The following is a 72,089-nucleotide window of genomic DNA, read 5'->3' as shown; positions in this document are numbered from 1 at the left end:
CTGAGAGGCAAACAGCATGAACTGAAGTTAAGACAAGGAAGGAAACCACTTTAGAAACAGTTAGTGGCCTTATGGCTAAATTGTGGGATGCAGGGGGAATCTTGAGAATGAGATTACTTATTCCTAATAGAAAAGGCCTTGCTAACACTGAGCCAAGAAGGTATTTTGTTGGTTCTGTGAGGTCATCAGTTCTTTGGAACAGTGGGAAAAGTAACATACTTCAATTTCAGAAGGATGAACATGGTGATAGAGGCTAAAAGACAAATGGAGAAACAAATATGGGGGTAATGATCTTTATTCTACTACTCTAGTAGAGGGATGAAGAGACAAAACATGAAGAAAGAAGCAAAATGCAAAGTTTAACATGAAAGACCCAGATAAATCCAGATCCCTCTAGCAAGAAAAATACAGCCAAAAATCTAGCAGGAAAAGAAGAGCCAAAAATCTAGGTCAGTCGGTTCAGTGACCCTGCTTCAGGAACTAATTGAAGATAAAATTAGATTATAATCCTGAAAAACAGGGAGTTACCCCCTTGTGATTATCACTGGTATTTTCAGAATTTTTCAATGATCACTGGTATTTTCGGAATTTTCCAAGGACACCCTCCCTACCCCCTTTGGATTACTGGGTTATGGTTTCTTCTGTTAAATAAATACCCCTTCTCCCAGCTACTCAGGGTCAAACTTTCTACCCCTGCTGGGAAATAAGTTCCGGCCCCAGTGCACTGGTTCTTGTCCTGTCAATAAACCTCATGTGATTGCAGCAAGGACAGTCTCTCGTGAGTTCCTGGGGGTCATGCTATCCCCAAGACTTGAGTGAGAGTCTCCCTGATCCAGAGGTCTTTCAAAGACAAGAGTGAGTTAAAGGACTGTTTCAGAGAAAAAAGGAAATATACGTCTGCAGACAGAAGTTTCTGCCCTTCCCACCTGGTACCATAGCCATTCAGTCCCAAAGAAACACAGAGGCTTATATGAACTATAAACTTTTTGACCTGCTACCTCAGGTTTATTATTAACTAGCTATTACAACTTATATCAACCCATAATTCTGGTCTATGTTTAGCTACATGACTTGGTACCTTTCCTCAGTAAAGCATTCTCATCCTGTTTCCTCTGCTTCTGGATCATGAGACTGTACCTCTGCCTTTCCTTTTCTCAGAATTCTCCTATGTGGAGGCCAAAAGAGGTCAAAGTCAGAGAGTTTGAGACTTGTTTCTTGTTCATTCAAGGTTATTGTCCTAACTCAAAGGTCCCACCTAGTTGAAGGGGAGAGTTCTGCTCTCTCAAGGCTATTGTCAACAGGTGTGTCTAGTTGTCAGCCCTTGTGCTCCTGGAAGAGGGAAGTAGTTGGTTCCTACCTAAAACAAAAGTCTAAGAATCCAACTAAATTCCAGTTCTTTTTATGGAAATAACTTGGGATTCCACCCAGGGAGTAGTTTGCCTACAGAGTGTTTGGTCTAGGGTCTCAGCATGATGAATATAGCTTGTGACTTTCAGTTGGTATGTTAATGCAGTCTTTTGTCTTACTGTTACCTTTTGGGATCAGGGGTATATTAACCAGTTGGAAATTAAGCATGGGCAAATTTTTAGTATTCACTGAAAAATTCTCTTCCAATACTGTCCTATATGCTTCTGTGTTTTATTATTTTCATTCATGTCTTCGTATTCTTTACTATATTTCTAAATCCCATGCCTCCATTCTGGAGAAAGGTATTTTTATTGAGGCTGGCTCCCAACACTCTTATTCTGGTTGCGCACCTATACTTCCTGCCTAGCTACTGGGCAATCATCATTTTATTAAACTAATACAAGTGATAGTTCTTTACAGTATACAAGAGCATTATCCCACAGCAAACTTTATAATAAATTAAACATTGGAAATTATTTTTAAAAAATAAAGCTTGCTCAGAGGATTATCTCAGGGAACTGTTTGAATAGCAGCACCATTAAGACAGGCATATCCTCTCAAAAGAGGGGTGCAGTTTGAAAGTAAGTAGAAAGTGCATTCCGTTTGGGATAAGGTAACTGACAGACCAGCAGGATATCCAGATGGAAATGTCCAGAAGCTGAGGCCCAGCCCCAGATTGAGCAATTTACTTTACCTTTCTTCCACTACAGAATGATGGGATATTGCTTGGCACTTCCCTCCAAGGACTATAGAGAGGATTAATGAGGCAGTGTTCACATTTATTCCACGCCGAGGATCAATGAGAGCTTGGCAAAGAAATTAGGTTGAAGTCCCATTATGTGAAATTGAAAACAAAACAGCTTAGATATGAAAGGCATCGAGGGGGGAGGATGTAAACTTGCAAGGCCACACACTGCAGGACATAATTGTACTTAGACATTCACTCTGGGCACAGCCTTCACGTGGGTAGACACAAACCTGTTTTTTGGCGGAAAGCAATGGAAATAAAGCAGCCTTCCTACCATCTACCATTTTCCTTTGTGTGTCTTTCCAAAACCTCCAATATGAGCTTAGGAGTTAGCTAAATAGAGCCCCTGCAACACTTTCCATGGAAACACATTTCACAGTTTCTCATGCTGTCAATAGCATTGATTGCTGAGACAGGCTTCTGTTAGCTGCCTCTGTCCTAAGTGAGAAGAGCTTTCTGCTGGCTTGTGCACCAGTGATTCACAACAACACTGAGATGTAAGTGAATGTTTTGGTAAAGGGGTACCAGGAAATATGTTTGAGACCACCATCAGCCAGCAGCACATGTCTGAGACTCTCCTAAAATATGATTTGACTCAATAGAACTACTATGTCTGCCAAATAGGAATCTTCCAGAATCATTCAAACCCCTTTACTCACAAACCGTATTTTCTTTTCTTCTTCTTTATAAGGTAGAGAAACAATGCCAATTATAAAACAACATTTTTTTTGAGAAGTCAGATAGGCTTGGCTTCAAATTTGTCACTAAACAGATAAACTTTCTTGACCTTAGTGGCTTTATTTGTAAAGTGTTGTGACATGGCATTGAATCCTTGTCACTTGTGTTACGTAGTAAAGGTTATTAAGACTGTCTGCTTGTTTTTCCTAACCTATAAAACAAGGACAGCATTGCTCACCATAGGCTGTTTAATGGTTGGAAACGAAATGAGTTCATGTCCTCTGCTTTGAGTCTGATACATACCATCGAATGAATTGTAGTGCTGCTGTTGTAGCTGTTGCTGGTGATGGTAGTGAGATAGCCTGAATCAGATGTCTCATTGTAGATTTTCAATGATTGTAATTAAACACACTGTGGAGATGAGTATCACAATAAGCAGTAACTGTGTACTGCAGGTAACAATATAATAAGGGATTGTTTACAATTTATAGATTCAATGCAATCCCCATAAAGGTCCCATCAAAAAAGCTTCACAGATCTTGAGAGGACAATAATCAACTTTATATGGAAAAACAAAAAACCCAGGATAGCCAAAACAATCCTATACAATAAAGGATTGTCTGGAGGCATTACCATCCCTGACTTCAAACTCTATTACAGAGCTACAGTGATGAAAACAGTGTGGTACTGGCATAAAAACAGAGAAGTCGACCAATGGAATAGTATAGAAGACCCAGATTTTAACCCACAAACCTATGAACACCTCATTTTTGATAAAGGAGCTAAAAGTATACAATGGAAGAAAGAAAGCATCTTCAACAAATGGTGCTGGCACAACTGGATGTCAACCTGTAGAAGAATGAAAATAGACCCATATCTATCACCATGCACAAAACTCAAGTCCAAATGGATTAACGACCTCAGTATCAGTCCGAACACACTGAACCTGATAGAAGAGAAAGTGGGAAGTACCCTACAACAGATGGGCACAGGAGATCGCTTCCTATGTGTAACCCCAACAGCACAGACATTAAGGGCACCATTGAATAAATGGGACCTACTAAAACTGAGAAGCTTCTGTAAAGCAAAGGACACTGTCACTAAGACAAAAAGGCAACCTACTGACTGGGAGAAGATCTTCACCAACCCTGCAACAGACAAAGGTCTGATCTCCAAAATATATAGAGAACTCAAGAAACTAGACTTTAAAATGCTAATTAACCCAATTAAAAAATGGGGCACTGACCTGAACAGAGCATTCTCAACAGAAGAAGTTCAAATGGCCAAAAGACACTTAAGGTCGTGCTCAACCTCCTTAGCAATCAGGGAAATGCAAATCAAAACAACTTTGAGATATCATCTTACACCTGTCAGAATGGCTAAAATCAAAAAGCCTTTGCTGGAGAGGCTGTGGAGGAAGGGGTACCCTCATGCATTGCTGGTGGGAATGCAATCTTGTGCAACCACTTTGGAAATCAGTGTTTCGGTTTCTCAGGAAATTCGGGATCAACCTACCCCTGAATCCAGCAATACCACTCTTGGGAATATACCCAAGAGATGCCCTATCATATGACAAAAGCATTTGTTCAACTATGTTCATAGCAGTATTATTTGTAATAGCCAGAACCTGGAAACAACCTAGATGCCCTTCAATGGAAGAATGGATGAAGAAAGTGTGGAATATATACACATTAGAGTACTACGCTGCGGTAAAAAACAATGACTTCTCGAGTTTTGCATGCAAATGGATGGAAATAGAAAACACTATCCTGAGTGAGGTAACCCAGACCCAAAAAGATGAACATGGGGTGTACTCACTCATAATTGGTTTCTAGCCATAAATAAGGGTCACTGAGTCTACAATTGCTGAACCTAAAGAAGCTAAATAAGAAAGTAAACCCAAGGAAAAAACAGATAGTTATCCTCTTGGCTATGAACCTTCATCTGGTGATGGATGGAGATAGAGACAGAGACCCACACTGGAGCACTCGACTGAACTCCCAAGGTCCCAATGAGGAGCAGAAGGAGGGAGAAGGTGAGCAAGGAAGTCAAGACCACGAGGGGTGCACCCACCCACTGAGACAGTGGGGCTGATCTACTGGGAGCTCACCAAGGCCAGCACGACTGTGACTGAAAAAGCATGGGATAAAACTGGACTCTCTGAACATGGCGAACAATGAGGGCTGATGAGAAGCCAAGGACAATGGCACGGGGTTTTGACCCTACTTCATGTTCTGGCTTTGTGGGAACCTAGCCAGTTTGGATGTTGACCTTCCTAGACATGGACGGAGGGGGGAGGACCTTGGACTTTCCACAGGGCAGGGAACCCTGACTGCTCTTTGGACTGGAGAGGGAGGGGGAGAGGAGTATGGGGAGGGGGAGAAGGGTGGGAGGAGGGGGAGGGAAATGGGAGGCTGGGGGGATGTGGAAAATAAATAAATAAATAAAAATAAGGGATTGTTTACATAAGAAAATAAATCACCGGAAGAGAGAAATGGATCATCTTGGAGGGGTAAAACATCACCTGGCTTCCCTCAGTTTTAGATTAGGAAGACTAATATGTTGTATAGACACTTTTAAAAGCTGCAATAAAATAACAGCTTGGGGCATTTTTGAAACACCCACCTTATAGTAGAGCTAGTCTAGTCATTGAAATCTCTGTGGTAACTTCCCTGGTGCTCATGTGAGCTCTCTAAATCAAGCCAGGGACATTGGCCTCTTGTGTCCTTATCCTAAGAGGACCTCTGGATATGAGATATAGAGGGCTTGTACAATGTGTCCAAAACTAGAAAAATGGACAGAGAATGGAAAAATAACACACATGTCTCCAACCCCATGGTCCAGTGGCTTCAAAAATAGATGGAAGATCCACTGAATGTCAGCATGACCTTACTTTATATTAACTTTGTTCTCACCTTGAAAACTTGTTTCTCTTCCAGCATTTTATTTCTTCTCATACTGGCAAGTTACAGACTCCATCTTTGCATTCTTTAAAGCAATGTCATTTGAGACCAGAATTTGGAATTGGGCAAAAAATATGACCCTGGCTGCCTGAGATTTCAAGTTGTTCGAACTACAAAAGTCTTCAGTCACTACTAAATAAGCACAAGTCAGGGCTAGCACACGCTCTCAACATTGCTGTTTGTTTTCTTCTTATTCTCATGTCCCCCAAGCTAACCTTAAAGTCATTATATAGCTAATGACTACCTTGGACTCATGACTCTTCTGTCTCCATTTCCCCAGTGCTGAGAATACAGCTGTGCACTGCCACATCTGGCTCTTCCTGCTTCTTTGTCCTATTTTGTTGCTGTCCATGGCCTAAGACCAAACCATAGTGCCCTCACCATTAAGCACCCAGGTTACTCATCTTATGATTCAGAGAATATCTACTAAATCTATTCATCAATAAGGATTTATTAAGTTATCTCTCCCAAGAATATCTACTAAGCTCCCTGGATAAAAGGTAATTGGCCTTAATGATGTAGGTTTGGCCTCATCTCTTATTCTATTTAATTAGTATTTAGAAGAATAAGTCCAAATCGCCCTTCCATTACATTCCTCTCCACAGTGGCTCCAGGAATAGATTATCAAACACAATAGCATCTGGGGAAGGAGTATAAATTGAAAGGAGCCCTTCTCATCACCTCTCTAAACTATACCTTAGGGACTACTGCTTATCTTGACTCTTTAATAGGACTAGCACTGGTAATGTGAAAGAAAGGACGATTCAACATTACATCCAAAAGTATAATGCAAACTGAACTAATTAGCTCAAGCTCTCCAATGGGTGGTTTATAGATAGATAGGTAGATAGATAGATAGATAGATAGATAGATAGATAGATAGATAGATAGATAGAGTGAGATAGTGGAAAAAGTAACAGATTCAGAATTAGCCTCAAGTTTAGAATATGCTTTTCATCCTACATGTTGTAGAATTATTCTTCTGTGCAGAATGACAATAAAACTTGAGATAATTCGGTATTGTTTTGGATAGAGATAAAAAAAATCATTAGAAGCCTGCTCTGATTTCTTCTGCTAGTAGCAAACATGCTTCCTTTCATGGAGTACAGCATTATTATTAAAATTGTAACACCATCAAACATGACTGTATAGTTGGCCAATTAACTGCTGTGGGTAGCTTGACCTCCTACCAGTTATACTGATAATTAGTGTTATCACATATTGCGTTGCCCCAAAGAGAACAATGTTACAAATTATTTGTGAAAATATAACTGCAGCCTACCACTTTTATTAAAACATAACTGGCTGGCAAATTCTAGGGCTTGTATAAAAAATGAAAATATTTTATTTTGAAAGTTTAAAATGCCTAGAAAGATTAATAAGCATTCAGATACTGAGGTACTGTTATCAGCTGTGTCTTATAAAGAATGTATTATAAATTATTTTCATATCTAGCTCGCCAAATGGAATTTTACGGCAGATTAGGCAAAAGTTATATATAATGAAACCATAAAATATGGATTATGATAACAAATCCCTGGAAATTAAATGAAATTTATGTGTCATGGCAGCTAAATGCATATCTTAAAGTTAGAATCAATACTGAAACAATATAAGATACAGCACTGAGATTTATGACAGTAAAAGGGAAAAATCATATTCTCAGGAAGGACAATATTTCATAATACTGAATTCTAATAACAATTCATCCAAGTTTTATATATATAAAACGCATTTCACTAGCTATTGGACAATAAGTTAAGACAGAAACTACATTCATGTGGTTGGAGTCTATATGTATCAATAGCAACAGGAAATGCACAGAATAACAAAGTCATGCTTCTTACTTGTCTCTCCCTGGCTAACATATACAATGTACAGATGTTATCTCTGATGCTGATGAGAGGAATAAAAGTTCTCAGAGGAAGAGGCCACCACTTAGCGTTTGAAACAAAAGCCTAAATAGATTGAAAACAAGAGACATAAGCATTACTAGAGCAAATGATGCAATAAGACTATTGGTACCTGCACATATTGAGACATCTTCTGCCCATGATAGAGTATCTAGTAGGGTAACTTCGTGAGGAGACTGGATCATGAGTTGAAGCATCAGGAAGGGCATCGGTGCCCCTAGAAAGGAGTCCTAGGGGAATTTAAGTGTGCCTTCTTCCATTCTAGTACACAGACGAGCATACAATCAATAAACAGAACAGTGTCTACAAACTACGATAAATAAACAGCTTCCCAAAAACTGTCCAGTTCAGGACTGGAGAAACTGCTCAGAAGGTAAAGGAATTCTCCACTAGACCTCACCACCTGAATTTGATCCCTGAGATGCACAAGGTAGAACAAGAGAACTGGAAGCCAGACCCCACCTGGACTCTGGCAGTGGAATATCACTGATTGTTACAAATTGCTAACATCATACAGAGGTTTGGAAAACATGGAGGTCAGGGACTGGCAGTCTTTGAGAAGTCAAGGTGACCTAGAATTGGAAGTGTCTCTAAAAGTACAACTATCTTCTTATCTGTGTTTAAGTCACTTAAGTTATGCAGTCTTTCTGGCAGGGTGACCTTCAGAATTGTACTGTCACTAATTCAGTGGTTTTCATAGCATAATTAAATAACTGAATTGTCAAGAATTAATTGGAATATATTATAAGCAAAATCTAGTCAGCCTTATGTTCAGAGTTTATAATGAGATTTTATTATCAGGGCACAGAATAGAGGTATGAAAAGTTGGCCTGACTTATAGCTACCAAATGTAGAATTTTTTTAAGACACTCACAGTAGTCAATTTGGGTTTCAGTTACATTTTGGATCTTTGAATGATGGACATTCATGTTCTGGCTAGAAAAAAAAAACAACAATGCTTAGATGCCAAATTCATAGATAATATAGGTTGTATTTTTTACAGAGATTAATTTAGCAATTATTTTCCTATATGCCAGCAAGAAATAATTACAATTAACAACAAATCATATTGGCACCAATAAAGAGATAAGTGTAAATCTTTTTTAAAGATGTGAACAAGATCTATTTTAAAACTTTAAGGGCAGAAATAAAAGAAAATTAAGGTGTTCCATATTCATGGGCAAAATCCTTGGTATGTTAAGGATGTCAGATCTTACTGACTTGATCTGCAGGATCAAGACAATCTCAGTTAAAATTCCTGCAAACCATTTTGAGAATATCAACAAGCTGACTCTTTTTTATTAAAGGCAAAAGACCCAGTAAACCTGCCATGATATCAAATAGAAGAACAAAATTGAAGAATTAACACCGTTTAACTACAAGATTAATATAAAGTAATAGCGATAATGAGTTATAGCCAAATGATAGGTCAAGAAACAGAAAGCCCAGGAATAGTTACACCCAGATGCTATCAACTGACATTTAACAAAGAACAAATGCAATTCAATATAGATATGATAGTCTTGATCAAACAGTCCAAGAACAACTGGACAGAGATGAGAAAAAAAAACATTAATCTAGCCCCTCAGGGATACACATCTCTTAAATCTCAACATTTGGGCTGACCTTGGGACTACTGCACAGCCTATTTGAGAACATCTGGGCTGCGTAACAGTCTCAAGGTCAGCCTATGCTACAGGGTAATACTCTGACTCCAAAAACAGAAACCTAAGCACTGAGGAGCTGAGGATACGATTCAGTGGTAGAACACCTACTTAGCATCTTCAGTGGTTTGATCCAACAGAGAAGAGGTGTGGGAGAAGGGAAGAAGGAAAGAAAGAAGGGAGGGAGAGAGGGAAAGAGGAAAAAGTAAAGAAAACAAATCTAAAATTTAAAGCTTCTGCTGTAACAAAGACACTGATAAAAATAAACAGACAAGTCAGAATCTAAGATGAATTATTCAGAAAATACATACCTTATAACAAGACATACCCAAAATATTAAAAAGAACTAACTCTTTAGGCCAAAAAGAAAACAGCTAACTATACAAATGGACAGTATCTGAATCATCCAGGGATGTGACAAATGGCAGATAAGCAAAGGAAAAGGTTTTCAATACCGTGTGTCATCAAAGAAGTGTACATTAAAACCACAACAAGAAATTGCTACACACTAATAATACATATTTATATTAGTACATCCAAAACCTAGAATCTAGATTTTTAAAATGCCAATAAGAAGGTACAAGAGGGATTGACATTCAACACTGGAGGGAAAATGGAAGTATTCAACTGCTTTAGAAGGTAGTCTGGTGGTTTCTTACAAAGCTACATATTGTCTTCCCCTGAATATCTAACTTCTGGATATTTAATGGCATTTGATAAAAATATACCTCCTCACAAATATCATCTCATTCTAAAGACTGTAGACGTATATTTACCCTGCTAGATTTAGGTATTGACATGATTTTATTAAGTAGCTAAAGCACTTGTTGCTCTTTCAAAAGACCAGAGTTAAGTTTCCAACACCTATGTCAGTGGGTGCACAACTGCCTCTAATTTTGGCTCTTGGTGATGTGATGCCCTCTTTTGGCTTCCGTGGGCACCTCACTCACATGCCTATGCTGACATATTCTCTCTCTCTCTTTCTCTCTCTCTCTCTCTCTCTCTCTCTCTCTCTCTCTCTCTCTCTCTCTCTCTCTCCACACACACACACACACACAAGATAGATAGATAGATAGATAGATAGATAGATAGATAGATAGATAGATAGATAGATAGAGGCCCAGTGAATTTAGTTTATGTACTAATTTAAGTTCACCTTAATCCTAAAACATGGTAAAGTAATTCATACAAGCAAGCACTTCAGGTTACTTGAAGTAAACTGTAAAGAGAAAAAAAATCAAGAGCTGGCACTATAGTAAATTCTGGAAGACAGGACTCTACAATTGCAAAAGGAATGGTCTGAATGAAATTACATTTTTTCTACTTTTTGCCCTGAGAGCTGATTTAAGTCTAGGATTATTCCAGTTCAGATGCTCACACTGTATTACATTCCCAGCTAGTTAGCTTGATATAGCATGAAGCTTATATACTATGATTGCTTAAGAACATGATATAATAGATGAAATATGTAATTGACAACAAATATCTGCTTTTAGACAATATCTTAATTTAGTATTGAATCACCTATTAAAATTTAAAGCACTTGAATGGCTGACGTGCCACAAGTGTGTTGTGTTTGTACTGACAAGGTGTAGTGAGGAGCGGTGGATTGCATTCCCACCCAGCTCCCGCATGGCTAGCTTTATACCCAAATAACAACACACAAATTGTATTCTTTTAAACACTGCTTGGCCCATTAACTCTAGCCTCTTACTGGATACCTCTCACATCCTGAATAACCCATTTCTATTAATGAGTGTAGCACCATAAGGTGGTGGCTCACCGGGAAGGATCTTAACCTGCGTCCATCTTGGAGAGGAGAGCTATAGCATGTGCCTCACTGCCTTCTTTCTCTCAGCATTCTGTTCTGTCTACGCTGCCTATCTAAGCTTCTGTCCTATCAAAGGCCTAGGTAGTTTCTTTATTAACCAATGAAATTAACACATAGACAGAAGACCCACCTACATCAACAAGGATACAGCCCTTAATTTTTAAGAGTTTGACTAATCAGCCATTATTTAGGTAAGAAGTGACAAGCAGAGCAGAAAAGAGAGGAAACAGTTTTAATGTCTTCAATACCTAGGGAAAAATTAGCACCTATTATATGCTTTGCAATTTCATTTTTCTCCCTTAGTATAATGCTTATGAAACTCTTAATGTTTTGCACTGATAAATCAACCACAGAAACATGTTTTTGCAATGCTAGCCATAAAACCCAGGTCCCCACAGATACCAAGGGAAGAACTCTGCCATTGAGCTATTCCTCCAGCTAGTTACATAAGAATTTAACTGATGTAAGTCAAAATCACTTAGTGTGGTTTCCTCGTAATGTTATAGAAGCACTTAAAGAAAGAAAGAACATTCCAAAACATTATAGACTAATTCATCAACAGGTTATGTTAATGTTATGGCTTATAGCTATTCCAGTGAAATAATTTTTGGCAACTCAGAAAAGTTTTTTAAAAACTAAAATCTGATATGTACAAATCTATTAAAGTTTTAGGACTATTTTGGATAACATCTATAGTATATAAAATTTGTGATGCAAAAGGCACAAGGCACAAGCCCAGGGACCATCACGAAGATGCATTTCCATACTATGGTACGCAACTTAATCCATGACACAGGTAAGCAAAAACTAAACAAAACGGGTTTTCCAGAGTGTTCACCATTTCTTTGTTTCACCCCTCCACCATTAGCTTTCATGAATCCTCCAGCTCTGTACATTCCTGGTGTGCAATTGTGAACAGACATCTAGAAAACAGAACAAATATTGATGAAAATCACTGCACTACCTTAAAACTTGTCCCCTAAAAATACCACCCATGTTCATCAGATTTTTTTTTTTGGTACTGGTTGTTCCAAAGAGACATAACTTTACCATCCTTTTTGGAACCTCAACAGCTACTTATTAAATATGGCAAGGACTGTCAACCAGGACCCTGGATAACTACATGGAAGAGAGCCATGTTCCAACTTGTAGCCCACACTCAATACTCCTAGCAAAAGGTGACCTTTTTTGGTCTGAGTCGCTACACATGTTGGCGTTCTGTGGCTGGGAAGCAAGCCTGACCTAACTCATGCGCTATCCAATGTGCAGAGGATCTCAACTGAGTCATGATTCCTAGCATCTGGTATTCCCATAGCTTTCATCCTGAGAGGTCACAATCCAAGGACAAAAAGAACTCTAGCTACCTGAGATATCTTTACTCCTAATCAGTGCAAGTAGAGGGTGTCATGTTAGATTTAGCATGGGTTTCGCCATTGTCGAGAATAAATACTCATTCCCTGCAGACTCCCAACCCCAATCAGCATTCCTTATTTTCTGCAACAAAACATGTGATATACTCTATATTCTGCTGTGCTATGGGCATGCTCCCCATTATTACTACCAGTGCTTTCTGACAGATGGTTCCTTATTGGACCTCTTGACGTACATGTCATCTGCCTATGTACAACCTGAATAATTGTATATGGCCTGTACAATTTCTATAACAAATATACCCTGACTGTCCACTTTTGGTCAGACTTGAACCTATCAGAAGGAGAAGAAGGTATTGCTTCCTGATCCAGAGCTTATATCTGGGTTAGACAGCCTGTTAAGCGAAGAAAAAACAGAATGTATGTACCTATATAGAGAGATTAAGAGAAGAAATAGGGTGCCTGAAGAAGGAGAAGAAGGGGTGTGCAAAGTTACTGGCCAGCCTCAGCAGCATAGCAAAACCATGCCAATAATAATAATAATAACAACAACAATGTTTACTAGTAGTTGTGGTCAGTTTTTAGCTGCATCTCTCTAGTGAAACTTCATGGGGCTGCTGTTCTTACGCACTCTCACACCTTATAATCAACTCAATTCTACCTCACCAAGCTAAAATGTATGCAAAATCTATCATGTGCTGAAAACTCTATCAAGGGCCAGAGAGGGTACAGAGCAATAGAAAGCAGAGTCATTTTTCTCACAAAGCTTCTGGCGAACAAAGCCAGGAAACATGCATGTAAAATATTTGTGGATACTTCAGGACATGTTGTGATAGATGAAGTGTCAGGCACACTGGGAAGATGACCTGTGTGGGCCAAAAATCAAGGCAATCACGTGAAGAGTCTCTGTCAAGAGAAGGCACAGGAAACAGGGGACAGGATGAAATTATTTGTGTCTGACTGGTCTTTTCTTGCACACTAAGTGGTTTGTTCTTGCTGCATCACGTATAACAGCAGAATTGTATTAGGTGCCCAGAAATAGAAATCTTCTCTCTTCAGACAGACATAGTGAACATGAGAAATTGGAGGATGTGAGCTCTTCTAAACTTTTGTTCCTATAACGAGTTCTCTCTTGGGTGAAAAATAAAAAAGAGCACATCACATATGTATCTGAAATACAATAAAATGTCATGTTTCTTTAAAGATCAGGATGGAGAGTGCAGCTTAACTGTTGTCTTAAACATATATTGTGTGTGCCTGTGTTAAACATATATCTGTATATGTATGGAGAGAAAGAGAGAGATAATATGCCTAGTTTGCAAAATATTAGGTGTCAAATCTGAAAGTTGATCTCTTTGGTGGTTTATTTTTTAAAACTTAGTGATTAAAATAGTCAAAGATGATAAATTTTGAAAATTGAAGATTTAAGTCACTTTGCCATATTTTAATGATGGTGGTGGTGGTGGGAGCTGTCAATTACTTTTATACATTGAAAGTGATTTATTTATTTAAAATTAACTTAGATAAAACTATGCCATACCTTATTTATAAGCTACAATGTTTATGCCTTTTCCCTGTGTCACCAGCATGCACACGCTAGCATATTCCTGCCTGTAATTCAACCATAAGGTAAAGGACAAAAAGAGCCACTTGAAGAAACTTATGTTAGTCCCTCAAGCATATGAAACATTATAACCTTTGTGATCACCAACAGTCTGAATCTTTTTCCATTTTAACTATTAGTGCTTGCTGGGCAAGTAAGAAGACTTGAATTTGAATCTCTAACTCCCAAGTAAAAACTGATGTGACTGCCACATCTGTAGAGAGAGACAGATAAAGCCTGAGAGCTCACTGGCCAGCCAAATGAGCTGAAAGGGCAGGCGCCAGTTCAGTGAGAGACACTGTCTCAAAAATAAGCCATTGAGAAAGATATCCTAATGTCAACTTCTGGCCTACACCACACACACACACACACACACACACACACACACACACCACACCACATATACACAATATAAATGCAATTATTTTTTTTAAAAAATCACAGCATTCTCTGTGTCATCTTGGCCTCATAACACAGATGATTAAATCCTACTTCTCTGTCATAATAAAACTAAAGCATTTGTAACTATGGTCTGCTTGATAAAACACCATGACCAAAAACAACTTGGAAAGGAAAGGGTTTATTTCAGCCGGCAGTTTGTTGTTCATCATCCAGGGAAGTCAGGAAAAGAACACAAGGCAGGAAACTGGAGGCAGGATCTGACGCAGAAGCCATGAAGGAATGCTGCTCACTGGCTTACTTTCTATGACTTGCTTAGCCTGTTTTCTTATACAACTTAAGACAACGTGGCCAGCGGTGGCACTGTTCCCCATGGGCTGAGTTCACTAACATCAATCATTGATGAAGAAAATATTGCACATGCTTGTGTACAAACCAATCTTATAGAGAAATTGTCTTAATTGTGGTTCCCTCTTCTCAAAAAACCCTAACTTATGTCAAGCTGACAAAAAAGAAGCAAACCCCAAAATCATGTCATATGATGATAGATGTGAAAATATAGTAGTCAGACACTTAATTTTTTCTCATTGTTTTGAAAATAGAAACTTCTATAGGACCGAGTGAGATGTGAATCTTCTTCGGCAGGCTGGGGGTAAGAGAAATCCCAAGCAGGATGATTAAAGCTTCCCGATGAATAAGAAAACTGATTAATTGAAAAACTAAAGAGATGTGGCCAAATTAGTCTTTTGAGGTAGTAGAGCATTTCATGTCAATTACCTACTTTTTGTTCAATTACCTGTGGTTTGTTGGCTCATTGGCTAGATAGCCATGCTAAGAAAACTAAAGAGATTTGGTGCTACAGTTGGAGAGCTAGTTGGCAGTGATCACAGATTGCTCTAGATTCTCTCCAAACACTGGCCGGTAGTTTTACAAAAATGATAATAATAATAATAATATAGACTGGGAACTTGAAGATAGCATGGTTGATATGCAAAGTCACTATCATATCTGAAAGACATAGCCCAAAAAAAAATGTGTCTGATCCCAGTGAGGAGTTATACCAACTTGGAATTCCAGTCACAGCACTATTCTAAAAGAGCAAAACCCCAAATTTACTGAGAAACGACACTTTTCCTTTTGCAGAGAGACTTGAAATTCATTCATCAAATTGACTCCACATCTGACATTATACTATAGTAAGTACTTTATGATATCGTGCGTTTAAATCTTAAAAACAACCATATGTGACAAGCATTATCTCCCAATTACATGTGTGGGAGACATGGTTTGAAGAGACTTTGCAATCTAATTTGATTGCAATTTGAACAATTTTCTAAAAGAAGGTTCTGAGTCATTAGCATCATGCCATCAAAACAAGCTGTTTTATCTACTTAGTATGGATTCTACTCAGTCCAATCAGTACAAAAGCATAAATAACCAAGGTCGGAATTTTATAAAACCTGACTTTCATCGTGTAATTATAAATTAACATTTTGCCTAATGACTATCTCTGGGCTGTTGAGTCATTTCGTCTGAAAGTACTCAAACCTGTCTGTCTATGAAATTTTTTCAGAGAAGTTTACTAAGGTATAGATTCCTGGGTTCTGCCAAAGAATGCAAATCCATATTTTTTTTTAAATTCTCCAACATTCTTTGATGTGCACTTGTTTCTGCACAGCCTTTACTGTGAAAACATAGAACTGAGACATGAAGTGAGGCACAGCTTCAGGTGATACAGCGGAGGAGATGGTATGAAAAGCCCACCTGACTCACAGACTAATACAAAATGCTCTTGGGAAATGTCTACAGAGACTACTATAGTAAAGTGTGCATGTTATTAGCATGAGTTTATAATTTTTTTCAACAAACACATAGAGAGTAATGGGGTTGGAGAGAAGGCTCAGGGGTTAAGAGCACTTGCAGAGGACCGAAGTTCAGTTCTTAGCACACACATGGTAGTTCACAACCCTCTATAACTCCACTTCCAAGGGGCCCAACACCCTCTTCTGACATTTGTAGTGCGTATACATAGACTCAGACTCACGCAAATACACATTATATAAATAAATAATATTAAAATAAAGAATGACTTAATTCTGTGTTTGTAGTATTTTCGTTGCTACATGGAATTGCACAATATCCCTCCATGCCACAATTTTTATTCTGGGTTTGAAGAGCATTTTGTTACATCAAGTATAATCTCCTTTACTTGAGATATAATGGTTGTGGATGTTAAGAACATCAATAAAATATTACACAGTACCACCAAGATTGGTTTTAATTAAATGTCAAGAAAACTGGCATGGAAAACTACCATCACAATGAGAAACTGTCACAGTCCAGAAAGGCCTACACAGACATGCTGACTTGATGTAGTATTGTACCCTGGATGGTATCCTTGAAAAAAAAAGTATTAGGAAAACTGAAATAAATCTAAATTAAATGGGGTTTATTTACAAACAGTGATTTACTATTGGCTCATTACCCCTGCCTTATAAAACAATGAGAGGTAGCATGAATGGGGAAACAGGTACATGATGTACAAACATTTCTGTACTGCCTTAGAAGCTTTTTAATGAATCAAAACAATTCTAAAATTAAAAGTTTTTTGAATATAAAATAAGGTATGGACTTACACAAATGTGACTTGAAAAAAAATGAAGCAATCTCATCTCTTTAAAAAGAAAATATGTGTGAATATATCCCTTGTTCATCTTTTTGGGTCTGGGTTACCTCACTCAGGATACTATTTTCCATTTCCATCCATTTGCATGCAAAATTTGAGAAGTCACTGTTTTTTACCGCTGAGTAGTACTCTAATGTGTATATATTCCACACTTTCTTCATCCATTCTTCCATTGAAGGACATCTACCCATAAATAAAGGTCAGTAAGTCTATAATTTGTTATCCTAAAGAAGCTAGATAAGAAGGTGAACCCAAAGAAAAACATACAGCTATCCTCCTGGGTATGGGAAGTAGACAAGATTGCCAGGCAAAAAATTGGGATCTTAAGGGTGGGGTGGGAGGGGGGTAAGGGGAGATGGGGAGAGAAAAGTGAGAAGGGTAGGATGGGGAGGACTTGGGGCAACGAGATGATTGGGATAAAGGAAGGTTGGATAGGGGAGCAGGGAAGCACATATCTTAATTAAGGGAGCCATCTTAGGGTTAGCAAGAGACTTGGACCTAGAGGGACTTCCAGGTGCCCAAGCCGAGGTCCCCAGTTAGTTCCTGGGGCAGCTGAGGATAGGGAACCTGAAATGATCCTATCCTATAGCCATACTGATGAATATTTTGCATATCAGCATAGAACCTTCATCTGGCAATGGATGGAGATAGAGACAGAGACCCACACTGGAGCACTGGACTGAGCTCCCAAAGTCCCAATGAGGAACAGAAGGAGGGAGAACATGAGCAAAGAAGTCAGGACCAAAAGGGGTGCACCCACCCACTGAGACAGTGGGGCTGATCTATTGGGAGATCACCAAGGCCAGCTGGACTGTGACTGAAAAAGCATGGGATAAAACCGGACTCTCTGAATATGGCGGACAATGAGGACTGATGAGAAGCCAAGGACAATGGCACTGGGTTTTGATCCTACTTCCATGTCTGGCTTTGTGGGAGCGTAGCCAGTTTGGATGTTCACCTTCCTAGACCAGGATGGAGGGGGGAGGACTTTGGACTTTCCACAGGGCAGGGAACCCTGACTGCTCTTTGGACTGGAGAGGGCGGGGGAGAGGAGTGGGGGGAGGGGGAGAGGAATGGAGGGAGGGGGAGAGGAATGGGGGGAAGGGGGAGGAGTGGGAGGCTGGGAGGAGGCAGAATTTTTTTTCTCAATAAAAAAATAAATAAAAATATGTGTACTTAAAAAAAATTGCCTCAAATGACTTACGAGGTTGACCAGAACACTACAGGACTAGGAAACATGAATGAGAAATGGCAGAGCTTTTTAAATGGGAAACAAAATGAAACTAAACAAAGGAAAGAAAGAATCGTTGTGGACGTAAATACTGAATAAAAAGGAATCCACTGGGGAAAGCAGGCAGGCAGGAGAAACAGAATAAGAAAAATGAGCAAACAAAAAACAATAGACTTGTAAAAATTAAGTAAAGGTAGAAATGATAAGCCAATAGCTGGGGAGGCTCGAAAAGAATGAAAGTCAAAAGTTTTAAAGTGTGCTGCAAAAATATTAAAAACAAAATTAGTTAATGCTATTGCAATATAAAACAAAGATATAGCAGAGAAGACTTTGCAGGGTGAGTATTGGTATTCTAAAAAAACTAACAACAGGTTAAACTGGTGAGGCATATCAAGAAAAAGAGTAAAGCACACATTAATACAATGTATGCAAAAAATGGAGTAAAATTATAAAGTGAAATTCTTAAAGGGATTCTTTAAACCATAGATCAATAAACCAAAATTTGGATGGATGAAAAATAAACTCAAAGAAAAAAAGTTTTTAACTTTTAAAAAGTGACTGAAGGGTAAATAGAAAGCTCTAGCATTTTAATAAGTATTCCATAACTTTAATAAGAAATTAAAAACACAAAGAAAAACTCTAGATTCAGATGGTAAAATAAGTTGATAGAAAATAGAACATAAAAGTCCAATTTCTGGCATGATTTATAAAGATTTCATAACTATACACTACAATGGTAAGGGCAAGGTGAGAAACAACCAAGCAGAAATATAAGAACAACAAAAAGTTAGAAAATAAACTGAGGACAGACTTACAGCAGAGCTTCAAAATCAAACAAAACAGAGGCAAGCCAGCCAGGAGCAAATCAATACTGTTACACAAGAATGCAAAGTGGTTAAACAGTTTTTCAAATCAAGTTTACTGCACGAACAATAAAGGAAAAAGCAATAAGATCTATATTGAAGGAAAATAATCTAATACAGTTCATCACTTCTGGAAAAGCAATCCAGAATACAAAAGAAAGAACTAAAAGGGAGGGGAGGAAGAAAGGAATGAAGAAATGAAGGAAAGAAAGAAAGAAGGAAAGAAAGAAACAAAGAAAGAAAGAAGGAAAGAAAGAAAGAAACAAAGAAAGAAAGAAACAAAGAAATAAAGAAACAAAGAAAGAAAGAAACAAAGAAAGAAAGAAACAAAGAAAGAAAGAAGAAAAAGAAAAAATAGAAAAAGACAAGAGCTTACAAAATGGCGGGTTCTCTAATATGTTAGTTGTCTTTATTTTTATTTTATTTTTAAAAAAGAAAACAAACTATTCTTTTTCATTTTGTATACCAATCCCAGTTCCCACTCCCTCCCCTCCTCCCATTCCCTCTACCTTCCCCCTCCTAAACCCACCGCCCCCATCCACTCCTTAGAGAGGTAAAGCACATTGCTTTGAGGAAGGTCCAAGGCCCTCCCTACTGTATCTAGGCTGAACAAGGTATCCATCCAAAGAGAATAGGTTCCCCAAAGACCAGTACATGCAGTAGGGATAAATCCTGTGCCAGTCTCAGCCATATAACTGTTACCACATTCAGAGGGACTAGTTTGTACCTATGCTGTTCCTTCCCTGTCTGGAGGGAGTTGGTGAGCTCCTATTAGCTCAGGTAAACTGTTTCAGTGGGTGTCCCCATCATGGTCTTGATTTCGTTGCTAATATTCTCACTCCACCCACTCTTCAACTGCACTTTGGGGGCTCAGTCCAGTGCTCTGCTGCAGGTCTCTGCCTCTGTTTCCATCAGTTGTTGGATGAAGGTTCTCTAGTGACATTTAAGATAGTTATCAATCTGACTACAGGGCAAGGCCAGTTAGGGCACCCTTTCCACAACTGTTTAGGGTCTTAGTTGGGGTTATACTTGTGGATTCTGGAAAATTCTCTAGTGCCAGATTTCTTTCTAGCCTCATAATGGCTCCCTCCTCTGTCCTTCCTCCATCTCTACTGTCCTGTTCCCTCAAGTTCTCCTCCCCTCTCACCTTCTTCTCTTCTCAAAATGGCATTATCAATGAATATAGCAAACATACAAATCTAGCTAGATATGGGCCAAGGCAGGTAATGCTAAGAACTTTGACCTAGAAGGAAATGGCTTCATAGAAAGTGATCTGTGTTTTGATGTATAATTGGAATTCCATGGAGTTAAAAGATTTGGAAGTGAAGGAAATATAAAAAGTATTGAAGTTTTAAAAAAAAAATACAAAGAAAAATACCTATAAACTATTGCCTGTAACCAGAGGAGGCACAGAATTATCAAAGGTTTACAGAACACCCAGAGAGGATAGGAGGACATTTCACTTCAAGGAGGTGAGACTTGCAAATGAAAATCGCATTAGGCAGCAGGGTATAATAGCATGCAGCAGAAATGTGAGCAGCATTCCAAGAGAAAGTGCAGAGAGGTGGGGTACTCAAAAAAAAAGTAGTAATAAAACAAAGAAGAACACATACATACACACACACACACACACACACACACACACACACACACACAGGATTCTGAAAGGAAGAGTCAGAGAAACAACTGAGCCAGAGGAGTCTGTTATTGAAGGTTTTAAGAATTAGGTATCCAACAATATGAAAAAAATGAAAAAATCTACAAACTTTCAGTTCAATTTTCCTCCTATTTACCAATTACAAATTAACAAGTATCTAAGATTTGTTGCCCAGATCCAGCACTATCTCACAGGTACCAAATTCTATTCCTCTATTTTGCCCAAACCAGGTTAGTTGTGCTCCGTGCTGAGTTCAACAGCTGGGACTGGAGAGGCAGAGGCAGGAAAAAGGCCTAATGACTGGCTTATGCCTGAGGGGAGGGAAATGGACGCAGGGGAAATGTTTGACTAAGAAAATGAGATGAATAATGCAGATTTTCTTCTGAATGGAGTCCCAGTTACCTCCATGGAAGGAGGTTAGAAGCTGATTTTAAAAAATGTTAGGCTAAAGGGGCCAAAAGCGGACGGTGGCAAAAGTGCCCAAGGGAGATGAACGGTAGGTCATTTAAACCTACTTAAGAGCTAATTACCAAGAATTTAATGAAGTGTGGTGCTTTCTCTTTCTATTTCTCAGGAAAATAGAAACTGCAGCAATGATACAAGAAGGAAAATAGATTCTACATAATTGCCTCAAGAGTCCTCGTTGAGTTCCTTTCCAAACATCATTCTTCATTGGCTCTAAAAACAACTGTACAGTTTTAAGATTGTTATGGGACACTATTCCTGAAGAGACACGAACAAACTTCGACTTAGCCCCATAGGAAACAAAAGGCCAGACCAAAGTACGGTTACCAGAAAAGTCCAACTTTGTGAACAAATTCACTTTATTGAACTTACTTACAGGAATAAGGATGAAGGATTATTTACAGAAGCAGAAAATATTCAAAGACAGTTGCATCATCAAAGTCCACGCTGGACTTCACCAAAGCTGGGAACGTGGAGCACACTACCCAGCCTGTAGGCAGCTCAAAAAATGGGAGAGCATCCTTTCAGGTGGCTCAGTTCATCTTTGCCTCTTCCAGGGAGTTCTGCCGATCTCTGCTTCATTGGGCTTGGCTTGTCTGTGAATCCTCTTTGAAGCTTGTGTTGTTTGAGTGACTCTCAGCTGAGACAAACTGTTTTGCTTATTATTTTCAAGTTAAAATTTTCCATACAATATATTTTGATCATGTTTTTCTGTCCTCCAACTCTTCCCTGATTCTCCTTACTGCCCTACCCACCCAACTTTATGTTCTCTCTCCCTTATTTTTCTCTTTAAAAAAAATAGAAAACAAGAAATAAAGTTACAAAAAAATGAAAATGAAACAAAAACAAAAAAGAAACCAGTAAGACAAAAAAATGCCAAATAACAAAACAAAAGTTCCATAGAATTATCATTGAGTTCACTTTGTGTTGATCAAATACTCCCGGATATGAACCCTGTCCTGGATATATCCAGTAATGATCCATTGGAGAAAACTGATTTCTTCCTTTCCTTCCCCCTCTCAGTGCAAGGACTGACTCCCTCTGGTTTGAAACTGTACAGGTCTTGTATGCTCCCACAGTCGCTATGAGCTCATATGTGCATCAGTCTTGATATGTCCTGTTTCCTTTGAATCATCCATTACATCTGGCTCTTACTCTACTTCTTCTTCATCTTCTGGTAGATCCCTGAGCCTTGAGAGGAGGGCTTTGATGAAAACATTCCATTTAAAACTTTGTATTCCAAGTCTCTCACTCTCTCAACATTATCATGTTCTAGGCCTTTATGTTAGTTCAAATCTACTGCAAGAAGTTTGTCTCTGATGAAGGTTGAGTAAGGCAGCTATATCTATGGGTATAGCAATATGTCATTAGAAGTTACTTTCTTGCTATGGACCTTAACAGAATCATAACATTAGGTTTTCCTTTAGTTCCATAAACTGTCTGGTCTCAGGTTTTCAACCTCTTTAGCAGTGTTGAGTATGGGTTCCATCTCATGGAGTGGGCCTTTAAGTCAACCAGAGAGTGATTGTTAACTCCTACAATGTTTGTAACACTATGCAACCTTTCAAGCAGGTCACTGTGGTAGTGCACAGAATTTGTAGCTCAGTGATATTGATGATAACTTTCTTCTCTAGTAGTATGCAGAATGCCTTTCAGTCGGGGCAAAGCTCCTAGTTAGGCACAGATTGACTTCTCTGTGTTTGATAATGTAAGTAAGTATTGTCTTCAACAATAGGGCCTTATCATCAGATTACAGAAAGCAAACAATAGCATTAGCAATAGTCTGTGATGCTTGGGAGGTCCCATGGAGCTTCTTTGGTCAATGACTCAATAAGATATAACTTATTCTTGGCACTGGAGGTTCTATTTGGTGGTATAAAATGTCTAGTATGGGTCACTGTCTCTTTTATTATTTGGTGACTCTACTTAGATTCCTTTCATACATCTATATATTTATGGATCCATCTACAGTAGCAGGTTTATATATGGTTTTTCTAATGTTCTTTAGTGTTAATTGTTCTTCTCCTTGGTCCTTCCTGTTTGTTCTCCCTTACAGTCTAAGAAGGGATATGAGAACTCCAGTTGTACAATAATTTCATCAACACTGTGGTCAGTCTTTTTACTTTAAGGCACTCTTATAGTATGGAGTGGTGTCTGCTGAAGTGTTCCTGTATTAATTTTCCTTAATGAACAGACCTGCTGCGAACCTTTTCACAGGCCTACTTGCTTTTTGTTTGCATCTTTGGTAAAGCATCTCTCTAAATCCTTTCCTATGTTTTACTGAGTAGTTATTTTGTTATTGTTGAAATTCTAGAGTTTGTTATGTAGTCTGAGTACAAATTCATACACACACACACACACACACACACACACACACACACACATATATATATATATATATATATATATGATTTGCAAATCTATTTTCCCTCTTTGAACCATTACAGCAATCTATTAACTTGTCTTTTGGGACAGAAGCTCTTAATTTTGATGAGGTCAAATTTACCAATTTTCCCTTCTATGAATCATCCCTTGGTATTGTGTCAAGGACTTCTAATTCAACATTAAAGCCAAAATCCTTACAGAGAGTCATGAAACTCTTCAGTGAATTTCCTTCGCCACTGTCTCCCTGACTTCATCTTTTTCTTCTTAAGAAAGGAGGTCTTTCTCCTTCTTCTTAGCCACAATGGCTTATGCCCTTTCTTGAATACTCCAGACACAGCTGCTACCTAAATGTACTTGTACTAACTGTTCTTCTTGCCTGAGATTCTTTTTCCCCAAATAGCTGCAGACTTCTCCTGCTGACTTCTTTCATGTCATTATGAAATGTCAACTTAATTAAGCCTATATAATCTTCCTTATAACAACGGTAACTCAGCAATATACCTATCCTGCTTTGTTTTCCTCTACAGCACTTCTGTCTTGCTTTATCTTTTGTTTCGTCTTTTTCCTAGTTCTTACACTAGAGTTTCATTGTTGTGAGACCAGGAGTTTTTGTTTGTCTACCAGCATTTTATTGATTACCACATTACTTGAACATCATTACACACACACAGGAATTCCTGATAAATGCATAAGTGAACCCTTAAAATATAATCATTTTCCTCATACTTATTTGATGACTTTACTGACTGGAATGCTAGTTCGAAATAATTTCCTCCTTACAACGCTTTTTAAAATTCTTGTTCATAAAAATTTTAGACTTAGGTTTAGCATAGTTATGGAGATCAGACAGAGTTTCTATAAATCTTGTAAAATCTTTCTCCATTATTAGTACCATACCTCCAAGCATACACTTATCAAAACAAAGAAAATGGCTTTGCCCAATATTATTAACTAAATGCCAGAACTCTCTCAAAATTCTAAAAACAATCTTCCCAATATTTTCTAGTTTGTAGATGGCAAATTACCATGTCTCTGATTATAATATTTACAAAAGAGGGCTCATTGTAGACATAACATAGAGTTTCAGAAGAGCTTTAAAAGATAGATACAGATCCATCACCACTCTCCCCTTGCAGATATTAAAATAAGGAAAAGAAATCCACCTAAGAGGTCAAGGACAAATTACCCAAGAAGATTTCTCTTCAGAGTCCCAGTCACTCCAGATATGAATTGACAAAATCATTTTCTATATTTGAAAATTTTATTCAAAATAAGGATGCTACAAGATCTCAAACAAAATCAACAACCACATAAGCAAGATATCAGCTTATAGGAGCATCCTAAAGAAAAAGTATATTTAATTAATTTCTACCTCAGAAAATTGATCAATTGGTAGAGACTGACATTTGGTGGTGCAAGTAACATGGATCAGTAATTCAAGCTGTTGATCCTTTCCCTCCTTGAGAACAGTAAAGGAGATGGATACTTGAAAATGAAGGTCAGCTGAATGGTTTGTGCATCTAAGTAAAGGTTCTACACCCCTGCTTTCTTGAGATCCCAGGCATTGCTATGTAATATTTATGTTAACGTTATGTGTGTGATTCCTCCATTTGTATGGTTTTCTCAAATCTAACATTTCCATTTATCCATTTTAGATGATAAATGGAAATGTCAAATGCATTAATATTTTATATGTCTATAGACTACCTAAGTCTACCTATAGACAACTGAAGGCCCAAATCTTCTAAAGTCAAGATAATATTCTATTGGATAAGGAGAAGAATGCTATGCAGATAGCATTATGGTCAATAATAAATACAAATGTAGTTTTTCAAAGAATCAAGATGCTTTGAATGGGTTTACTAAAGCATCTAAGGATTTTAAAGATTGAACATTTACCAGTTATTTTTCCAGTCACTAACTCCAGATGTTCTCTGATAGAACCATTTCTGCATTAGACATAAGTTTCTTTACTAACAACTTGGCCCAGTTCCATCAATTTTCTGTCATATTTTACCAGCAGTGAAAGAGTGTGCCCTTTACCCCACATCCTCTCTAGCATAAGCTGAGATCAGTGTTTTTTATCTTGGTCATTTTTACAGATGTAAAATGGAATCTCAGAGTTATTTTGATTTACATTTCTCTGATGGCTAAGGATTTTGAGCATTTCCTTAAGTTTCTTTCAGCCATTTTAGATACATCTGTTCAGAAGCCCATACGACAAAACTTTAAATCTTTGAAGAAAGAAATTGAAGAAGACACCAGAAAATAGAAAGATCTCACATGCTCTTGGGTAGGTAGAATAAACATAGTAAAAATGACAATCTTACCAAAAGGAATCTACATATTCAATGAAATGCCCATCAAAATCCCAGCAAAATTCTTCACAGACCTTGAAAGAACAATACTCAACTTCACATGGAAAAGCAAAAAACTCAGGATAACCAAAATAATCCTGTACCATAAAGGAACTTCTGGAGGCACCATAATCCCTGATTACAAACTCTATTACAGAGCTACAGTACTGAAAACAGCCTGGTGTTGGCATAAAAACAGACAGGAGGACAAATGGAACCAAATTGAAGACCCACATATCAATCCACACACACCTACAAACACCTGATTTTTGACAAAGAAGCAAAAAATATAAAAAGGAAAAAAGAAAGCATATTCTTGTGTCTTTTCTTGGAATCTTTTCCTTCTGTTTGTTTGTTTTGTTTAATTCCATTGTGTTCATTTTGTTTTGTCAGGTTAGATATTAGGTCATATTATTATCCCTCAGAAACCTGTTTATTTTCTGAGAAGAGACAGAAAGGGAATGGATCCAGATGGGAGGTGAGGTGGGGAGAGACTGGAAAGAGTAGAGGGAGGGGAACCAAAATGAGGATATGTGAAAAATATATTTTCAATAAAAAGAAAAGAAAAGAGACAAGTAACATAATAGTTGTAAATTTGGAAGATATACATAAATACTTGTGTACATAGCAGACATTTCTTTATTGTCCTAGAATTGTGGCTAGAGCTAAGAAAGTGTCACCTGCAATCTAAAGTAAGAAATGGCATACCCTCATAGTAAATATCGCAGCACAGACTCCAACAGCATTTCACCAAAACCAGGTATTCATCACATCAGATGCACATCTTTAGAAAGGCAATGACAGGAAAACAAATGACTGCATTTAGTAATTAAGAACGATTTTGCTTCAGCGGTAGGAGCTAATGCCAAGATGCAATGAGTTGGAGAGATTACAAATGAATTAGACTAACTAGGGCTGAATATGTCTTGAGAACTTTTTCTTTCTTGAGGAAGGAGGGAGACACTCTGATAAAGAATCCAAGAAAGAAAAAATTGAAAACTGGAGCAAAGGGAGACAGAACAAAATTGGAGGTGACAGAAAGCAGTGAAGTAGGTCAAGGTCATCGAAAGGCTCAAAGGAAATAAGCTGAATATGATTGCCCAAATGGTTCCATTGGTAAAGGGACTTCTGTAGGGAGTCAGCTAAAAGGCTCAGGTAAGATTTGAATTCTCACTTTTGAATTCCTATATTTAGTTTGCTGATCACCCTGCTCATAACATACTAAATACAAACTTCTTTAGAGAACATATTTCACAACATGCTTTGCGCTGACCTGTTAAGAAAGGTACTATAATTGCAGCTAATAAACTTCCACACCAGAGAATTTACCACTTCAAAAGCATATTAGTTTCTGTTATCAATCAGGTTTTAGTACTTTTTTGTATAACAAAGACTTCAAACGTGAAATTCCTCTAAAAACTTCTAGAAAGTATTAGAAAATGAGGTCTCAATTAAATGCTAATAAACTTTATTTCTCTCACATAGCAGGCATTTTCTAAATTAACCTTATTTTGTCATAACTTACAGCAAAATAGTAAAATAGACTTTCAAAAGATTTTTAACTTCTTTCATATCTAGATGACTATAATTATCTCTACATCCTCTGGGGCTTATAATTTGATGGCATGTCATTCCTAATAAATAGCCCAATTCTGCATTTCTAATATAATCCTATCACATCTTATTATTAGGTGATCATTAACACTTAAACCCAATGATTTATTCTTGCCCTCAATTAATATATACTGTCATCTCTTATGAAAAAGATTAAAGGAAACAGAGAATGTGTTCTCCCTGAGGAGACAAGATGCAGTTTGTGTTAAACTGGCAAATGGAGCTCATGAGCAGCTCCAACACAGAGTACCCATTTTCCTCCAAATTTCACTTGGTGTAAATGACAACAACTGCTGGGACACAAGGAGCCCAATATGAACCATGCAGAGAGAAAATCTAGAGAAGCAACTCCCTTGTTCTAGTGACTGAAGAACCTCAAGTGGGTTTCTAATATTTTAGTTTAAGGAACCTGTGCAAGAGTCGGTTTGCACAAACATTGAGTACAATGTTAAATAGCTCCTAAGAAAAGGATACCTGGAACTGATTGGACAATTCTGTTTTGCTTGTACTACATCCAGGTTTGATTTCCTGGCAATGGGACTTTTGACAGCCGCTCTCAGATAGTGTTCACTCTGTCACATCATCTCAATGCCGGGAGTTGTGATGAAAAGAGTCAGAGCAGGCAAATAAGCCTATTTACTTCAGTGGGAGCCAGCTAAGAAAAGGAAGACAGCCAGCTATGGAGGTGAGCAGAAGAACCGTGGTGGAGAGGAGCCCACAAGTCTCTCATTTCATTATTCTTTATTCAAGATTTGACAGCCACTCTAAAAAAAATAACTCTTCAACAACAGAAAACAAAAGGTCTTATAGATTTATTTAGCCACTTCAATATCTAGTCAAATAGTAATTTCCGCAAGTGATGGGATTCAGATGAGATCTTATAATATTCATGGTTCTTCACTGTGAGGGTAGTATTTATTTTGGATCAAACTGAAAGACTCTTCAACCACTAAAGCAAACTAGATTTTGTTAATGTAGCTATCAGAATGCTCAATAAAAAAATGTAATACTGCAAGATCTCAGAATCAGATTAATAATGAAAGCAAAGTTCTTAGATATACTAAGACGACTTCTAGTATAAACTAATGAAGACTTTGCATTTAGAACAGACCCAAAGCAAAGTTAGGAAGGGCTCCACGGTGAGTGATCATTCTAATATCAACTAATGGTAGAATAAAACAGGCTAAAAGAGTTGGAAAAAAATCAGCACAAACTTCCTCCACATCTGAAAGAAAAATGGGACAAGAAGTCTCTTAATAAGAGCTGGCTAAAGTTTATACCATTTTCTTAGAAAGAGGGGAATAAATATTAATTTGAAACCTGTACTCTATTGCTTATTTGCTGCATTTTAAAACAAGCAAAATCTGTGTATTTCTGAGGTCTATAACTAGAGTTCAGTCATTTGCAGATCTTTGGTTGTTATAGGAGCCCACCAAGATAGGACTGTGTGAACCCTGTTGAACTATAGGCAAATTATACATTGTTGGGACTAATTGAGTCCTGGCCTTCAGCTGCTCTTCCCTGCTAGAGCCTTCTAATTGAAGTTACTAAAAGCTGTGCTTTGCCTAGAGAATCAGAGGATGGGATTTTTCACCTGTTGGCCATTGACTGCAGGGTATTTAAGCCTCCGTGGTGCTATTAAAGAAGGGCTTTTGTACCAGCGATTGGAGGTCACTGTGTTGGTCTGTCTCTTCGTGTTTCCTCAACCTCCTTGCCCGAAGCTAGCAAACTGGATTCTAGCGTATAGAGTGCGGAGTGCGGCAATACATAAAGTTCCACCTTATAAAACAGCCCCTTAACACGCGTCTGGAAAGGACAGCATCTCATGTGGCTCATTCTCTGAATGCATCCATACAGCAGAAACTTCTTCATGAAAAACGCAGAGATGACAGTTCAGTAATTCATGAGAGAGGGCTACCAGCACATGTGAATAAATACCAAGTGAACAAGAGATCACACATCCTGTGATAACCCAGGGAATCACTCCTCACACTCTTCTGAAAAAGCACACGGCCACACATTGCCGACCAACGTTTCTGTCTCATTACATGAAGTTAGCAGAGAGAAAGAAATGACATATATATCCCATACATATTCCCAAGGCACTCCAAATATACTGGGTGCTTTGGAACATATTTTTGGAATAAGTTAATAAACTCAGAGAACAGAAACTTTCAGTTCGTGTGACCCAAAAAGATTTCAAGGAAAAGGCAAACTCAGCAAACCTGAAAGTATTTGAGACGGAACACATGGTGTGGGGAGGAAAAACAAAGAAAAATGTCATAGTCTGAAACAGATGAGGAAAACCTTACATCTGCCTGCGACTACAGAGCCTTCTCATGTGTCTTTGCTCTTAGATCCCCCTTTACCTTGGAGCTCCTGCTAGAAACAACAGTTGCTTAAGTGAAAGAAACTCCATTTTATTTGTTCTTGGTGGTAAAAGTAAAACATTTTCTCTTATTTCCAAGTTAGAGCTAAACTTATCAGTGAAGTCTTGATATACTATAACAATTTCCAGATTACATGCTATGGGCTGAATTATGGCCCCTCAAAAATTCCTTTGTGGGAGGCCTAACCCTCTGTATCTTAAATTTAATCAAATTGACAATTGGGCCTTCCAAGAAATAATGCAACAGAAATGAGATTTAAGATAGGTCCTATTCCACTAAAAAATGTGTTTTTAGAATGACATTTAAGCCCCATCCAGAGAAAAGGTGGTGTAAAAAGAAAGAAACAGCAAATACAACCAAAAGAAGCCTGGAATAGAGACTTCCCTGGAGTCTCTGAATGGATCCAACTTGCTCGTGCCTTAATCTCAATCTTATAGGCTCTATTGTTATAACAAATGCAATAGCCACTGTTTGATCCACTCCAACAATGTGGCACCTTTTGATGGTCCTCTAGTGTACCAATACGCCACACCTCATCTTAGCAACATATCAGCCAGGCTTCGGTTAGTTTCCTCTTCTTCCATTCCAGGTGACTGGAAGAGTCTAATGCATTTGAATATTTGAAACTTTGAAAAGCTGCAGGATTAACTCAATGGAAGAAGGTAGGAGGCCTCCCACTTTGTAAGGAATGGGCTATACTGTACAAACCAGTGCAGCTGGAGATGACTGGGCCCTTGACGTTACTCCCGTCACACCGCAAAGTGACTGCATCCACAGAGCCCTCTCTTAGCAAAGGAAAAAAGAAAGTATTTCTATAACAAGGCAATGACCTCTACTGGAAGTTTCACAGAATTACAAAGATCCCAGTTAGGGAGGAAGGGAAGGAGAAAATCAAAACAAAATATGTAAATATATAAGCAACAGAACAGGTTTAAATGTTAAGAAGCAGTGACGGAAGAGAAATTTACTACAACCACAAAAAAATTTAAATTAAAAGGAAGTGTATTGAAGGGAAGCTATTTTCAATCATGATGTTCATTATTATTTCTAGTTAAGTGAATGTGGACAGTGGAAGGGAAGCATGGGTTATCTCCACACCTGCTTCTTCTGAAGGACTTTCAGGTTCTTTCTACTCAGTGTTGTCTCCCATCTTCCCACCTACATCAACAGCATCATTTACTGAATAAGAAATGAACCCTCAACAAGCTCCTCCAGGAAGTCTGTAAACACTATAAAATGTGGAGAGCACCACAGTGAGATGAGAATCCGTTCTCTGGCATTGTCCAGTAGGAAAACTCAAATTCCATCCCAGGAGTAACTGCACGGGAGGCAGCTCTCCTGTATTTGATCTACTCACTCAAGCCATACAGTACAACTCGTAAAACAGGCAGCTTGAATTAACAGCCCTTTAATTAGTCTTTGTTTTTCCCCTTTTAACACCTTAAAACTCAACAAATGACAGCTTGGGAACTCATGATTTCCAAAGTTTCCCATGAATTTGCTGATCCTTCCGGCCCTGCCATTAATCATCCTGCTGTCAGGGAAGAAGGGAGTTTGAATTTTAATTTTTCTGGATAAATGTATTTCACCCATCCAAATTACCTCAGCAATTTACTCCAGAGCTTTAGAAGCTGTGAGTACATTGCAGTTCAGATTCCTGTCATCTGTTTTCCAAGCTGGCTCTACAGTTTATCATGATAAACCATTCGAAAGCATGGCACTAAAAAACAATCAGCTTTCCTGCTCATAAAGGAAGACAATTTTTCTTGTAAATGGTCCACAAATCAGAATATATCAATTCGTTCACAAGTGTTATGTATCTGTAATGCTGTCAAGATGCTCGGAACATGTCACACAACAACAAAAAACTTGCATTTGCATTGATGACCAATTGTCATATGTAGTTTCTCTCACCTTGACCAATTTGAAGAAACCAGCATAGATCATGGAGTTAAGAGGCAGGGCAGAATACACAATTTTTTTTTTTAGGCTTCGTTTTAGGGTTTTTTTGTTTGTTTGTTTGTTTGTTTTGGTTTTGGTAGTAGGCAGACTCCAGCACACTAATATCTATTTCCTGATTTGGTTTGAATATGGGCATCAATATACAACATATGTTCTGTACAATTATAAAATTGTACAACCTAAATATTCGCCAGTAGAAAACTACCAGGTTTGGACTGCCACTTGACTTCCTGTTGCCAGCAAGATGTAGCACTCCCAGCTCCAGCACCACATCTACCAGCATGCTGCCGAGTTCCCTGTCATGATGCTGATGGACTGAACCTCTGAAACTATGCAGAGTTCTCAGCTCATTTTCCAGCACCATGTCTGTCTGAATGCTGCATGCACGCTCCTTTCCATAATGATAATGGAATGAAATCTTTCTTAGGCCCTACAAGGAAATATGGACCCACATTGGAATGCAAAAATAATTGTTGTTGCTCTTTTACTCTTTGCTCTACCCAGCTCCCAAATAAATGCACACAGAGGCTTATTCTTCCATTTGAATGCCAGGCCTTAGCTTGGCTTATTTCTAGACAGCTTCCCTTATTTTAAATTTTCTTCTCTACATTTTGCCTCTGGACTTTTACCTTACTCTATACCTTTCTTTATTTCTTACTGCATGGCTTGCGGTTGTAGCTGGGTGGCTGACCCCAGGAGTCCTCTCTCCTCCTTTCTCATCCCAGATCCTTGATTCCCAGATTTCTCTTCCTATTTATTCTCTCTGCCTGACAGTCCTGCCTATCCTTTCTACTTCCTTGATATTGATTGGTCAGCTCTTTATTAGACCAATCACATGTTGTAAACAAGCAAAGTAACACAGCTTCATAGCACAACCACACCAGTCAGAATGAAATACGCCCCCTAATGTATCAAAGGCCATGCAAGTTTCCAAGAGAGCAACCCCTAACTTGAACAGAGACTCCCTACTGGATCAGAGTCATTCCACCCACTAGAAATCCAGGCCACAAAGACCAAAAGACCAAACAGGAAACAGAAACTAAGGAATAAAACACCCATCTAAAGAAGACAAACTCAGAAATCAGCACCTAGACCTATAATGATCCAAAACCCAGATGCCTAAATTGCAGTGTAAGAACACAATCAATACCCAGGGCAATTTGTCACCATCAGAGCCTAAGTTATCCTACTACAGCAAGCTTTGAGTATTCCAACATGTCTGAAGCACAAGAAAATTAGCTTAAAAACAACTTTATGAAGATGATAGCGGTTCTTAAATAGGAAATTAAAAAAAACAACTCCAAGAAATTGAGGAAGAGACAAAAATACTGGGGGAAATCAGTAAATCCCTTAAAGAATGCCAAGAGAGCCGGGCGGTGGGTGGTGGCGCACGCCTTTAAACCCAGCACTCGGGAGGCAGAGGCAGGCAGATCTCTGTTAGTTTGATGCCAGCCTGGTCTACAAGAGCTAGTTCCAGGACAGGAACCAAAAGCTATGGAGAAACCCTGTCTTGAAAAAAAAAAGAATGCCAAGAAAGCCCCTGCCAAAAGCAAACTAAAGAAACAGGAGAAGGAAACTGTTCAAGACATGAAAATCAAAATAGAAGCAATAATGAAAGCATAAACTGAGGGAATTCTGGAAAGGTGAAATCTGGGTGAGTGAACAGGAATTATAGACACAAGCATCACCAACAGAATACAACAAATGGAGGAGAGACTCTCAGGTGTTGACGATATGGTAGAAGAAATAGAAGTCAAAGAAAATGTTAAATCTAAAAAACTCCTAACATAACACATTCAAAGACCAAACCTAAGAATAATAGGCATAGAAGGAGAAGAATCGCATGTAAAAAACCCAGAAAATATTTCTGACAAAATCACAGAAGAAAGTTTTCATAACCGAAAGACATACCTATAAAGCAACTGTTTGGTTAGAACCTCCAGCTGATTTTGGGCCATGGTGGTCTGATAGGATACATGGGGCCATTCTAATTTTTTTGTATCTGTTGAGGTTTGTTTTGTTGCTGAATATGTGATTAATTTTTGTGAAGGTTCTATGAGGTGCTGAGAAGAAGGTATATTCTTTTATGTTTGGATGAAAAGTTCTATAGATGTCTGTTAAGTCCATTTGAGTCATAACATCTGTTTGTTCCCTATTTCTTTGTTGACTTTTTTGTCTGACAGACCTGTTCAGTAGTGAGAGTGGAGTGTTTATATCTCCCACTATTGGTGTGTGGGGTTTAAAGTGTGATTTGAGTTTTGGAAATGTTTCTTTTTACATATGGGGCTTCCTTGTATTCGGGTATTGAAAATTCGTCTTGGTGGATTTTTCCTGTGACTAATATAAAATACGTTTCTTTGTATCTTTTGATTGATTTTAGTTTGAAGTCTATTTTGTTGACTATTATGATAGCTATACCAGCTTGTTTCATGGACCCATTTGATTGGAAAAATTTTTTCCCAAACCTTTACTCCAGGGCAATGTCTGTCTTTGAGGTTGAAGTGTATTTCTTGTATGCAGCAGAAGGATGGATTCTGTTTTCTTATCCAATCAGTTGGCCTGTGGCTCTTTATAGGTGGTAATTCTTATATCTTAAATTAACCTGTATCTATTAATCTGTGTATCACCACATGGATATGACTTACTGGCAACAATCCAGTGTGTCTGTCTTCTGCAGGCAGCTACATGACTTCTCACTGACTCTGGCTACTCTCTATATACATCTTTTCCATCCTTTCCTGGCTATGTTTTGTTAAGCCACTGGCCAAAATCAGCTTCTTTATTAACTAATGGCAACAAAGCATATTCGTAGCACACAGAGGGGAATCCCACATCACCTCCCCTTTTCTGTCTAAATAAAAAGGAAGGTTTTAACTTTGACATAGCAAAACTACATACAACAAAACAGTTATCAAGAAAGAATTATAGTTACAATATTTATATCTACTTTATCTTTTATCATAACTAAGGAAAACTATAATTATAACTGCATCAAAGACCCCAGAAGGATATAATAATTCCTAAGTTAACAAGAAGTGCATTGTAAGCAACTTCCAAAACTCTAGAATTGACAGAGACATCTTGCTGACCAAACAGTCATCCAAAGTTCTTCTGTACCATTAGGGCATCCATCTTAAGCCTACAAGCCCATAATATCTGGTAGACTTTTCCATGAAACAGGAAATATGAAGATCGCTTATGCTTTTTATTGGTAAAGTTCATCAGTTGCTTTCTTCTGTGTCCTGCAGAATATCTTGCAGACACTTTCATGAAGCAGGAACCCTGAAAAATTGTCTCACCTTTAGGCAGGTTCAGCAGTCATTTTTCTGTGGGTCCTGCATATCCATTTCATACAATATACCATTAATCAGTACAGGCCACAGCAGTCTCTTGCCCAAATGGCTAACAAATTCCATAAGAAGCCTCTTCGCAGCTCATCATCCTCTTGAAGTAGATTGGTGCTGCCAGGAGCAGATGTCTCATTGTCAAAAGTCCTAAGTTCTTAAAATATTTTAAATCCCATATTCTGTTAGTCTTTGAAAAATTTGAAGAATAACTATCCATCTGAAAAATATCTTTATACATCTCGAAAGCCTAATTAACATGACTACAAGCTTGACTACTGTAGATGACTATCTATTAACTGTATTATAAGCCATACATTATATTTTTAAATGAGCTGCACAAACACCTTTTTATTACCAAATACTCAGGAAAACAGATGCAAAAGTGCTCTCACTCCAAAATTAACTCTAATAACCTCCCCTACCAGTCACCTATGGGATCAATGTCCCACCATCCAAAGAAGAAGAAGACTAAGTTGGCATCCAGTGTCCTTATAATTGTACTGTAACATCCCTCCTGGTTATAGAAACCTTTTCCACAGTCACTACCAACTACTGATGTTGGCACCTCAAGATCTTCAGTCTGAGACAGTCCTACCCTGACCCTTCTTTGCTGCCTCTTTGATATTTCCTACTTATGCCAAAAAAGTCTGTCATTTTGTTAATTTTCTAAAAGCAATACCATGACCCACCTGTTGAATTAATTCACTAGTTTTTCTACATTAAATGCCACTACAGAGACTCAGTATAAGGGGTTAAATGAATCACCTCAAAAGCAGTTAAGTCCTAGCTTCCTGCACCTATAAGATTATTTGGAAATAAGTCTTTGTAAATGAGGTCATTAGAGAGGACACTAGTGGAATATGATGTGTTCTTATAAAAAAAAAAACAGGAAATCTGAGCAAAAAGACAAATCTAGTTGTGAAGAGACAATGTGGGTAAATAAAGGAAGCCAGTCTTCCATATGTCATGGAGAAAAGACTAAAACCAATCCTTTACTCAGTGCCTTAGGGAAAACTCTGTCAATACTTTGATTTCAGACTCCCTAACTTCCAACACTGTGGGGCAATACACTAGTGGTTTTTTAAACATGGTCAGTTGTAGCATCTTGTTATAGCTCAGAATGATAATAAAAATCACAATCAGAAAAAAAACCCCAATGAATATTTTACTCATATCAAATATGGAAAATTAAATATACTTCTATTTTTATTAAGCTTGAGGATGTAATTGTTATAACAATTTCAATGCCATTGTTTGCATTCTGGGATCCTTTCCTAGGGACAGAAAATAGTAGAGTTAGAGTTATGCTTTGTAATTTCCTTAATAATATTTATGTAAAGGGCAGCCACATTTGAGCACAACTGGTCACATATTATAACAGAAAAAGACTTAAAATGCCAAAATACAAATATAATTTATTTATATAAAACCACTAACTTCTAATGTAGCTTAAAAACTCTTAATAGAGATTTTATTTGTGCCAGTGAAGAGATCTCACTCAACCTTCTTCTGTAGAGAAGAAATGTCTGAAATCAAGATCAAGTTGTTACAGAAAAATTCTGGGGAAGAAACACTTTGGAATCCTTTGACTGGATGTCATAGTCAGCCATAAACTCTGTCTCCTTAATTTGTAAATTTCCAGGTTTGGCTCATGGGTTTATTCTCAGATTCCTGGAGGACTTGGGCATGTCCTAACGGAAACTTCCCAGGAGTACCTAACAGAAAAGATTCCCTCCAGAGACTTTTTTCTCTGTTGCCCCACTCAGGTTCAGCCCTGCATGATACGACTTTTCTCTTGGTCCTGAGGAATATGTTCAGAGTCTCCTGAACTTGCTTCTGATATCTGGCACGTTCACATTCACTCCGTCACAGCTATCCTTTCATCCTCATGCCTAGACAAGCCCTAATGTGCATATTTAGCTCCACATTATTTTAAAGCAACTGGGGAGGGTGACTTTAAACTTTGTTAGAACAACCTTTCATGAAACATTATTTCCATTCCCTACTCAGAGGCATCTGCTCCTGTATATGTATGTATATGCTGAGCACATCCAATTTACAACTTCACAAATAGCTGCTTATCCAGCCACCAAGGGCAAAATGATTTATGTAGAGTGAGCTGTAATAAGCACAGGTTTCATTTATTTTCTATCATGGCTGTAACTCCTAGGGGGAGAAGAGTTGATTTAAATGCCAAAGAAAAAGAAAGAAAGAAAACGAAACAAAAATTAATCACACCATGGCCTGGTGAATCACAATTGTTTATAAAGTTTGATGGTTCAAACTGGGATACAAAGCTTACTGGGGAATGTGGAACTGAAGAGATCAGGGGAGAAGATAGATGAATATGAGCGTCTTGGAGAAATAATTGTGCTGGTGACAGTGGAGGCAGAGGTTGTCACCTACAAGCTGTGTGACTAGAAGGCAGTTACTAGACACCTTCATTCTTCAGTATCCATCTGGAGCTCTCTCACTTTCATACCCAAGGATGACCACCAAACAGAGAATAGAAAATACAACATTTAATGGGCATGGCTGGTGGAAAGCTGTCTTTAAAATCTGTTTTTATCTCTATTCTGTATTCTCAGGAGGGCCTCCAAAACTCTCTTCTGAATAACTTCAGAAGCTCCCATCTGTTTATCTTTATCTGTGGACTCTTTTTTTTATTAAATTTATTTATTTATTAAGAATTTCTGCCTCCTCCCTGCCACCACCTCCCATTTCCCTCCCCCTTTCCCGATCAAGTTCCCCTCCCTCATCAGCCAGAAGAGCAATCAGGGTTCCCTGACCTGTGGGAAGTCCAAGGACCACCCACCTCCATCCAGGTTTAGTAAGGTGAGCATCCAAACTGCCTAGGCTCCCCCAAAGCCAGTACATGCAGTAGGATCAAAAACCCATTGCCATTGTTCTTGAGTTCTCAGTAGTCCTCATTGTCCGCCATGTTCAGCAAGTCCGGTTTTATCCCATGCTTTTTCAGAACCAGGCCAGCTGGCCTTGGTGAATTCCCGATAGAACATCCCCATTGTCTCAGTGTGTGGGTGTACCCCCTCGCGGTCCTGAGTTCCTTGCTCGTGCTCCCTCTCCTAAAGCTCCTGATTTGGACCTTGAGATTTCTGTCCGGTGCTCCAATGTGGGTCTCTGTCTCTGTCTCCTTTCATCGCCTGATGAAGGTTAATATTCAGGAGTATGCCTATTTGTTTGTCTTTGGATTCACCTTCTTATTTATCTTCTCTAGGATCGCGAATTATAAGCTCAATGTCCTTTATTTATGGCTAGAAATCTGTGGACTCTTTAACACTCTGCCCTTTTAGTAGTATTTCCTTCTCTTTTACTCTTCCACCAAGATACCCACACTTACTATACTCAGTGACCATGAGGACTTCTGGGAAAAAGGAAATACCTCCCCTTCAAAACTGTTTCCTGCTCTAGAACACAGGAAAAGGCTTAATTCCTCTAATCTATACAGCATGAAGAGTACCCATGTCTCCATGCCGAACTGGAGAACCCAGGGAGACAGGAAGTAGCCATATCTTGAAATCCTACTTGCTGAGCCTCTCTCCTTAGAGATCCATTTAACTGCAAGGGGAGGGATAGAGGAAGGAAGGAAGGAAGGAAGGAAGGAAGGAAGGAAGGAAGGAAGGAAGGAAGGAAGGAAGGAGAAGGGAAGGGAAGGGAAGGGAAGGGAAGGGAAGGGAAGGGAAGGGAAGGGAAGGGAAGGGAAGGGAAGGGAAGGGAAGGGAAGGGAAGGGAAGGGAAGGGAAGGGAAGGGAAGGGAAGAAAAAAGAAGAAAATGGTCATGAGGCCATTTGGGGATTTGCTTTTGAGCACTGAGACATAAGGCCAACCCAACTCAGTGTAGAGTGTGTGACTGACACTAAATTCAAAGCTCAAATTCATTCTGCTCAGAAGCTACATTATGAATCAGAACTATCCTTTCTTTATAATAATGAAATAGATGTAGAATACCTTTGTGCTGCTGCTTCATCTGACTTTCAGGTTTCAGTCAATGATGATACACTTTCATAACAAAATACCTTCTGATTTGGAAAGTGTTGAGTCATCACCTCATGAATATAGACAAATATTTACCTCATGGAGTTAAGACAAGTATTTACACAATCCTTGGAGTCACATGAGGACGGGACTTGAAGCTTCCAGGCCTCAGATATTCAGAAAATGGGAAATAATTCTGGTTTAAACTGAAGTGTGTTAGAGAAATTCAAGTCACTGCCCTTCCTTTAGGGGTGTCTCCAAAGCCCACAGAGTACAGACATATCTTTCATGTACCTCAGTACAGACATATGTATCATGTGCCTCAGAAGCTCATAGAAGCTTAGATGCTCCAGACTTCTTCAATGGAGAAGAGGCTCTTACTCATGTGCATGAAACTAGCCACTGGTCAGACAAGCACCATAATTATCCATCCAGCCTTGTGGCCATTTTGAAAAGAGGAGTCCTTAGATTTCTTTTGCTTTAAAACTTTCAGAGCAAAGGAAATAAAATAAGAATATTTTTCTTTAACAATACCCCCTTCTTTCCATTCTCAGTTAATACACAGAGTACAGCAGAGCTCCTAAATAAAAATCCAGGAACCGTGGCGCACAGGTCACCAAAAAGGATAAAGAAACTTGGGTACCTGCTTCTCACATTTGTAATAAAAGTAAGCAATGAACCTACAGCTCTCAGCATTTTATAACTGAAGTGATTTCTTTGATTCTGTGGGTTTTGCTTCACTTTTAAGGGTCACTTCTTGCTGAGTCTTTTAAGATACGCATGTCATAGCTATGGCCTGACTCCTCTAATCTACACAAGGCTGTTGAAAATCTGCCCTCTTAACCCAACCTGTGTTCTGCCTGAGTTTCCGGCAGTATGTTGACTGTTTCTTTCTTTGGAAATACAAGGTTCTGCATCTGTTCAGACAAAAACATCTGACCTCATTCCTTCTCTCAGGGTCACCAAGGAGGCCACTATATCTATCTCAACACTCTGACAGTGCCTGCAATGGTATTTCTTGTGTCCTCCACAACCAAACAAATTCCTACCGTCCTCACCTGGAACTGAGCATCGACTTCCATTCTGACCCTCATAAGAGACAGCTCTTTGCTTCTGTTATTATTTTTTCCCTCGGTGTTGTTCCCTTGGATAATGACTTCCTCATCCAAGTTAATTTTAGCAAATACCTTAATGTATAAAGCACTATAAATACAACTCCATCACTGAAGGTAGAGATATCGGCAAAGGGATGCTGTGGTGAGAATTGGTATCCTGACCTTCCCTGGCCGCCTTCATCTCCAAAAGCCTCAAAGGCAATTAATTGCCTTTGGCAGATTAACTAACTACAAAGCCTGTTTCCTGAGAACAAGTTATCAAGACTGTCTGAATTATTCCAACTAAAAATTGAGGAACAAATCATGACTAATAAAGCTAAATTCATGCATTCTTGAGAAGGAAAATTTCAATCACTCTCTGGGCACTTTGGGGAAGCCATGAATAAATAAATAAGTGAATGCAAATAGTTCATCCCTCAGAGATGAATCCCTAAGAGGATGTCCTTTTCTTAAACTCACCTGCATTTGAAAGTAGCTCTCCTGCCTGACAGTGATCTGGCAGCATTGGTGAGCAGGAATGATCAATGTTCAGTCTGTAATCTGTGCACGTAATTGGTGACAGCCTCCACAAAGACACTAACACCCTGACTTGGTGCCATGATGTTTTCAAGGTAATTTGTATCATAATGATTCATTTATAAACATGTACAAGCAAGATTGCATTGCAAACAATTTAATCACTTATTCACATTCTTTGGATCTAAAGAAAGTGGTGTAGCCTTTCAGAAATCAATACTCAGCCTAAACCTAATGGATTATTCATTAAGGTTTTTCCTGATGTTGAACAGGATTTGCTCCCAACAGGGTCCTCAGCAAAGCTGGGTTTGAGAGGTAGAATCTGTCCAACACATCCAGCCAGCCTGAAGATTTTCTAGGTATGAAGGATAACAAGAGTTTATATAGCAGTGGTGAACAAGAATTAGTCCGTGGCAACTCTGAATCAAAGCAGAAGGATGCTGATTCATGAACATCAGCCCTAGTTCATTTTCCTTTTCAGGGTGTTTTCTTCATAAACCAAATTCCAGGGACCAGGGTAGTATCCTCTACTACAGAAGAGCTGCAGCAGGCCCAAATGATACCGGAACTGAGCTAGTACGGTGAAGGCAATGCGCCCTAGCTTTTGCTACAAGGAAATTGGCAAGCAGCAAGAGGTGGGTTTTGCCTCAACCAACAATTCTAGGAAAAATGCTTCTTAGATCCCTGTGCCTCAAAGTCTTCTGATGTGGAATATATATAGAGAATAGGGCGTTATGGCTTCCAACAGCACTCTACACTGTTCTGATTAACAGATATCCTTCTGACCTGACCTTGGTCCATTAAAAGTGATGATCCAACCACACAGGACTGAAATCACCAGTTACAAGGGTAGTCTCCAGTTACAGGAGTGGACTGAATGATATACCCCTCATTTGGGGGACCCCTGGGAGACCCAGGGTTCAAGGTATAACCAGTGAAAGAGGATCATTTCCTCCTCAGCATAGTTAAATGCAGTGCCATATGTACGTATACATCACAAACGTATACATACACATATTCAAAGACATGCTCTGTTCTTTCTTGGAGAATATATTCTAATAAGGAAGACCAAAGAAGTCAAAATTGTTCAAGTCTCTAAAAATATGAAAGAGGATGTCATGGTGGCAATTAGGAGTGATAATGAATATGGAAGCTTTTGAGTGGAGGGTTTAAGGTAGATAGAGAAGCAAGAAAGTCTGTTTTTAAGGTGACCAATGAGTCAACACTGAAATGGTCAGAAACATCAACCAAGCAAAGAAAAGAAGGAAGAACATTTTGTACTATCAGAACACTTAGTGAGTTCTTCTTCACAACACTAAGGCCTTGACGACTTCATTGAGAAAGGAAGGCTATCTGAGCTAGGCCTAGCTGCTAGGCAGAATCACACCTATATCTTCCTTTGCTTCTATTCTATTGCACTGATATTCAGTCCAGGAATGTGTGCCTGGATGCAGGATCTCGTCTAGGGGCCTTAGCTGCCCCCCACAGTGCAACAAAGTTGTTTCTACCACAACCTCCCACTGTTAGGTAAAGGACAAGCCAGTGGCGACAGCAAAAACAGTCACAAGGACTGTTCTCCCAGACAATACTGGTGAGGACTTGAAACATTTTCAAGCTGTGCCCCACCAAGGCAAAAGTTCTCTTTAGTCTGTTTTATCTGTAGCAAGAGCACAGGGCTCTTTCTCATTATAACTTGGATGGCACATTGAGATGCTATTCAAGAAGCTGTGTGAGGGAGTTTTGTAAATAAAACAGTGGGGGAGGAAATATGCTTGCTAACCTGTTCTTGGGACTTCCAAATATACTGTAAATGTGTTAACACGTTATCCTGATTTCCTTCAGAATAATTTATTTTTTTAACCTACAAAATATTATTTTTCGGTGGAGGACCGGCATCTGCCCGAACCGCGCTGTGCTACGCTCCTCTTTCCGCTCTCCGGCACCGGCCCGCTCACCGGCTGTAAAAAATGGTGAAAGAAACCACTTACTATCATGTTTTGGGGGTCAAACCCAATGCCACCCAGGAAGAATTGAAAAAGGCTTATAGAAAATTGGCCTTGAAGTACCACCCTGATAAGAATCTAAATGAAGGCGAAAAGTTTAAACAGATTTCTCAAGCTTATGAAGTTCTTGCTGATTCCACAAAAAGGGAGTTATATGATAAAGGAGGAGAGCAGGCGATTAAAGAGGGTGGAGCAGGTGGTGGTTTGGGCTCACCCATGGATATCTTTGATATGTTCTTTGGAGGAGGAGGAAGGATGCAGAGAGAAAGGAGAGGTAAAAATGTTGTGCATCAGCTCTCAGTGACCTTACAAGACTTGTATATGGTACAACAAGAAAACTGGCTCTGCAGAAGAATGTGATCTGTGACAAATGTGAAGGCCGAGGTGGTAAGAAAGGAGCAGTAGAGTGCTGTCCCAACTGTCGTGGGACTGGCATGCAAATAAGGATTCATCAGATCTGACCAGGAATGGTCCAGCAAATTCAGTCAGTGTGTATGGAATGCCAGGGTCATGGAGAACGCATCAGTCCTAAAGACACATGTAAAAGCTGCAATGGAAGAAAGATAGTTCGAGAGAAGAAGATTTTAGAAGTTCATATTGATAAAGGCATGAAAGATGGTCAGAAGATAACATTCCATGGTGAAGGAGACCAAGAGCCAGGACTGGAGCCAGGAGACATTATCACTGTGTTAGACCAGAAGGACCATGCTGTTTTTACACGACAAGAAGAAGACCTCTTCATGTGTATGGACATACAGCTGGTTGAAGCATTGTGCGGCTTCCAAAAGCCAATATCCACTCTTGACAACCGAACCATAGTCACCACCTCTCATCCAGGTCAGATTGTCAAACATGGAGATATAAAATGTGTGCTGAACAAAGGTATGCCAATATATCGTCGGCCATATGAAAAAGGACGTCTAATCATTAAGTTTAAGGTAAACTTTCCTGAGAATGGCTTTCTTTCTCCTGATAAACTTTCTTTGCTGGAAAAACTCCTTCCTGAAAGGAAGGAAGTAGAAGAGACTGATGAAATGAATCAGGTAGAACTGGTGGACTTTGATCCAAATCAGGAAAGATGGCGTCATTATAATGGAGAAGCATATGAGGACGATGAACATCACCCTAGAGGTGGTGTTCAGTGTCAGACCTCTTAATGGGCCAGTTACTGTTTGTCACTCTATATGCAGTAGTGAATGTGGGAAGGACTATAATCATAATATGCTCACTACTTGGCTGTTGTTCTTGTTTTAATATTCAACTATAGTAGTGTTTTAAAAGTTAAATGAAGAATAAACACAAATATAAAAGCTCTGAAAAAAATATATTATTTTTCGTTTCTGGTTCCTGAACTCACATCCTATCTTGGCTTCAAAACTTGTGTCCACTTCTCAGTGTAGCCTAAAACTTACATATTTAGAACAAGACTTTTTTAAGATTTGATGATGCAACATATTCCTCTTTAGGACAGAAAAATGTACAACTACAGTGAGTAACTTGCTGTATTAAGTTAGCTGAATCCATAAACAAATATTCTCAGTTCATTTATCCTAGATAAACTACGGATCTTGTCAATGGGAAAAACCTGGAGGAAAGTAATTTTTTTTATGTCAGTTCCCCACAAATTTCCAAAATCAATGTCTTAAAACCATCAGGATAATCCCAAACACAAAATGGACAAAGTGCTTAGAACAGTCTCTCATTGTGACTCCTGGTACGTCTCTTTTAAGTTAAAATGAAAGGAAACTCCGATGTTTAAAAAGCAAAATGACCCTGGAATGCAACAATAAAAATAAGTGGTCAGGGGTGAGAGGAGAAAGAAAAGTACAGAGTGAAAAGGTAGAAAAGTGGATTAGTGTAAGCAAGTTTACAACACAAAGCCACTTTTCAGAGTTTCTAAACATTGGTCTTGGAATTATTCATCAGGTTTTGCACATGTGTCTCAGCACAGTAACTTTTGTAGCAGCAGTCTATGGGAAGAGCATTCAGAAGGCAACCCTAGCTCTCCCAGAGAGTGTTTCAGTGGCTGCCTTATTGTCCCAGCTCCTTGTGGATTGGACCAGGCTGGTGTGCAGGGCCACGCTTTCATTCTCTAGACTCTTTTCTGGTTTAGTTAGTAACACACAGTGAGTACAGAGGGGCAAGGAGGCTCTGTTTTGGCTGCCACAGATGCCCATGCATCTAGAGAAGATACTTTGCTTTTGACAAGGTGAAGATGCCTCTTTAATATCTTGCTCAAATTTATTTACTTGTTAGGATGGGTCCATTTCTACCATGCAATTTTCGATCAGAAGCATGAAATTAAAATTAGCCAACTACATTCTAGCTGACAATGCGATGTGCTGAAAGCAGAATTGAAGTCAGCTATAACATTCCTGCTCAGAAAATTCTGTAAGAAATTTGCAAACCAACAGGAATTACATGTGCAGGCAAACAAGGAAAATACCCTTTTTGCTCATCTTTATCCAATATGAGGCTTTAGTTAACAGCTAGCTATATGCTGTGCAACCTAAAATAAAATTGAGCATATGCAACCTACTGATGGAAGCAATAAACATAAAAATGCATAAGAGCATCTCTCTGTAGTTTTTTTGTGAAAGGAAACTATTTTTAAAAACACAAAGACAAGATGAAAATTATCAGTTTACAACCATCCTTCATAGCAAATATAATTTTCACTTGATAGGATTTAATAATATAATTAATTCTGTGATCTTCAGTCATTTTATGACATTGAAACTCAGTGAACCATCAGTCTGGAAGATGTGAGTAGCAAGCAATATGGAAATAGCTGGGTGACAATGACGTCTATGTCTCACAGTCCACAATTCCATCTCCATAGAATCTGCAGGGAAGCCATCTATGCAAGCCAGACATAACACTGTAAGAGGTAATTGAACTCTTTCAGTTCCACATACAACAATTGGCTCCTATTCTAAGCCCAGCCAAATAGCCCTACAGTGAGTTAGAATGAGAGGGACCCAGGACCTCTCACACATCTTACCCAACCTCCTGCCCAGAATGATACACAGCACAAAATTTTTATCAACATGAGGTCATATTTCAACACATTCCTTCACAAAGCCAACACACATTATTGAACACAGTAGAATTCTAACTAGATGTCCACTTTCATTCACCCTCTTGTAAAAATCACATATAAATTACCACATTATTTGAATTGTTTTCTCTTGGTTCTAGATATGGAAAAGAACTTTGACTAAAAAGATGATCTATTAAAACTATTAAGAACTATTTAAAAAGTAGAAATCCAACATGGAACTATGTTGAGGTTTCCCTCCAAAATCTCTAATGAAAAAAGAAATAAACTTTTAAATGTATCTGATTACTTTTATGTTGTTTGCTGTCAAAATCATACGTAAAATTCAATTTTGCTTTTTTTGAAAAAAATTTTTAGTCTTTTTTCTTTCTAAAGTTTAAAATTTTTTTAAGGAAACAGTAGAAGGAATAAAAATACATTTCCAAATGTAAAAAGAATAACTATTTAAAAAACAAATATGACATAATGCACAAATAAATAGGGATTCTGAAATATCACAACATATGTAAATCGCTTTCATATCAAAGCAGGAATACATTCCCTGAGAAATCATATACAATAACCTTGAAGTACTTGCAAAATTGGTGTGGGAGGTCCTTCTGTCTATGTGTTGCTTTCATTGGTTAATGAATAAAGAAACTGCCTTGGTCTGATAGGGCAGAACTTAAGTAGGTGGGGAAGACAGAACTAAATGCTGGGAGAAGGAAGGAGCCAGAGAGATGCCATGCATCTGCCAGAGACAGATGCTGGGACTATTACCCGGTAAGCCACTGACACATGACAATACACAGATTAATGAAAATAAATTAAATTAAGATGTAGGAGTTAGCCAATAAGAAGGTAGATCTAATGGACCAAGCAGTGATTTAATTAACACAGTTTCTGTGTGGTTATTTTGAGGCTAAGCTAGCCATGCAGCTGAGACAAACAAGCTGCCCTCCTTCTCCTACACAGAATTTTGAATTTTTCATACCAATTATATTACTAAAGATGAAACTCACTGATCATTTCCATTAAACATAGTTTCTCTAGATTAATATAAACAGAATAATCATGGCAATACTATGTCTTACCAACCACTATAGTATACTGTATGCTTTAAAGTTAATATTGTAATCCCTTTATCTTACTTTACTGAAAAACAGGGCTTTCTTCCTGGTTTTATACTTATGAGTTTAATGTATATACTATAATTTATAAGTTTATAAACACCTCTAATCTAATAGATTATAAATCTCTTATGCTAACTTCTCTATTTATTATACAAGCTAAATAAGCAATACTTATAACCTTCTTTTGAAATCTAATTTATTGTTTGACTTGGAAGGAGACAGATTTTATGGCCAAGTTTACTCTTCATTCTGAGTATGTCTATTGGGCCTCAGTGTGCTCAGGACTTCAAACCAGTTGCTTTTCCCCAAATGTAGTCTCTTGTGTTGCTTCTTCCTCTGAGTTAGAAGTGATTGTCTCCTTGATTCAGAGCAGCTGCAATCAGCCTTGAGAGGTCTCCCTAAGATTGGATCAATTGATGTTCTCTCCTGTAAATCAATATGAGGCTAACCAGGCTTAGGAAACTCAAGAGGCCCCACCCCTCTTCACAGATATATAAGCAATTAGGAATTAATGTGAGGAGTGGATCTTTGGTGGTATAACCATTCATAACTTACCCATGTCCTACTAATTAACTCCCATATATGGCTAGTCATGTCTAGAATCATCTTTGAGGACAATCATTATACTCTGTTTAGAGTGGATAGAAATAGATTCCTCAGAACAAGTGATAGTATACTTTGATTGCTATGCTTGCTACCCATCCAGATTTCTGTAGGAGTCCTATGTCAGTCACTATGAGCACTGAACATTAGGCTACTCATCAATGCTATTACCAAAATGCTAAATGTTAAAGGGAAGAGTTCTAAAGGATGAGATTGATTTGGGATTCTCAGCATGCTTTACTTTGCTTCTCTGCTGAACAAATAGAAACTTAGGAAGAAAATAATTTATTTGTCTTACAAGTTGAAGTCAATTGTCAAAGGATGCATAGGCAGAATGCAAGGGATGAACCTGGAGGCAGGAACTGAGGCAGTGAACACGGAGTAACATGGCTTACTTTTTTGTGACCATGGCTTTCTTAGTCAACTTTCTTATCTCACCCAGGACCACCCACCAAGGGGTGGCACCACCTGCAGTGGGCTGACCCCTCCATAATCAAGAAGGTCCCCAGAAATGCCTAAAGTCCAATCCAATAAAGGAATTCCTACTTGAGGTTCTCCTCTCCCAGGAACTCTAGTCTGTATTAAGTTGATAAAATTTGACCATAAAGAGGAAGAGATTTGGAGATGGAGAAAAATGGTTTAGAATGTGTGGTAAACAAACAAAAAAGGACAATCTTTATTTGGGATTCAAGGACAGACACTAACTTTCTTTAGTTCATTAGATAAGAATCCCAACTATGGTAATCTTGTCTTTCTAGTCAACTTTACCATTTTCTCTAAAGTTGGCCCTTAGCAATGATTATCTGACCATAGGCATTTCTAGGTTAGTTACTAATATAAACCATCCTATTAAAGGCCCGATAGCTAGAGGACTCACTTATCACTTGTAAGTTCTCTCTCCTAAGACCCATGGAACATAAGTTAAATGGATTATGTAATGCTACCTCAAAGCTTAATGGGAAGCATTTTTCTTAGAAGAATATACTAAAATTCCCTGGATGTTCACTTCTGGGGCAGGTTGTGTCATAAGCACTAGTAAGACTTTAAATGTAATTCGAGTCCCAAGAGAAGTTACTATGACATATTATGGCTGACTAATAGGAAATTTTTTATACACAAATATTCCTAGACACTCTGACTAATGTAGGCTCTCAATGACTAACCAACATTGCCTCTTCTGACTGTTATTAAGTCATACACTAAACTAACATCATTACTGGGAAATATTGTAATCCCATTTTACAGAAGCATTAGCTATTTGATCTGTCTTACTCACTTCAACAGGCCACATTAGCAGAGTAGGATGAATAGTTCAGTTAATAATGGGCTCACCACACAAGTACTGGGGGCAACAGTGAGCATTTGTAACCCTAGCACTGGGGAGGTAGAATTGGGCAGATCCCTGAAGTTCATTGGTAACAAGTCTAACTAAATTGGAAAACTCCAGGTTAAAAAAGAGTATCTTCTCAGGAGAAAAAGTGGGGAGCCACTGAAAAAGACATACAATATTAGTCTCTGACTTACACACACACACACACACACACACACACACATATGCATGCATGCACATACACACATGAAAATATGAACAAATCATATATACACAAAGAAGGAAGAAAAGGAAGAGAAGAGGAGAAAGAGATGATGATGATGATATGATGATGATGATGATTTAAAAATTCATGTTAGACTGGTGGATTCAAAGCTAAAGCAGACTCAACACACAGACCTGATAACCTGATGAACTGAAGGACTTATGGATAATACACTCTACACGTAGATCCATTGTCCTCACTGTAAAACTCATCTTTAACTGTCATGGGAAAAAGATTGATTACCCAAGTCTCTGTAAGAAGAATAGGAAGTACCAGAAGTATGTGATATTAAAAGCATGTTCTATTCTGAGTCATGCCTGCTGACGTTAGACCTCAGATAAAAGTCTGACCTGTGCTTCTAAACCTTCTCTATTATTTACTAGTTCACCAACAGAATTAATTTTCTGCCCATAAGTCCATAGCTTATTGTCTCCCTTAACAATGTTTTCTCTATAACCCACCAGAATAACTTTTATGCATGACCCTACCCCCCACCAGTGTATGAAATACTGAGTTTCAGAATACAGCCTTGGCAACCAAGATCTATTCTGTTTAACCATAAGTTTCCAGGAAATTGCTTTTCTAGAATGCAGAGAACCATTAACAGAGCAAGTCCGCTTACCATGATTGTTTCCATGTGCTGGATCTTAGAGTCTGATGGCAATCATGTTAAGTATCAAGATAAGTATCTTAACATTTGATACCAGCAAAGGACTTGGCTAAGCAAGTACATCAGAAATAATCAGTAGGTTCAATCATAAAGACTTGCTGAAAATAATCACAAGAGAAAGGATCTTCACCAATCCCACATCAGACAGAAGACTGATCTCCAAAATATACAAAGAACTCAAGAAATTGGCCATCAAAAGAACAAATAATCCAATAAAAAAAATGGAGTACAGACCTAAACAGAGAACTCTCAACAGAGGGAATCTAAAATAACTGAAAGACACTTACGGAAATGTTCAACATCCTTAACAGAGAAATGCAAATCAAAACAACTCTGAGATTCCATCTTACACCTGTAAGAATGGCCAAGATCAAAAACACTGACGACAACTTATGTTGGAGAGGTTGTGGGGTAAAAGAAACACTCCTCCATTGCTGGTGAGAGTGTAAGCTGGTTCAGCTCCATTGGATATAGGGATGGCGATTTCTCAGAAAATTAGGAAACAACCTTCCTCAAGACCCAGCAATACCACTTTTGGGTATATACCCAAATAATGTTCAATCATGCCACAAGGACATGTGCTCATCTATATTCATAACAGCATTGTCATAGCCAGAACCTGGAAACAACCTAAATGCCCTCCGACTGAAGAATGGATAAGGAAACTGTGGTACGTTTACACAATGGAGTACTACATGGTGGGAAAAAATAATGGCATCTTGAAATTTGAAAACAAATGGATGGATCTAGAAAACATCATATCGAGTGAGGTAACCCAGACCCAGAAAAACAATTATCATATGTACTCTCTCATAAGTGGTTTTTAGACATAAAGCAAAAAAAAAATTCTACGATTCACAATCCCCGAGAAGCTAGATAGCAATGAGAACCCAAAGAAAGACATACATGGATATAATCTACATGGGAAGTAGAAAAAGACAAGATCTCCTGAGTAAATTGGAAGCATGCAGACCATGGGAAAGGGTGAAGGGGACAGGAAAGGAAGAGAGAGGAGCAGAGAAAATGTATTGCTCAATAAAATCAATAAAAAAATTATAGGACTATAAAAAAGACAATGTTTAGAGAGATTAAAAAAAACCAATAAAAAGAGGGGATGTATGCAAAGCTGTTAGAGTTCCCTAGAAAAATATTCAATAGGATACAAGGAGATACCTATGTACTCAGAGATTTATTATAGGAATTATTTTACATGGTTATAAAACCCAAGGTGTCACTTACACAATACACAAAAACTGAAAGATTAGGGATGCCGATATCATTTGATATGTACTCTAAGTCTACAAACCAGGATCTCACTGGTATGAGTTCCAGAGTCCCAAGATGAATGAACTGAGGTCCCTTGATCAAGGCTGAGGGATGAAGAAAGGCAGACAGATCTTAAAAGAGGGAGTTGCATTGTTCCATATGTGTCCCCTCATCGAATGGATGATTCCCCTACACACCAATGAAGGTGTATCTTGCATTAGACTACCAATTCCACTGTAAATAATTTCTAGAGATTTTACCATCAACACACTCAAAAAAATGTTTTAGCTGTCTGGGAATCAGTTAGCCTAGTCAAGGTGACAAATAATTAGTTAACACAAAGGTATCCAAGTGGAAAACTCAAAAAAATGAGAGATATGTTCATGCCATTAATTACTATTAAACTACTTGAAAGATGCAACCCACCTAGACACTGCACACCAGTGAACCAATGACTCCCTTATACCACACATCAGGAAACAGATCCACAGTTTGAATCTAAGTTTAAGTCTTTAGCTACTTGGCTTGTATAACATAGTTCTACCTACGTCTAGGATAAGAAGTTGTTCCTTATTTAAATCTGTTTGAGAAGTTGGTCCTGAGACAGATACACATTATCTCATTTCATTATTCATATTCATTCAGCGGCCATCTACGGAGAACTTCTTACATGCAGAAGCTGTACTAGTTAGCTGGCACATCAAAGACATTCAAGAAATTTTGTTGAAAGGATGAAAATGTCCTTGGCTGCCTCATAGCTTCTTCGCAGGGCTTTAGGGGCCTTCCATTTCTTTCATCCGTCCTGCCTTAGGCACAGCAATTTTCCTATATTGAGATGGCAGTCTTTTAATATTCTTGGCCATACCTTACCCACCGTACTTCTGACTGGTTTTGGGGTAAACCTTTTAAAGCATACATATTTCACTTTAATATGCTTTCATTCCCACTCTCTTACAGTCCTGGTATTTATTTCAGCTTCTGGTTTCTTGCTTGCACTGTTGCCCTGAGGACACCGGGGATACACTTCAATTTTCAAGTGCTATCCTTACCTGATTTGCTCCACCTGCAGCACTCCCTCCACAGATGGGGTGCTGAGACTGGATGTTTTCTTACAGTTCTATCTTTTAGGGAGCATGCCTTTATGAAACCTACCTACATGATTTCTGGGGTAACTTAGAGGGTGATTTGGGTTATCCACTTCTATCTGAATCAAAGTTTTTAAAACATTGTATATAAAGCTATGAAACCACTATATCCCCAAGTGGAGATCACTGAAGACAGTTTGCATTCTAATTTAAATGTATACTTAAGTCATTGACAGATACTGTCAATAATTAAATACATGTAAATAATTAAATACACACATATATGTATATACATATACATGTAGATATGACCCACGGTTTTGGCACTCAGTTTGGGCTGCCAATACATAAAAATCAGCTTTTCCTTCTCTTATTCATTATGGCAATGTAATAAAGCAGTCATCTGAATGTGTGATAATTATTTTAGCTGCAAATGTTTCTTGAAACACATATCAAAAAGGTAGTCATGGCTAAAAAGGATGCTTTACCTTGTTATGCCAGCATTTCATTGTTAACAATTATCATGCCAAATGGGATACTTGATAAGGTGAAGCTTCACTTCCCACGTTTCAGAGTAAGCTATGTGTTTTAAATTATACATCTGAGCAGCGTGGACTATGGCACCATTCCACTTTTTCCCATCATTCCCTTCTGTATTGTAGCCACACTACGTGTATTACCCACCCACTAGTCACTCAGCTGCTCTGGCTATTAAATTGGCTGCCAAAGTATCACAGTTCTTGCATTCAAGCGACTTGAATTTTGCTTAATCAGAGCCCCTAAAATATAAAAGTAGCATCTCTGAAATAACCTGCAAAGAACTCAGCATGGTTTTAGGAAACCACAGTGGTCTTGGAAACACCCTTACCAGCTAATACTGAACCACTATATACTTATTATTTTATACTATAAGATGGAATTTTATATATTTCAAATTATATTTGAAAATTTGCTGATGTATGACCATTTTGAACCATCAAGTCTTCACTTCCTATAGTTCAGCCTGGTGCTTGAATAAATGCCAGGGCTCATTAAGCATTCACAAAATGTCATTTCCTAGCTTGAGCATAATACTGAATTTAATCCTTACAATATTTCCTAATGTGGTTTCCTTACTTTCAAGGTGAGAATATTGGCCTTAGGAACAATAGTACCTTCAAACAAACACAGATGTTTAGATGCTTCTGGAAAGACCTGAGAAAATGGTAATCATGTTAGTGTTACCAGAGGAAGGGTCATCTTTATTATAAAATCAAAAATGTTGCCTAATTACATATTGTTGTTGGGTTGTGAGGCTGGTGAGCTACTATAGTTTGAACAGTCAACTCTAGAAAGATATATGGAAGCCTCAACTCCAGTACTGTGGATGTGAGCTTCTGGGATAAAGGAGCTTCACAGATGGAATTGGATTGGCATAGGGTAGTTTTAAATTCAGTTTAGCGAATACAAAACGATAAGAACATATGGAGGAATTCCCTGCAATGCTTAATATATAGAGGAGATGTGGTAAAGAATGCCGTGGAGAAGGGAAGGCAGGTATTAAAAGTTTTGGCCACTAACTAAGGAAGTACAGGGTTGTTACCATGACCGAGAGCAACAAGAAGCAGGTTGGATTCTTTCTCAGAACCCCAGAGATCACAAGACCTGGGGAAACTTTAATTTTTCAAACTTCTGGCCTCCAAAGTTATACGAGAGTTTAAGCTGTTCAGTCTGCGATAATTTTTTTTGACAATATGAAAAACTAATTTAGTTATGAAAGTGTTAAGTTCAGACTTTGAGGAAATGATGAAGGAAGGATTCATTCTAAGCAGATGAATTCTGAAGACCATGCTATAAATTTTAATAAGCCACTATCTCCATTCTATCTTAACATGTGTATTAATCATATGTATAATACATGTAATAATTATATGTATTAACATATGAATGAAATGTTATATTACATAGAGGGGGGAAATGGATCTCAGAAAATAAAGCAACTTGATGGCCAATGACTACAGCATTTAAATCCACACCACGTAATTTCTACATACTTTCCACTGAGCCCATACTTGGTAACACTGCCCAGCATGTTTGTACTTAGAACAAGGCCCACCTTTGTAAATTCTACCTAGGGCTCTTTTCTAGTGCACATCCACAAAGCTGAAGTCTAAGGGCCTTTGCTCCACAGAGCTATGGCCACTGTAAACATGATCACATTTAAAAACTCACACTTTCCCTATTAGAATTCCTTAGACATGGGTAGTAGCCAATGGCGCCAGAGGAAGTTTGTCATTTTTGGTGACAGATTGGAAAAGTTGGCTCCCCTCAGTTATCCCGCTGAATGTAACTAATACAAATTTAGAATACGATGCTTCTAATACACACACACACACACACACACATGCGCGCGCGTGCACACACACTACTTCTTCACAAGTGCCCCTAATTTATTGATCAATATGCTGACACAGGGCTCCTCAGCCTGGTTTTGTGCTACAGCAAAGGAAACACACATGAATTTTAGGAAAGTGAGCAAGGAATCTCAACTATGGCCAGTCTAGGTTATCTGAGGCTCAGCCAATTGCAGGTTCACAAAGCAGGGTAAATATTTATAGTTGTGTGCTAGTGATATATTAGGCTTTATAACCATGCAATGTTATTATAACATCCAATTGATACAGTCCAGAAATTTGAAAATAGTATTTGTTATTCTTTAGAAACTAAGTCAATTTAATTTTAAAAAATTAATATTAATATGTATTACTTATTATGTATTAACATTTGTTGATTTTTAATAAATTTAATAAACTAATTAATTTAATAAACTTATTTTTTAAAAAGCTTTTCTGTGGTGAGATACCTTGTTCAGCCTTGATGCAAGGGGGAGGGGCTTGGTCCTGCCTCAACTTAATGCCTTTTTTTACTCCACATGGGAGGCTTTACCCTTTCTGAGGAGTGGATGGGGGTTGGGTTGGGGGGTAGGAAGGGGCGGGAGAAGCAGAAGGAGGGCTGAGAGGGGGAACTGTAGTTGGTATGCAAAATAAATAAAATTAAAAATAACTTTTCTAAAATCATTCTTCTGCGTCTCATGTCTTAATAAACCTGAGCAGCAGAATCCCTCTCCACATACTGCAAGCTTTTATTCTACTTTGTCTTCATTGCCTGCAAGGTGATATATCCACTAGGCAGAGCAACGTGAATCTAGGCTTGTAAGCAGTTGCAAAACCCCAGGATACCTGTCATCCTGCACAATCACTTTTATTATAGAAGGCATCCACTAAAGTAAGGCCTAAACCCTGGATATGCCAGCCTCTAATGCCACCAAGGATCTTGTATAAAATACTATTAATCTTTCAATTGATTATCAATTTTTAAGGTTTTTAAAGGTATTATTATGCAAGTATATGTGCTTCAGAATTGGTTTTTATTTATTAAAAGCTGGTACTATTCATATATTAAACTTATATTAAATACTTACTAAATTACAGAAAAAATACAACTAGTTATCTCATACAATATTCTTATAATAACCATGAAATATCGCTAGCCAGTGCATGCTAAATGTTAGTCATCTCAGCACAAGAGGCTGAGGCAGTAGGATCGTGAAATCCAATAATCAAGTTTGGTTTCACCTTGAGCAACACGATAAAACCTTGTCCTAAAATAAATAAGTATATAAACTGTTCTACCTAAGCAAATTTTATATCAATATTATATCTAAGCAAACTTTCATACTAATGACTTTCACCCATGTGTTTGGAAGCTACCCAACCTGACATTATCCTAAACTATCTCCCTAAGGAAGACCTAAAATATTTATATTGTTCCTCGAGAGTCTGTATCTCAGATAAAACTTGATTCATACAAAATACAGATTCTGGGGCTGGGAGAAAGTTCGGTCAGCAAAGTTGTTGTCACATGAGCATGAGAACCTGTGTTCCATCCCCAGCACCCATGGGAAAAGCCATGGAGAGTGATCCACACTTACCGCATACCTGGGAAGGAAAGGGAAGAATGACCCATGAGAATAGGACTCACTGGCTGGCCAGCATAGCCTAGTGGTTGTGCAGCAAGTTTCTGTGGAAGACTTTGTCTCAAAAAACAAGGTGGACAGTTTTTGAGGAATGAGATTCAAAATTTACCTCTGGCCTCCATAATCTCTCTCTCTCTCTCTCTCTCTCTCTCTCTCTCTCTCTCTCTCTCTCTCTCTCTCTCTCTCTCCACCCTCCTTCTCTTTCAGACACAGAAAGAGAGGGGGGAGAGAGAGAAGCTCATGCACAAACACACACATACACACTCAAAGGTACATACACATGCATGTATAAATACACAAAATACATTGTTAGGTCAGCTATTCTAAGTTCTCATATCTTTTCATCCTTCTTTTTTTTCTCCCAAAGTTCAAATGGTCAGTAAATAAGTGTTAGTAGTGACTTTAGTGGTAAATTCAGGCAGTAAAAAAAACACCTTCATACAGTTAAGTACCAAGAACAAAAGAGGCTGTCAGACAGTATTTATTGTGGAGTGTTCTGTCTAGAAACACTTAACAAATGACTCAGAAGGAAGCTCATTGAATCTCTACATTAACTCAAAAGGGTAGGAAGGCTGGGCGGTGGTGGCGCACGCCTTTAATCCCAGCACTTGGGAGGCAGAGGCAGGTGGATCTCTGTGAGTTCGAGAACAGCCTGGTCTACAAGAGCTAGTTCCAGGACAGGCTCCAAAACCACAGAGAAACCCTGTCTCGAAAAACCAAAAAAAAAAAGGGGGGGTAGGAAGTATGTGGTTTAGAACAATATCACAAACCCACATCATCTGTCCCGATCAGAGCATCCTGGCACTATAAATTATGAGCAAATATGTTCAACAACACAATGCCTTTTAAAATGTTCTTAAAGCTGGGTGGGCACAATTCTTAGTTAAGGGAGCCACCTTAGGGTTGGCAAGAGACTTGAACCTAGAGTGGCTCCCAGGAGCCCAAGGCGATGTCCCCAGTTAGTTCCTTGAGCAGCTGAGGATAGGGAACCTGAAATGACCCTATCCTATAGCAATACTGACGAATATCTTGCATATCACCATAGAACCTTCATAGGTGATGGATGGAGATAGAGACAGAGACCCACACTGGAGCACTGGACTGAGCTCCCAAGGTCCCAATGAGGAGCAGAAGGAGGGAGAACATGAGCAAAGAAGTTGGGACCACGAGGGGTGCACCCACCCACTGAGACAGTGGGATGATCTATTGGAAGCTCACCAAGGCCAGCTGGACTGTGACTGAAAAAGCATGGGATAAAACCGGACTCTCTGAACATGGCGAACAATGAGGGCTGATGAGAAGCCAAGGACAATGGCACGGGGTTTTGACCCTACTTAATGTGCTGGCTTTGTGGGAGCCTAGCCAGTTTGGAGTTCACCTTCCTAGATATGGACAGAGAGGGGAGGACCTAGGACTTACCACAGGGCAGGGAACCCTGACAGCTCTTTGGATTGGAGAGGGAGGGGGAGAGGAGTGGGGGGAGGGGGAGAAGGGTGGGAGGAGGGGGAGGGAAATGGGAGGCTGGGAGGAGGCGGAAACTTGTTTTTTTTTTTCCTTTTCTCAATTAAAAAAAATGTTCTTAAAGTATTCATGCTACCAGTGTAACCAAAAGACAGTTCCTGTGCCCCTAAAAAGCTGAGAACATGGTAAATGAAGGAAAAAGGGAGAATTCCTATAGCAAGGTGTCCTCTCCTATTCTGGACACTTATAATTCACCAACTTACACAGTAAAACTGGTTCACATACAAGAGAATCACAGCATTCAGCTTAGGGTAGTGAAAGATACTTCTAAAGGCACCTTGTTTTTTATCACTACCAATTCTTGCTGGCTGCAAGAACTAGAAAACACCATTTCACACCAGGGAACTGAAATGTTTCCTCACTCTTGGGATGTAGGAATATTTGGTATATGGATGTTCCCACTCCTCTCAAGCAGAGATTTGGCTTAAAGTAGGTTCCCAAAAGAAAGGAGTGTGTCTCAGCACTGCTGTCTGTGGTCCTTGCGGCTTGTTCCCCTTCAACACTGCAGATAGATAGATAGATAGATAGATAGATAGATAGATAGATAGATAGATAGATAGATAGATAGACAGATAGATATATAGACCTGATCAGAATAAACTTTAAAGACACTGAATTCAGTAAAGACTTTCTTAAGCTCCATTTTCCTCCTACCCCACCCCCACACATGACATAAAGGTCCCAGAAGTGGAGATTGCTCAGGCTCGGCACCATTGCTCCTGCTTCACCCAGTACATCTCAGTATCTGCACTCCAGGACTCCTAATTTACTGGAATTTGAGAACTCGGAAGGATGCATTTTAAATATTACTCCAAGTCATTCTTAGTCTATAAACCACCTATTTGGCACAAAGGAGTAGAATTTTTAAAGGAGTCATTACTGGACAACATAATTACAATTTTTTTCCTAGTTAGCTCTTCTATGTAAATTATCCATGCAATCAAATAACAAATAAGAAAAGATTTTAAAAGAAAGGCAATTTTCTAAAAAAAAAAAATTCATATGGGAGCCAGGTAGGACGAAAAGCAGGCCTGTTCGCCTCATCACTACAGAGCTGGGTGGTGGTGGTACACACGTTTAGTCCCAGCACTTAGAAGGCAGAGGAGGGGGTCTATAGAGTGAGTTCTAGGCCAAGCAAGGTTACACTATCTTGAAAAAAAATTAAAAAAAGAAAATCATATGGGAAGGTTAACCATATCTTAAAAACCCAACTGGTGTGCAATACTACACCAGGAAGTTATTAAGTATGCGTCTGTAAGATTCAGGATGGGTTAGCACAGCCATATTTTCATATGTAGAAGAAACAATTAGCAGTGAAAAGAGAAACTGAACTGACAGATGGTGGTGGGAGGGGAGGTTGGAGAAGCAGAAGAGAGTAAAGATGAAGAGAGAATATTATTACTGCTGTCATTAAATAGATTCAATTTTTCTCCAAACTCACTTTTTAAAAAAGACTCTCTCTCTCTCTAACACTCCATCCCCTTGGTTTTCTTTTCTTCTCAGAGCCCAGTAAACAGTTTCTAAGAGCTGACTCTGAAGAGAAAAATCGTAGCTCCCAGGCACTTCAAAAACGAACTCCATTATTGCTCCATTGCTCTTAGCTCGACGCTCTCAGAGCAGGACTCTGTAACTGCACAACAGGCCACTTGTCTCCTTGGGAGAAAGAAAGGAAAAAAAATGAACTGTTTACATTTACTTGTCCTTCAGAAAACGAACAAAACAGGCCGAGCAGAGATGAGCATGTCAGTCTTTTCTACTTGGCTGCCATGTACTCTGTGCTCTACCTTAATACAAACAAGCTGGGTCAGGCTTGATACATAAAGGAAAGACTCGTTAGCATAGGCACCAATTTCATGGCATCTGTTGTCACCTGATGTCCAGCTATTTAAGACCAATAGAGGTGTTAAATGTGGATTTAACTGATGTGCATCTGGTGGATAGGGTGTCTTCTGATGCCAAAAATCTCCTCGTGGGCACATTGGTGAATGTCTATATCTTTGGTAGCTTTAAAAACACACAAAAAAAGAAGCACACAAAAGCAGTTCTAAGTCTCCTTCTTCTGCTGTTGTTCTGGTTGTGTGGAATGCACTGACTGTCCTCTGTATTCAGATCCTGTCCCTTTTCAATTCCACATCAGCCTGTGCCAGGGCCACACCGTGCCTCAGCTCAGGACTAATCCATGCACAGCAATAATTGCTGCCTCTGCCCACAATTATCCAAAGGTCAGACTTCAAAGACAGCTTCCTCAATTTTGAGAAAGCACAGGTTCACACTGATCTTTATTGCCACGCTTGCCTGCTTTTAGAGACAGGGCGACTACCAGTGCCAGTCAACAGTCCTGGTTCCAATCAAAAGAAATATTTTCTCTTCAGCCCTTGGAGGGCTTTTAGTCACTACCGTAACTCTTCATGGGAAAGCATAATTCCCATGTTGAATACTACTTGAAAAACAATTAAAACACAATACAATTGTTTTGTATTCTGAAACCACTAAATGTGGTACATCCCGAATGTTTTTATGTACTCATTCCAGTGTTTAAATTAGGTGGTAAATGTTTATCAATTCTTTTCCCGACATTTTGCTGTCTGCAAGGAAAGAGTTTATTTAGGGAGATGATTCCAAGTACTCGGAGGTGGAAACAGTAATTAGGGGCGGAAGGGCACCTAGTCCAATGATAAGTTCTCAGGACAGTCCCAGCTGTGAATGACAAGGATTCTATCTCTCTGGAGACCCCCGCGGAGTTACGTTAGTCTCCAATCCTACTCATGAGTTCGGACTTTGAACTCGAAAATATTCTTAGAGTAAGAGCTTACATGTCATTAGGATCACAATATCAATGAGACTAGGTGACGACGACAGTGCCGGGTGATGACTGGGCTGGTGGCATCCAGCGTTTCCTCCCATTAACTCTGTATCCAGCATTGCCCAAAGCATTTTACCCACATTTTATCATTTGGCCTTTGTGCTGATATTTAACTTGTTAGCCTGACTCGGTCTACTAGCACTCTTGTATTTGAGATGTATCTATAAAGCTGCTTTTGGAACCAGGAGACCAAGCAAAAAGCAGACTGCCCCAACAAGTGTGAACAGGTATCTGCCTTTCAACACAATACTAAATAGAATATAAAATATGAAAAGGAGAAAATTCCTCCTTGCTGACTGCTTTGAGCAGGGACACCTTTTGCTTCTAGCCATCAGACTCAGCTCAAACCAAAACATTCTGTCCTCTTAAGTCTTGAACCTGATAGCTTCTAAATTGTGACTGATTTGTCCTTGGTATCCAATTTGCCAACACTAACTGCTGATGTTGGAACATCTCAGGTTCAAAATCCCATGAGCTGGGTCTGTGGGGTGTGTGTGTGTGTGTGTGTGTGTGTGTGTGTGTGTGCTTGTGTGTGTATTTCTATTGGTTCCATTTCCCTGGAGGCTCTTTAATAACACAGTCTTTTACACCATCCTTAGGATGCTATATATATATATATGTTGTGTGTGTTAATATAATCTACATCTTATACTTAAGAAAGGTGCATCATAGAAATGATGTATAACCCAAAGAATGCAGCTAGCAGATGACAAGTCTATCTGCATAACTCCAAAACTACCTCTAGTAAAATGTTTAAATCCTTTTTATATGTTTTTCATGCAATGATATCACACATCTGCTAATGGGAATAGAACAAAAAATTGAATTTGTCCATTTAATAAGTATTAAGTAATTCAATTTAACATTTAATAAGTATTAGAACAAAATTAGTAAGTCCCTTTTACCATAAGTCTTTCTTAGTCTTTATCATATTTTCTATGGTAATTTCAAGAGAGTGACATAATGTGTATTATTTCTCAATCTGTTATTAAGAAATAATTCAATCTTATAAAAATCTTTAGGGTTGTATCTATTTATTTTATAGCATACTCTTTTAGACTAAAAATTCAAATGTACTTGACAATTATTGCTCTTGAATAGTTTCATTGAGTGGAAATAATTAGCAATAATGTCATTCTGCTATTTTCATAGACCAGTGTATTACTCAGCCATCATGAGAGAAGCATCCTCCTGCAGTAGACAGAAACAAAATACAAAGACCCATAACTGGACAGTGTGCAGAGATCTTGGAACACTCCATCCTAAATGTGATGTCTCCATCAAATCCCTCCCCTCGGGACTCAAGGAACCCTTCAGGAGAAAAGTCAGAAAAAGCGCAAGAGTCAGGGGGGATGGGGTATCCCAAGAAAGCAAGGCCTACATCAGGATGGGCACAAACTTATGAACTCATAGAGATTGTGGCAACATGCACAAGGTTTGCACAGAAGCCGTCTCCAACTGATCTGTTTTCTCCAGCAGACTTTCATTGGGTATACAAACCACTCTTAAAATGGCTGGGAGGGTGTCATAGGCCCTGTGGGTAATGTATTATTATCAGTAAGATAAACTGACATGGAGCCAAACTGACTTCTATATTTACTTTTTACACCCGTGGACAAATGTTGCTCTCAACCTTACTTAAAGAAGTTTATCTTTGCAGTTAACAGTGGCAAATGCAGAGATTCTGGCTGTTCAAAGTGCTGAGAATAAATGACCATTCAGTAATAAGCCATAAGCCGGGTATTATACCCACCCCAAGGCTAAGGCACGATAGTAGAAAGATCAGAAAGAATAAGGACCAGAAGAGATAAAGAAAGGATATGAATTGGTTTTTTCAGGACATAGCATAACCATTGCAATCATGATCTCACAGAAGCTATAGGGGCTTGAAGGGGACCTTCACAAGACTGGGCCAGTCACCAGGCAATCATGGGTCTGGCAGGGGCTTTTGTGACACTGCCTTTCTCAGGTCAACTACTAGATACTCATGGGTTCTGGCAGAGTGGCAGTCACTGTCTATAGTTACGTATTCAATGGTGAGTCTACCGGATTTCAGTAGGCAGTTCTAAACCCATGGGTCTTCCAGACAGCTCTGGCTAAGCTCAATGGATTACAGAATAAACCAAAAAGACAGAAATGTGAGAAAGGGATTTGCACAGAGGCAGGATGTTGACAGGGGTGGGAGGAAGATAAGAGAGGAAGGAGGTGAAAACAACCAGCATGCATTATACACATATATGGACCTGTCAAAGAACAGATTTAATGATAATTACAATTGAAAAGAGAAGAGGCAAGTAAATGCAAAGGAAAAGAAACCCTACATGGAACTCATGGAAATGTTATCTCCACAAAAATTAAACAGCAAACTGTCACAAAGATAAAAATGCTGTCTAGCCTATTATATATATTTTATGAAGATCTAGAAAAGAGAAGGCTCCAAACACAAAGAAATGGTAAGTAAAGATAATAATGTTAATTACCCTAATTTGACAAGAGCAGCCTGTATACATGCATTGAATTATCCCACTATTCCTTACCAATATGTACAATTACAAGTTAATTCAAAAGATCTGTTTGAGATGCTCTTACACTGGAGAGTTCATAATGTCTGTGTTATGGAGTAATGGATCACCATCCAAATACACTGAGGGAAAGAAAAGAAAGGGAGAAATGGAGGGGGAGAGAGAGAGACAGGGAGGGAGAATATCTTATGTTCCAGTCACACAGAGGGAAAGGAAGGAGGAAATTGAACTGCCAACATTTTTCTGTAAATTCTATTTGACAGCTTAAGTTCCCAAGGCAATACACATTTCTGCCAGGTCTGTGGCCTCATTTTGAAGCCTCTCAGTAGCATCTTCTTTAAGTAAGCACTTTAAAATATAATTTCCAAAATATCCCAATTCCCAGGTAAGCAGAAATGTTTTCATGGTGCAGAGTGTTGGCTGGAAGGGTTTGCAATTTAGCTATCTGACCCTATTATTAGAAAGTTCTGCTCCTGGCCTGGGGTACCTATAACAAAAAGAAGACTCCAAACCTAGGTCAAGGCAATTTTTAAAATGCCAAGTGTTCTAACATTACTGCATCAGTGAGAGAAGAAGTACATGTCACTTCTCAAAGACAATCTACACACACATGGGTATAGAAATTGGTAAGGTAAGAGACTTGGACATGTCTCAGTTTTGTCAAAGTAGATGAGAAATGTCCAGATTATTCCAAGTCTGTAGTTTAATCTAGCAAAGCTGAATGCAAACAAAAGAAAGCAAAACTAATTTGTATTGAGTCATAGGAAGCTCTATGCCAAATATTACCTGCTAATACCATAGAAACCTAGAAACTCTTAACCTACGGCAATTGCTTAAAATCAAGATTCTGTTTTACTATAGTTTTATGTAAAATATGCTAACTGAAAACAATAAAAGATCCAAACCTTGGTCTACATCCTGCTATAGTGAAATACACATAGTCAATTCATCACGATAGTTTTTTTCTGAAATATTTCTCCAACTTTTAATTCGCACATGAGCCCATGAGTCTATAAATGAATGACAGAACAAGCAGATTTTGCAAACTTATTTTTCTAAGGGTATTTGCCTTCCTACCACAAAGTTGTGACAGTAGCTCATAGTACAATTTACAAAAATTATACTAAACATGGGATGAACTGGTTCATCAGAAAAACTCTTAGGTAACATAAAAGTTACAAAGTCACAGGACCAGTAGACCCAAGCCATGGAGTGATGTTATTAGTCTTTTGGTTTTATATACTCAATTATTATCAGGATTTTATCTCCTCTCATTTACTATCTATCTGTACTCAGACAATAAATGACAATGTAACCCCATTGCCCTACAAGGCCTGAAAAGTCAGCATAAATGGATATTCTAAATCCTTCTACACCCCATTTTCATCCTTATGGGAAACATCCGGCTTTAAATGGTAGGATATATCTAACCTGTAAAAGAGCCACAAAGTAAGTACAGTTTCCCTAAGAGGAATTCACTGCTCTTACCTGTTAGACATAACCTACCCTTCAAAGCAGAATGTTCCTTATAACAATGTCCTTGGCTACTTAATTTGACACCACAGTGCCAAGTTCTGTGCTTCTCATCTTCAAAAGACAAACTTGACTTCACAGCTACCAAGCATCAAAGACCTGGAGGCTTTTAGGCAACTTCCATTGATTTGCTTGAACAAATATATTTAGGAAATAAGAGGTTTTCATGGATAATAAAACATGCAGGGAAAAAATGGTCATCTTTTCCAAAAATAGAAATAAAATGTTTCACTTTCCTGGCATTTTGAACTGCTACATAAAAATGTAATTGTGCTGAATAAGGGAGTATCAAAGTTAGAAAAGAAGTTTGCGAAGAACTAAGTTCTTTATGTCTTCCTAAGGCTTTCTCTTTTTTTTCCTCTTAATAATCTGGACATTTAAAAGTCATAACTTTCCACTGTTTTTTACTCCTACAAATACTCAGATGACCATACTTATTATAAATATTAAATTTTTATTTATGACAAAATTTCTTTTCTACAAAGCAGCTACTAGACTTACTCAAAGCATTTAATAGCTTTAAGCTGTTAAGAGCTGATAAGTGACACTGCTGGGTCTCAAATACATCTCCTGACTCCTCCTCCTCCTCATATTTGTGATCTATTTTTGAGACTTTCTGCCTGGCAGATTTGCCCACACCCCACACATATCCCAATTAGGGAAGTACCTAAGGTGATATGTCTCCAAACTTTCTGTGAAACCATGATCTGCCCTGAATTATGCTGGATCATAAACTCACTCTAAGACTTGCCCAGGAATCTTGTCAAGTAAAAATTCTAAACAATAGGTCTAGGCAATGGACACTTATGAGTTCACATTTCTAACATATTTTCAAGCTCATGGACCATATTTAATGGAACAAGGCTATGAACTACCTTCCTCATTCAGTGGGATACAATCCTTCACACTCTAATAATGCAAAGCTTCTCGGAGATCCCAAAATTAAGTCAGCAAAGGCAAGCAGAATTGATAATTACTCTACCACAACAGAAATGCCTTTGTGCTTGGTGACTGTATATTCCAAATGCATATTGCTCTGTCTTCGTGGTCATGTTTGCCACCTAAGAATAATCACATTTTTCTTTCTAGTGATTAAGATGTCTTTGTATAAATGGAAATAGTCTAAAAATTCCTTCAAGAAGAAATAAAACTAGGGGGGCCTTAGCCACGAGATTCCTACAAAAATTAGTATGTTCACATCCACAAATGTCGTAGGTTTCAACTTGTCTTTTATATTGTTAGGAATGATTAACTATTTCTACCATGTTCCCCTTTGTGCCATTGTTAATATTGAGTAAGATACACTGTCAAATGTTTTAGGATGATTGCCTATTCAAGTGTTCTGACCTATAAATGAATGACTTGATTCTAACTTTTGCTTTCAATGGAACCCAGCAGTCTGGTTCCAAAAATCCAGATTGACTCTAATACACACCAGTGCATAACATCATGGCATGTTGACCCAGTTCTCCACCCTCACTGTGACCCAAACATTGCAGAACTATACCTGGTCATCTATATTTAATTTCAGGATTCTTCAGATAAAGCTACTGTTCTAATGTGCAAATGAGAATAGAAACAACGACTCCAAAGTGGGCTAAATGCAGGAGGCAAGACTGGGGTTGAATCCACATGTTTATTCCACAACCCAGTTTTCTTAGTTGCCTATTTCTCCGCTGTTGGTTCATGGATTATGCACCTGATGACACAAAGGTCAAATACATGACTGAGTTTCTTTAATTTCTCTAAGAATGATTCAATAAAATTTTCTTTATTCATTCTAGGTTTTCTATCTCCCAGCCCCTTTCTTACCTAACACACTGTTAATCTCCATCTTGAAATTACCATGATGAAGTATAACACTAAGAGGTGGGGCTTAATGAGAGGACTTCGGGTCACCAGAAGAATGCCTTAAGAAGGAAGTATGGACACTAGCCAAGTTGTCTTCCTCTTTTTTTTTCTTCTTAACAAAAGAGGTGGGATTCGCTCTATCACATCTTTTCCTAGCCACAATCCTAAAAGCAAGAAGTCAAGAGATCATGAACTGGAACCTCTAAAACTATGAAACTAAAACAACCTGCTTTCCTTATGAAATTATTGTCTCAAGGTTTTGTTTTTGCTATAATCAGTTGCCTACCACATGCAACTTAAGTCAGCCCTCTACCCTCTACTTCTCTGTTATTATCCCCTACATGAGATAACATAAACACCAAGAGCTCAGATTCTACATTTGTTCATATTTGAAAATCTGAACATCTAAGCTGACTGAAATCAGCAATGTCATTCCTTTTATTGCTAAGTAGTATAATTACTCTAGATTTTCCAGATGCAATTTTTCTCAACTGGAGATTTGATATGCAATAAAAGGCTTTTTCCCTTATTGGAAGAAAGAGGCTTGAAATGTTAAAGCTATTTATATAAATCTCCATTTCCTGCAGTGATCTGACCCATTTGTTCTGAAACTCACCAGCAGGGTATACATGGAGACACTTAGTCCTTTCTGAGTAGTAAGAAACAGGTAGAAAGAAGTTAAGAGGTGATTGGGGAATGATGATAGTCTATTTAGTGGTTGGTGCCTTGTCTCAAAATAGTAGATCACATTTGTTCTTAAAGCAGAATACAGAAGTGGAGACAAGCACATCTATACCACCAAGATCCAGGTAACAAGAGAGCATCTTCTGAATACAAGTCCATTCTTGTTGTAGAGAGGGCATGCTTGTTGGTCGCAGCCACCTGGATATCTTAGCCCTGAAATAACCACACAGAAATTGTATTAATTAAATCACTGCTTGGCCCATTAGCTCTAACTTCTTATTGGCTAACTCTCACATCTTGATTTAACCCATTTCTATTAATCTGTATATAGCCACATGGCAATGGCTTACCAGGAAAGATTCAGCATGCCTGTCCCTGGCATTCCTTTCTTGGCCTCTGCTTTTTTCCTCCCAGAATTCAGTTCTGTCTTTTCCACCTACCTAAGTTCTGCCCTATTAGGCCAAGGCAGTTTCTTTATTCATTAACCAATGAAAGAAACACAAAGACAGAAGAACCTCCTACACCACATACTAAGATCTAAACAAGAATGGAGGTGCTAGCCTACATTTACACAGAATACTTGAATTTAAATGTAAACATCTGCTTAAAGTTAGCCTGAATAATCATAAAAAGATAACCAGGATCCCATTGTGTCCTGATAGTATCTATTCCATGCTTCTCATCTCCCTCTTAAACACCAAGGAGAAGCATGTTTCTGTAAACTTTATGACATTGTTCCAAAGATAACATAACCTTAGAAATCTGGAAATAAAGACAGTTAGACTTGACAATTACTTTTTATCTTGTAGCTATAATAAGTAAGACATATTTTCCCAGCTCTAATCAGATTATATTTTTATTGGTTAATGTGGCAGCTGTTCTGAGCCATCAGATTTTTTTAAAAATATATATATATTATATAATATTATATATTATAATATTATATAATATTAAGCCCTTAAGAGAGTAACTTTTATTTAAAGCGAGGGAAGCTACAGCAGGTATCAAATTCTGTCAGTTACTGCCATGATCAGATGATCAAATCCCATGTCAGCAAATGGTTTGACAAGAATGAAGTAACTTCTCTTATACTAACACAGAAATGTCTGCAAAGCCATTGTTCACACTATGACTCATAAGCAGTTATGATCATTGATGCTTTTTCAAAGTGAAGACGGACAGTGATGCCAGCTCACCTTGTAAGCCTTACCACAGTGCTAAAAGAGGCACACCTGCCCTTTCTCTTTTAGATTATACACTATAGGAAAATTGACAGGCCTAAAAGTATTCCTATTTCCTATTTCAAAGCCATGGATATACATTGGCTTGGTTTTAACCTAATGGTTATGTAAGAAAATAAAAAGAACTAATGTCCAGAAACTATGCCCAGATCTTAGAATGGAAGTAATATAATTGGTGGTGGAGATTTTAGTCATCTCATATGCCAGAGATGCCTTTTGTATATATTTGTGATCTTTATATTATGTATTATTGTATTTAAATACACATTATAAGAGTAATAATTAATGAAAAATATCAAGTGCTAAAACAAAAACACTGAAAGATATAAGTTAGAAGGCAATTTTCTTGCATAGAATCTTTACTGGTTTTCATTAGTACAGTTGGCTAGTGACTTCTGTCCATGATTAGTTGGTTCAAAATGTCATAGTTGACCCTTCAGTTCTGTGAGTACCTCAGGCACCATTATAGTTCAAGCATTTCTAAGTTTTATCCAGTCAACCAGTCCAGAGGTCCCACAGTTGAACCAGAAAACTATTAGGGTCTTTCCAATGTGACTCTTAAAAAAAAAATGTTTCCTTCCTTTTACTGTGTAAAACATAAAGCTTCCTGGCTTTAGATTAGCCCAAATTAGCTTACCTTTCTGACCAATGACACTACTGAAAATGTCAACCTGCCTTCAACTCAATTTTATTTTGGAAGGCCCTGCACCGATAATTAATTCAATGTTATGTACCAACCTCCTGCAGTATTTGTGAAAGTAAACAAAGAGGATTTTTTTAATGACTGAGCCATTTACCATTATCTAAAATGTCACCAGTTTCTCAGTCACCACTGCTAACTAAAAAGCTGTCTTCTTTGTTTAAGTTTGCAGCATGAAAATATATGTGAAAAGTACATATTTGGGTTGGAACAACACTTTGTGTGCTAAATCTTACAAAGGGACCATATTTCTAGACATTTGGTAAAAACATTTTGGAATGATAGAAATGGAGAACACTTTACAAAATACTTCAATTTACCACTCTAGTTTCTCACTGCATAGACTGGGTCCTAAATTTCCATATGGATGATGACATATTCCCTTACCTAGGTATAAAAATTCAAATCACAACTATGGTAATCAACTTGGAAACAAGCACTCGCTTATTTTAGATTCAGTTCACGTTAGTGACTGACTCTCCTCTGTGTACCAAGAATGGTACTATTTGCTGGACAAACTGGGCAACAGATAACACAAATAATTATCCCGAGGCAATGTACTCCTTCAAGTAACTCTGCCATCGAAAGAAATGCAAGTATTATTAGTCAATATGAGCAATGGTTCTAAATATTCATGACTTGTAAAACAATATAATTTCTGTGAAAGACTCTTCTCTAGGAAAGATTGGTTTCTAGGTCAAGTCGTTAATAGAACCCCCATTTACACACTAGCAACAGGTCACAGAAAGAGAAGAACCAATATCATAAATAATCATCCCCACATTCCTGGGCTGACACAGCTCTCTTTTCCTTCTGAAACTCTTCGTGTTGATGGAGTTAAGAAATGCTACCTCCCATTTACACTGTTCTGGCATAATAACTATTTTCCATTAAAGACACTGAAAACGAAACTGTACTTCAAGATTATTCTGACCCTTTTCTACTTCCAAAATCAAAAGATAAAGTTCTCATATGAAAGAGGCCCTCTTTGTATCTAAACGAGCATCCTTTTCTTCAAAGACTGAAAGTTAGGATTAAAACCTTCTGTACAGAACAGCTTAAAATAGCTCAACTTTTAACCCTCTCTGTACCATGTAGTTGCCTTTCCATAGCTTCTTACTTCCTGTTCAATTCAGTTCAGTTTGTATTAATATTAACTCTTAACTCCTTCACTGGGCTATCATTTTCTTATGAGGTCCCTGTTCCAAGTAAAAGTATGTGCTAATAAATTTGCAAGCATTTCCTACATTAATCTATTATACATCTGTTTAATTCTTGGGTCCTTCCAGAACCCTAGAAGATAGAAACAGGGTTTTATTTCTGCTTCAGTGTGTATTACATTTGCTGACAAATGAGTCTTAAGAGTTTAATATTCCAAAGCAATGGGAGAGCAAAGGGAAATAAAATGCTGAAAAGGGAAATATACTACAAATCACTCCACCACACCAAGTACCACATCTAGTTTTCCATGTTAATTTTAAGGTGTTACTGCCACATCTATATGGTATCCTTCCTATTCTTACCACCAAGAGGTTAATTCTAGCTCACAGTTTCATACATACATTGAAAGCTTCCTATTTTTAGCTTATAGATTATGCTCTTCCTCCTTAGCCTCAGAGAGAAGAAGAGTCTTAGTAATGAACTACGAACTATTTAGTCCAAACTAAGTGTCAGTCTTAGTTCAAAGAAGTTTACGTATACATTTTTGAAATGTATAACACTTGAGGTAGATGATGCTCTCATTGTTTTTTATTTTTATTTATTTCTCTTGTGGGACCGTGCTCTGTATTCTGTCAATTATTTTAAATAAATGCTGATTGGCCAGTAGCCAGGCAGGAAATATAGGCAGGACAACCAGACAGGAAGTAGAAGTGGGTCAATGGGAACAAGAGAATTCTTGGAAGGAAGCCCATTCCTCTGTACTCCTGGCCCCACCACAGAAGAAACAAGGAGGTAGAACTATTTTATTAGAACAACCTTTATGTTTCATCTCTTAACCCATTGTCTTCTTCTCCCCCCACTGCCCTTCACTACCCTTCCTCTTCTTTGTTAGGTCCCAAGGTATCCTTCTGTCATAGCACGTATCACTATAATCTAATCAATCATTTGTCCACATTACCAACAGATGATCAGCACGTCAAGAAATGGGTCATAATGTGTTTATTCATCATCGGTTAGCACTGCCCTTCGCTGTGATCTTCAGCCACATCCAGCTTCGTGCAAGAAGAACTTCAGAAAGGAAAAAGTACATTAACTTAAACTTAAGACTGGAAATGCCACTGAGCTGAAGTTGATCGTGATCTAAGAGACCAAAAAAATGTCTGTTACTCAAAAGGGACAGATACCCTTGGGAGTTAATGAATTCTTATCCAGTGGCTAAGAAAGCTTAATGAGCAGAGAGGGGGAAAAAAAGAAAGATAAATTTGCATTTTACTTACAGCAGTCTTGTTATTCAAATGAGTCATTCAATGTCCCTAATGAAAGATTTTCCTATCCTAAATATAAAGGTTTCCCTAGTACTTTCCAAAGAATCCAGGATAGCTTCCCAAATGAGCAGATTTCTTCGATACCAAAGTTCTCCTCAGACATCCCAGAGGTAATCACGAG

General features: G+C 38.3%; 1 pseudogene; it reads left to right on the top strand.

The window, feature by feature from the left end:
* Positions 1–43,043: 43,043 nt before the first annotated feature.
* Positions 43,044–44,483, top strand: LOC142851927 (dnaJ homolog subfamily A member 1 pseudogene; annotated as a pseudogene).
* Positions 44,484–72,089: the final 27,606 nt, after the last annotated feature.

This window comes from Microtus pennsylvanicus, chromosome 6 (assembly GCF_037038515.1).
Source record: "Microtus pennsylvanicus isolate mMicPen1 chromosome 6, mMicPen1.hap1, whole genome shotgun sequence".
Taxonomy (NCBI): domain Eukaryota; kingdom Metazoa; phylum Chordata; class Mammalia; order Rodentia; family Cricetidae; genus Microtus; species Microtus pennsylvanicus.
The sequence above is the reverse complement of the archived record's forward strand: the minus strand, read 5'-3'. Positions and strand labels throughout refer to the sequence as shown.